The sequence below is a fragment of the Gallinula chloropus genome (assembly GCF_964237585.1).
Source record: "Gallinula chloropus genome assembly, chromosome: 9".
NCBI lineage: Eukaryota > Metazoa > Chordata > Aves > Gruiformes > Rallidae > Gallinula > Gallinula chloropus.
The window spans coordinates 18066752-18122196 of NC_140094.1; the positions used below are offsets into that span (position 1 = coordinate 18066752).

Here is a 55445-nt window from a genome sequence, read left to right on the forward strand (position 1 = left end):
TGGTTCCTGACAGCAATGAAGGAACAAGTTTGGCTAAACCCAAAAGGTGATGGAGCCACTTTTCAGAGCACATAATAAATGTGAGACCTCTCACTCTGCACTTACCAGAGAGCATCCTGTATCTTCTATGCGACGCAGGAACTGCAGCACTGCTTTGGGAAGCTGGGACAGGAAGACAACACCAGCTCCAACCAGCCCCACCATGTCCAGCACCTGGTGTCAGAGGGGCTGCGGGCAGAGGAGGTGGTGTGCGGGTCCTGGACAACCTACATCTGTGTGATGGAGCCCCAAGGCCACCACAGACCCACACACACAACAGCTGCACCCACAGAGGAAGACGGAGAAAACCCCTCCCCTGCCCCTGTCACCTTGTCCGGCTCAGCCCGTGGAGCCAGGGCCAGTCACACCCCCAGGCAGGATGGGGCCAGGCTGAGGCTGTGCTGGTGTCCAGCCCCACAGGCTAGAGGCACCTGGGGATGGTCTGACCATGGTTATTATTAGATATATTTTTCCATAACAGTGGTGCTTCATTTTGGGTATGGAGAAGGGGCCCAGCTTCCCCACCTCCCCCGCAGGCCCTGCCTGCCCCCCCCCACCACAACCCCAGACAGACACACAGCAGGGACTATGTACAACATATATTGTTCTCATAAACAACTTATGTACAGATACAGAGATACGGATATAGAGAGAACAGACCTGCAGAATAAATAGCAGCAGCAGGGGTAGTGTTACCAACGTGCAATCCTGTCAGGCTCAGGGCCAGGCCCCAGCCAGATTCATTAAACAAGGTGCAAAGGGGGAGCCTGCCCAGGGCCTGAACAAGGGGCAGCAGGGGGAAGTGCTGGAGGCCATGGAGCAGGGCCAGGGGGTAGGACGAGCTGCCTGGCCCACCACAGCTAGGAGCCAGATCAGCAAGATGTGCTCAGGGAGCAGTGGCTGCTGGCTCTGCCCCTCCCAGGCTCAGAGCTGGGCAGGGGGAGCAGTGGGGTTCCAGGCATAGGGGACGAGCTGGGCAGGGGTGCAGAGCCACCCCACTGCCCCTGAGGAGAGGTGACACCCCCAGCACTGCACCCAGCCTACACCCCAGGGTGAGTCCATGGATCTGCAGCTGAAGCTGCTGGACAACAGCTACAAAGATGGGGGGGCGGGGGGAAAAGGGGGAGCCCTTGACAAAGGCCCCATCCCTACACTCTGCCCCGGTGGTGTCTCCCCAGACCACCCCCCAAACCTGAGCCCCAGGAGCAGGGCAGCAGAAGGCAGCCCCAGGGCTGTGCTCCCATCCCTAACACAACCCAAACCCCTTTATTCACAAAAAAGTGTTTAAAATCAACTGATCAAACCCTGCAGCGACGGCGGCCTTGGGAGCGACGGGACCTGCCCAACAACAATGGGCTGTGGCTACAGGGACAGGCTGGGCAGGCAGCACCTCAGCAGAGGGTCGGGGCCGTGGTGGTGGAGTTCAGGATGCGGGAGCTGCTCTCAGACCTGGAAGCCTTTGAAAGTTCGCGCTGTGGAAGGAAGCAGCAGGAGATGAGATGAGGGAGCTCCAGGCCAGGTGGTTCCTGCACCACTGGTTGGGCTCCCACCCCAGGAGAGGACAGGAAAGTGATGGCAGGAGTAGCTGAGAGAACTCAGAGCCCTCAGAGGCAGGGAAACCTGTTGCCCAAAGAGTCCCGGACTGGGGGCTGCATCCCTCCCTCCTGCAGCAGAGCCTGGGATGCCCCGTGGGATCCATGGGCTGCCACAGAGCTGCCCTGGGTGAGGGCAAGTGGGAGGACAGAGAGCCATGTCCATGCTGGGAGAAGGGAGCCCATCCCGTCCCAAACCTCACCCCCCTGCCCTGAGGCTGTGGGACAGGTATTTGCACCCCACAAGGGATGCTTTTGGGTGCCAGATTGGAAGGGCAGAGGGTGGAGGATGGACCTCCAGCAGCCTGAGTGAGCCGGTCCCATCCCACAGCACAACTCCCCATCCACCACTCACCCCAGGGAAAATAGAAGGGGGCTGGGGTGCCTTCAAAGGCTGAGGAGGGACAGCAAGCAGCATGTGTGTCTGCATGGGCAGGGGGACAAGGCTTCCCCTCGGGGGGCCCCACAACACACCACAACAAGCAACTGGGAGTGGGGGGGCAGGGCTGAGGGGCAGGGCACAGACCCACCTTGGGAGCCGGGCTGCACAGGGGTGGCCAGGCCATGTAGGGCTTTGGCCCTGCACAGGGTTGGGGGCTGCATGTCAGGGCCCAGGGGGACATGGCTGTGTGGGGCCTGAGCCCACCCATCCGGTGCTGTGGGCGCTGGCAGGAGCAGCCCCTCTGTGGGGGGATGTGGGGAATGCAGAGCTGCACCCCGGGGGTCCATGGGAGGGGGACACAGCCCCTGCACTGCCCAGCAAGGGGGGTGGGTTTATAAGAGGTGAATTACCGCAAACTCTGAATAGGTGCTGGCAACAGAATTAATGCTGTGGTTACGCTGGGCAGGGGCTGTGGGGGTGCACCCACCGCTCAGGGGGGTTCCTTTCAGCTGGGGCACGTTCTCCTTGTTCCGCTCCCTGGGTGTGGGACGGGAGGGCTTCAGCGCCGCGCGGCTGGGGGTGCGAGCCTGGCCAAACTGCGGGGGGAAGCAGGGGTTAGAGGGGCACAGGAACACCCTAGAGCCAGGAGAGCTGCGCTGCCCCCGCTCTATGGGGCCAAACCCTGCTGCTTGGGGCTCAGCGAAGACCCCAGCCTCACACCACAGCCCATCTGAGCTGCAGGTGCAGCAGAGGAACAGAGTACACTACAAATCTGGGCTGGAGAAAGATCTGAACAATGCTGTGACCCTACTGCTCCTCCTCCTCCCCAGCCAGACCCTCAGTTCCCTGCTCCAGTGCCCCAAATCCCCACTCAAGCCCCCCAGTTCCCCCCAGGCTCGTGTCAGTGCCACAAGGCAGGCTGCAGCCACACCAGAGCGTGGCCCAGAGCTCGCCCACCTCCACCCCAGCCCAGCAAAGCTCCTCACTCACCTTCCCTCCAGAAGGCGGCAGGCGAGACGTCGGGGACTGGTAGATGGTTCTCCCGAACACCGAGCGAACGGTGCTGTTTGGGGTGGCGCTGGAGAGGGAGGTGCAGTTGAGCTGGGGGGAAACCAGAGCAGGTGTCACAGGGGGATGAGCTGGCAGCTGCAGCCTCTACTGCCTCTGTGACCAGGAACAGGCTCAGGGAGCGCAGAGGTGCCTGCAGCCTGGGCACTGTCCCGGCTTCCAGGACGCTGCTGCAGCCCCCAATCCTCCCCACACCTCCCCATGGGGCTGAGAGTGGCACAAGGCAGGGCAGGCCAGGGCTCCTGCCCCACGGCAGCCCCACAGGGCCCCAGCACACCCACGTGTGGACATTTTACCTTCCTTACTTTACTGGGCCTGTGTGAGCCAACCACCCGCCGCTTGCTGGGCGTGCGGGGAGAACTGCCATACAGCATCTCCGTCTCGATCTGCTGAATCTTCTTCAGGTGCTGCAAGAGATCAGCGCTGAAACCAGGGCTGAGGAGCAGCACCCAGCCCCAGCAGAGCCAGGGGACAAAGCCCCAGGAGCAGCTCAGCTTCACACTCACCCGCTCCTGTTTCTCCTTCTCCTTCTCCAGGTGGTACAGCTGCCACTGCTCCCCCACGTACTCCATGAACCGCTGCCCCTTGACCAGGAAAGCTCCTTCGTGCTCCTGCTCCCAGGCCTGGATGCTGCTCTCCAGCTCCTCCTGCAGCTGGGAAGAACACGAGGAGTCAGCGGGCTGCCCTGGGTGACATGGGGGCTGTGCTGCTCCCTCTCAGCCCCACACACACACCCCGAGGGACAAGTGCTGCTCCCCTACCTTGGAAAGTGTCTTCTGCAGCTTCACTCGCTGCTTCTCCTCCTTCAGCAGGTTCCCACCGCGGTTGGCAAAGCGACTGGGGTCAGATGATTTCCTCTAACACAGAAGGGAAATCAGGAGAGACCCCAGAGATCCCCAGGACTGAGACCCTGGAGGAAGCCATCCCTCCTGCACAGCTCCATTGAAACCACACCAGTTGTCCAGATGCGGCACCCCAGCCCCTCACTATCCCCCCAGTGATTCCCCCCCATCCTTCCCAACAGGAGGCTGCGACAGGGAGCAAAGGCAGCTCCCTGACCCTGGTGGAGCCAGGCAGAGCACATTCCTGCCCAGACAGTACCTCCAGCTCCAGGAACAGCTGCCAGTTCTCCTCCCACTTATGGACAGCCCTGAACAGTTCTTCGTGCATTTTGTAGTGGCTCTTCATCCTCCCCACCTCAGCCTCGTGAAGCTCAAGCAGGGTCTCTGTGTAATCCTCTGGAGGGAACACAGCATCACATTCAGGAGCCAACCGGGACCCTTCCTCAACATCTCTGCAAGCCACAGGCAGCCCCTGAGCCAGCACCCACCATCATTATAGGGACTGAAGCCTTCCCTCTGCTCCTGAGTATAGAAGCACTTGTCCCAGTACTGGGCCAGCTCTGCCCGGATCGCCTGAATCACAGACTTGATGTTCTGAAGCTTCTGCTCCTCCAGACGATCCACTTCCAGCTGCAGCTGCAGGCCAGAACACACAGAAGGCAGCGTGAGGAGGAGAGAATGGGTGAGGACTTATCTTCTGCTTCCCATGACATGGCAGCTGCCAGCACCAGCTCCCAGCCCCTTCGCTCTGGCTGAGCAAAGAGGGCTGCAGATCCCAGAGCTGCTGCCCCCCATCCCTCCCTCTCCAGGGGCACAGGAGGGGCCTTACAGCTTTCCTGGTTTTGGCTCTGCACCCAGCCACGTGCACTGCAGAACAGGCTCTGTCTTCCTCAGGAACCTGCAGCCTTTCCCAGAGCGCAGTGATCCTGCAGCGCAGCTCTGCGCACACGGCCTCGTTCAGGGACCGACGCGCTTCCAGCTGCCAGGGGGGAGCACAGCGTCAGCGCGGCCGGGACACGCAGGGCACGAGCAGGCTGCCTGCTCCACCAAACTCGCATACACATCCCCCCAGACCGCCTTGCACAGCTCCTGGAAGGGCCTTTGGACACTCAGGCGTGCTGGAACCAGGCAGTCACCCATCACATCGTGATGCCTGCGGCTGCCGGGCTGCACCGACAGTCTCCACAGACAGTAATTGATGGCACTGCCCTGGCGTGCTGGCTCACCTGCTGCAGCAGGCTGTGGAGGGCAGCGATGTTCTCTTTGGACAAGCAGAAGGCTTCTTCTTCCTCACACACCACCTCCTGCTCAAAGCTGGTATCTGGAGTGTGGTCCAGCTCCTCCATGAGGAGGATGATCTGCCGCTTGGTGTTGACAAACTCCTTCTGCCTTTGCTCCTGGAGGGAACAAGCAGGATTAGACACCAGTGAGACCCTTGCCCACCACCCTCCCTGAGCTCCTCACCCCTCCGCTCACCTTCTCAGCTGTCAGGGAGGCCAAGTGGCACCTGTAGCAATCCAAGTCCTCCAGGCTGGGCACGGCATCACTGTCGATGCAGAAAGGGGTCGTGCAGAGGATGTCGCACAACTCCCGGTCCTGCTCTTGCAGGGTTTTCAGCTCCTGCCTCCTGTCCTTCTTCTGTTTCAGCAGCACTTCCACGTGAGTCCGCAAGTTCTTCTCCATTTGCAGAATAGTTGTTTCTTCCACTGTCTGGAAGAGCCCAGAAATCAGCTCTCCTCTCCCCAGGTCTCACTGACCCAACTTCACAACTACAGACCTGGGACAGGAGCCCTGGTGCTGTGAGAGGTGCTGCCCAGCACGGTGCAAACGCAGTGGAAAGGCACCCAGCCTCCTCAGTCAACTCCCAGTGCCCAACCCAGAGCAACCACAGAGATACTGGCTCTACCAGGTGTCCCAAAAGGGGTTCTGAGCAGGCTCTGGCCTCACCACAGCCAAGGCACCTGCCCAGAGGCTGTTATCACTGGGATCCTGGGGATGAGAAGCGATCCGTTACCTCGAAGGGCTCCAGCTGGAGCTCCTTGCAGAGGGTGTCCAGCTCCTTCCTGCACAAGGCAATGCTCTTCAGGAGACGCTGCTTCAGGTTCTCCTCCTCTGCCACCATCATGTCCAGGAGGGTCTGCGGTGGGAGGAGGGGGATGGAGGGTGAGAGGGGAACACAGGGATCACCCATTGCACCGCGGCCAGAGGAGCAGCCAGGCCGGCGCCCAGGAAAGGCTGGGGAAGGGGCAGGCACCCAGCGGCGCCCCTGGGTGCTCCCGACCCGGGCCCGGACCTCCGGGGCTCCTGCTAGCCCTGCCCCGGCTCTCCGTGCAGCCGCCTCCGGGGCCGCGCCGGGCCCTCACCTCGATGTGCTTCTTGACAGTGCAGGTGCGCTCCAGGCGCTGCTCCTCGGGGATCCCGATCTCCTCCCAGATGTCGCGCAGTGTCGCCATGGCGCGGTTCAGGCACGACACGGCCTCGGTCGCCACCACCTCGCTGAGGGCACCGGGGGCAGACGGACGTCAGCAGCCGCCAACCTGGGGCCGCCCAGGCGCCACAGCCCGTGTCCCGACACGGGCACCCCGCAGCCCGGCCCCCACCGCTGCCGGCGTCCCGACAGGGTCACCCCGCAGCCCCTGTCCCCGGCTCCCACCGGTCCCGCCCAACAGCCCGTAGCCTGGTCCCGTCACCCCCGTACCGGGCCGGTCACCCCGCCGCCCGCGTCACGGCCCCGCCCCACAGCCGGTGTCCCGGGCCGGTCACTCCGCAGCCCCATATCGGCCCCGCCGCACCGGCCCCGGCCCTGGCCCCGCAGCCCTAGCCCTGGCCCTGGCCCTGGCCCCGCAGCCCTGGCCCCGGCCCCGGCCCCGCAGCCCCGGCCCCGCAGCCCTGGCCCCGGCCCCGCAGCCCTGGCCCCGCAGCCCTGGCCCCGGCCCCGCAGCCCTGGCCCCGGCCCCGCAGCCCTGGCCCCGGCCCCGGCCCTGGCCCCGGCCCCGCAGCCCTGGCCCCGGCCCCGCAACCCTGGCCCCGGCCCCGCAGCCCTGGCCCCGGCCCCGCAGCCCTGGCCCCGGCCCCGCAGCCCCGGTCCGCCGCCTTACCTCTTCCTCATGGCAGCCATCAGCTCCGCTCTCTCCGCCGCTCTCAAACGATTCAAACTCGCGCCCGCCCACAACGGCCGCTTTTGCCGCCGGCCCCGCCCCAAGCTCGCCGCCAGCCAATGGCAGCAAAGCCCCTCGGATGGTTCTGACCAATCGTGAGCGAGACCGGCAGAGCGGGGCCGTTGGGCGTTACCGGCACCGCCTCGCGAGACGCCGGGCGCGCGCCCCGCCGCGGGCGCTCGGGCGTCTGTGTGATGGAGCCCTGAGGCCCCCACAGACCCCCCAACACCACAGCTGCACCCACAGAGGAAGGTGGAGACAACCCCTCCCCTGCCCCTGTCACCGCGTCCGGCCCTGGCCCCGCTCCGCCCCCTGAGCCGGCAGCCCCCCAGGCAGGATGGGGCTGGGCTGAGGCTGTGCTGGTGTCCACAGGCTAGAGGCACCTGGGGATGGTCTGACCATGGTTATTATAAGATATATTTTTCCATAACGGGGGCTGTGGTGCTTCATTTTGGGTATGGAGAAGGGGCCCAGCTTCCCCACCTCCCCCTCAGTCCCTACCAGCCCCCCCCATCCCCAGACAGACACACAGCAGGGGCCATGTACAACATCCATTTATTATTCTCATAAACGAGATATGTACAGACACAGAGCTACAGGTAGAGAGGGAACAGACCCACAGAATAAACAGCAGCAGCAGGGGTAGTGTTAGCAAGGTGCAATCGGGTCAGGCTCAGCCAGACGTGCTCAGGGAGCAGCGGCTGCTGGCTCTGCCCCTCCCAGGCTCAGGGCTGGGCAGGGGGAGCAGTGGGGTTCCAGGCATAGGGGATGGGCTGGGCAGGGGTGCAGAGCCCCCCCCCTTGCCCCCCAGCGCTGCACCGTCCGCCCGCCCCCCGCACCGCCCCGTTCAGACACACGCACACAGACACCCCGCCCTTTCCGCCATGGCGGCCCCGGGCCGCGCATGGATCGTGTTCGGCTTCAGCACCGAGGAAGCGGCGGGGGAGCCGGGGCCGGGTCCGGGCCCGCGGCGGCTGGAGTCGGGTCCCGGGGGGATCCGGCGTGTGTGGCCCTCCTGGAGCTACGCGGTCGTGGAGACCGGTGAGCGCCCGGGTGCCCGGCCCGGTGCCCAGCTCCCCGCTCCGCTCCCAGGGCGCCGGGTCCCCTTCTGCCTCGCGCGCCCCGTCCCCTGATCCCGGATCCCCGGGATGGATCCCACCCCCCTCCCCGGCCGGGTCCCTTCTCCCGTGGGATGTCCCCGTCCTCCGGGATGCTCCGTCACGCCCCTCCCCAGCCCGGTTCTCCTGGGATCCCCCCGCGGGGATGCCGGTTTCCCCCGGGACGTGTGCGCGTTTCCCACCCACCCTGTACCGGTTCCCTCGGGATGTCCCGTCCTCCCCGTGCGCGTCACCCCCGGGATGTTCGTGTCCCGTCGGCGGCTCCGGTCCCCCGGGAAGTCCCCGTGTCCCGTCCCGTCCCCCGTCCCGGTCCCCCCGGGATGCCCCGTGTCCCCCGCCCCGGTGCCCCCAGCCCACGCTGTCCCGGCGGCGAAGCTGACGGTGCCGGGGCGCAGGTGCGGGGCTGGAGGTGCGGAGCGCGGGGCTGCGGCGGCGGCTGCCGGGCTGGGACGAGGCGCTGCCCTCCGAGACCCACCTGGTGCTGCGGGGAGCGGCGGCGGCCCAGGCCTGGCCGCGGGCGGAGGCAGTGCGGGGAGAGCTGCGGGGCGCGCCCGCCTGGAGCCGGGACCTGCCGCCGGGGCCCCGCCGCCCCCCGGCGCTGCCGCTGCTGCCCGGAGGCTTCGTCGCGCCGCGGCCGCCGTTCTTCGCCGTGCTGCCCGGGGGGGTGCGGGCCCGCGGGCTGGCCCTGGGCTACGAGCACGTCCTGGCGCTGGGCGCCGCCGGGGAGACCTACGCCTGGGGCGGCGGGAGGTGAGCGGGGTGCGGGGGGTACGGGGCGGGGGACGGGCAGGAGGGCTTGTGGGGGCAGAGAGACGCTGCGGGGGGTGCAGAAGGGATGCTGGGGAGGGAGGAGCTGCTGGGGATGCAGGTGAGAGGATGTCGGGGTGGGGGGGTCACCTCAGGGTCCGAGTCCCCGTTAGGTTGCAGGCTCAGGGCAGGCTGGTTCCAGCCTTGGGAATGGTCACTGATCAGTCAGTGCAGCAAAATTATCTGATAAAGTGATGACACGATCAGTTTAATTAAGTAGGAAACACACCACTCATTATCTCACAGTCCTGTTGTTCTTCCTGCTGTTGCACATAATTATTGGGCTACAATTAATAACTCTCAAGTAACCTTGATTGCTCACAATGCTGTGAGTTACAGCCCTGTCTCCTTTCCCTCCGATGCTGGAGATGGGGGTGCAGGGGGGCTGTGGGGGCACAGGGTCTCGGAGGAGGGGGTGCAGCTGGGACAGAGGCATTGGGGTGCAAGCTCATCCCTTCTTACTCTCCAGCATCACTTCATGTTAGGGTGCCAGTCCGTCCCTCTCACCTCAGGCCACTGGGGGGAGCTGGGGTGATGGGGTGGAGGACCGTCCCGTTTTGCTGTTCGTACCCGGTTCTGGCACTCCTCGCACTCACACTGAGCAATCGCAGCCTCGTACCTGGCTGCCAACGTACATGGAAGGCACTGCCAGCCCCCTCCCTGGTGCCTCCCTCCCCACTGCCCCATGCTCACCCCACACTGATGGGTCTGGCTGCGGTTTTCAGGGTACCCTGGCATGTCACCCTCCTGGCCAGCCCTGTGGTGCTGCTCCTGTGGCACCCGCTGCCACATGCAGGACAACAGAGTTGGTTGTTGCAGCTCTGTCGATACAGCCACAGGACATGATATGGGGGGTAAAACAGCTGCAGGGACCGTCCCGTGTGCCCAGCACCCAGTGATGTGCCGCTGGCAGTTCCCTTGGTCCCCAGTGAGAAGATCTTTACCCTGTGACGCCCTGGGTCAGCCCGGTGACTTGTCAGGCGCTTGGCTTCTCTCCAGGTGCTGTGGCGATGCCTGGCTGTGTCAGGCCCAGTTGCCCAGGCCCCCCAGCCTGAGGTTCTTGGCTGGTCAGTGTAGCACAAACTCCAACCTGCAGGCACGGGGTGGCCGGGCACTGGGTCTGTGTCCTGCCTCATCCCTCACCCAGCTGCTTCATGTCAGTGCCAGGCACAGCTCCCACTGTTCCTGTGATGCACCACGGAAGCACCAACCCCATCAGAGATCTGTTTGTGTCGGAGCTGGAGGCCAGGGCCACCCGTCTGTTAACACGCCAGATCCGTCTGATGCAGCTTTGTCAGAGGGGAGGAAACCCCTTGGGAAAAGCCTCTCACCCCTGACTCCCTGTTTTGCATCCCAGCAGCTGTACGTGGGTGCAGGAAGGACCAGGAGCATCGTTCAGTTTAATTTCTTAAAAGGGTTCCTGTTAGTTTGGGGATGGCTCTAGGGTGTCCCATGTCCCTCCTGCGCCGGCAGCCCTGAAGCTGTCTGTCTGTCCATGTCTCCATCTCCCCACAGGCACGGGCAGCTCGGCCACGGGACGCTGGAGTCAGAGCTGCAGCCGCGGCTGGTGGAGGCGCTGGCCGGCGTGCCGATGCGGGCGCTGGCGGCGGGCGGGTGGCATTCGGCCAGCGTGAGCGGTGAGGGGCTGCGCTGGGCGCAGGTGGCAGCACCCAGCCCGGCAGGACTCACACCCCCACTGCCATTGTCCCATGTCCTGTCTCCCAGAGGGGAGCCTGGTTATGTGCCAAACGTGGCCGGTGCTGCCGGGGGTCTGGGGCTGAGCACTGCCCTGGGGCCACCCCTGATGTGTGTCCCCCCTGGCAGAGGCTGGAGACCTCTACATGTGGGGCTGGAATGAGTCAGGACAGCTGGCTCTGCCCTCCAAAGCGCTGGCGGAAGAGCGGGCAGAGGGCACGGACGTTGGTGAGGATGCCACTGGTGAGGATGCTGCTGTCAGGGTTGGGGCTGGCAGGTGGTGCCAGGTCCCAGCAGAGTCACGGGCAGCTCAGTGTGGGGCTGGTGCTGCAGATGATGCTGATGGAGCTGGCATGGCCCAGTCACTCCCTGTCACTGAGGGTCAGCTCTTCCCCAGGTGACATGGGGCTGACGCCGCACCAGGACCAGCCGGCTGCCGAGGACACTGAGTTCATCTCCATCCAGGCGTTCCCGGCGCTGCTGGATCTGCCGCAGGACCTGGAGGTCAGCAGTGTCAGCTGCGGGTCTCGGCACACCGCCGTGATCACACGTGAGTGCCTGGCTCTCTCCTGTGGCACCCTGGTTTTTGGCTGGGCAGGCCTGGCTGCAGGGGGCTGTGGCTCCCCAGGACCCCAGGGGGCAGAGGCCTGCCCCGGGGGGTCCCAGGGAGCCACAGCCCCCCCCCCCCATGCAGCATGTGGGTGCTGGCTGATGGGTGCTGTCCCTTTTGCAGGAGATGGCGAGCTCTACACCTGGGGCTGGGGTGAGTGATGGCTCTGCTGTGGGGCGGTGCGACACTCCAGACCCAGTTTTGGCTCTGGTTCCTCACCCTCAGCTGGTACCACTTGCACCAGTTGGTTACCCCAGGGGGGGTCTCACAGTCCATTTGAGGGGGGTGCCCTAACACCCCCAGCCCTGGGGAGCTGCTGTGGTCACCCCAACCCAGGCCCCACCCTGATGAGTGTGGTGTCTGTAGGTAAATACGGGCAGCTGGGACACGAGGACAACGCCAGCTCTGACCAGCCCCACCGTGTCCAGCACCTGGTGTCAGAGGGGCTGCAGGCAGAGGAGGTGGTGTGCGGGCCCTGGACAACCTACGTCTGTGTGATGGAACCCCAAGGCCACCACAGACCCACACACACAACAGCTGCACCCACAGAGGAAGATGGAAAAAAATCCTGCCCTGCCCCTGTCCCTGTGTCCATCCCTGGTGCCGCTCAGCCCCTGGAGGCAGGCAGGATGGGGCTGGGCTGAGCTTGTGCTGGTGTCCACAGGCTAGAGGCACCTGGGGATGGTCTGACCATGGTTATTATTAGATATATTTTTCCATAACAGTGGCTGTGGTGCTTCATTTTGGGTATGGAGAAGGGTCCCAGCTTCCCCACCTCCCCCACAGGCCCTGCCTGCCCCCCCCAACCCCAGACAGACACACAGCAGGGACTATGTACAACATATATTGTTCTCATAAACAACATATGTACAGATACAGAGATACAGGTAGAAAGAAAACAGACCCACAGAATAAGTAACAGCCACAGGGGTAGTGTTAGCAAGGTGCAATCAGGTGAGGCTCAGGGCCAGACCCCCCCAGCTTTGTTAACCAAGGTGCAAGGGGGGAGCCTGCCCAGGGCCCTAGTGAGGGGCAGCAGGGGGAAGTGCTGGCGGCCATGGAGCAGGGCCAGGGGGTAGGACGAGCTGCCTAGGCCCACCACAGCTAGGAGCCAGCTCAGCAAGACGTGCTCAGGGAGCAGTGGCTGCTGGCTCTGCCCCTCCCAGGCTCAGGGCTGGGCAGGGTGAGCAGTGGGGTTCCAGGCATAGGGGATGAGCTGGGCAGGGGTGCAGAGCCACCCCTCCTGCCCCCCAGCGCTGCACCTAGCCTGTGCCCAAGGGTGAGTCCATGGATCTGCAGCTGAAACTGCTGAACAACAGCTACAAAGATGGGGGGAAAATAGGGGACACCCCCCAGCCTAAGCCCTCCAGCCAGCCCCAGCTTAAGCCCCAGGAGCAGGGCAGCAGAAGGCAGCCCCAGGCCTGTGCTCCCATCCCTAACACAACTCATAAACCCTTTATTCACAAAAATTCCCCAGACTAAAAGCAAGTGTTTAAAATCATCTGAGCAAACCCTGCAGCAGGGGCGGCCTTGAGAGCGACGGGACCTGCCCAACAACGATGGGCTCTGGCTACAGGGCCAGGCAGGCAGCACCTCAGCAGAGGGTTGGGGCCATGGTGGTGGAGTTCAGGATGCAGGAGCTGCTCTCAGAGCTGGAAGCCTTTGAAAGTTCACGCTGTGGAAGGAAGCAGCAGGAGATGAGATGAGGGAGCTCCAGGCCAGGTGGTTCCTGCGCCACTGGTTGGGCTCCCACCCCAGGAGAGGACAGGCAAGTGATGGCAGGAGTAGCTGAGGGAACCAGGAGCCCTCAGAGGCAGGGGAACAGGTTGCCCAAAGAGTCCCGGGCTGGGGGTGCATCCCTCCCTCCTGCAGCAGAGCCTGGGATGCCCCATGGGCTGCCACAGAGCTGCCCTGGATGAGGGCAAGTGGGAGGACAGAGAGCCATGCCCATGCTGGGAGAAGGGAGCCCATCCCGTCCCAAACCTCACCCCCCTGCCCCAGGGAGCCCATCCCGTCCCAAACCTCACCCCCCTGCCCCAAGGCTGTGGGGCAGGGCATTGCACCCCACAAGGGATGCTTTTGGGTGCCAGATTGGAAGAGCAGAGGGATGAGGATGGACCTCCAGCAGCCTGAGTGAGCCGGTCCCATCCCCAGCAGAGCTCCCCATCCACCACTCACCCCAGGGAAGAGAGAAGGGGACTGGGGGGTGCATGTCAGGGCCCAGGGGGACATCACCATGTGGGGCCTGAGCCCACCCATCCAGTGCTGTGGGCGCTGGCAGGAGCAGCCCCTCTGTGGGGGGATGTGGGGAGTGCAGAGCTGCACCCCGGGGGTCCATGGGAGGGGGACACAGCCCCTGCACTGCCCAGCAAGGGGGGTGGGTTTATAAGAGGTGAATTACCGCAAACTCTGAATAGGTGCTGGCAACAGAATTAATGCTGTGGTTACGCTGGGCAGGGGCTGTGGGGGTGCACCCACCGCTCAGGGGGGTTCCTTTCAGCTGGGGCACATTCTCCTTGTTCCGCTCCCTGGGTGTGGGACGGGAGGGCTTCAGCGCCGCGCGGCTGGGGGTGCGAGCCTGGCCAAACTGCGGGGGGAAGCAGGGGTTAGAGGGGCACAGGAACAGCCTAGAGCCAGGAGAGCTGCGCTGACCCCACTGCCCTTGCTCTGTGGGGCCAAACTCTGCTGCCCAGGGCTCAGCAAAGACCCCAGCCTCACACCACAGCCCATCTGAGCTGCAGGTGCAGCAGAGGAACAGAGTACATCTAGGTGGAAGAAAGATCTGAACAATGCTGTGACCCTACTGCTCCTCCTCCTCCCCAGCCAGACCCCCCAGTTCCCCACTCCAGTCCCCCAATTCCCCACTCAAGCCCTCCAGTTCCCCCCAGGCTCGTGTCTGTGCCACAAGGCAGGCTGCAGCCACACCAGATCATGGCCTGGAGCTCGCCCAACTCCACCCCAGCCCAGCAAAGCTCCTCACTCACCTTCCCTCCGGAAGGCGGCAGGCGAGACGTCGGGGACTGGTAGATGGTTCTCCCGAACACCGAGCGAACGGTGCTGTTTGGGGTGGCACTGGAGAGGGAGGTGCCGTTGAGCTGGGGGGAAAGCAGAGCAGGTGTCACATGGAGACGAGCAGGTGGCTGCAGCCCACGGCCTGGGCACTGTCCCGGCTTCCAGGACGCTGCTGCAGCCCCAAATCCTCCCCACACCTCCCCGTGGGGCTGAGAGCAGCACAAGGCAGGGCAGGGCAGGGCTCCTGCCCCACGGCAGCCCCACAGGGCCCCAGCACACCCACGTGTGGGCATTTTACCTTCCTTACTTTACTGGGCCTGTGTGGGCCCAGCACCCGCCGCTTGCTGGGCGTGCGGGGTGACCTCCCATACAGCATCTCCGTCTCGATCTGCTGGACCTTCTTCAGGTGCTGCAAGAGATCAGCGCTGAAACCAGGGCTGAGGAGCAGCACCGAGCCCCAGCAGCCCCAGCAAAGGTTTGGGGGTACTCAGAGCCGGGCTGCAGCCAGGAAAGGGGCTCAACGTGCAGAGATGCTGACGCCCGACTGGCTGTCGGGGAAGCGGGCAGAGCTCCAGAGCTGCTGCGCAGCAGAGCCAGGGGACAGAGCCCCAGGAGCAGCTCAGCTTCACACTCACCCGCTCCTGTTTCTCCTTCTCCTTCTCCAGGTGGTACAGCTGCCACTGCTCCCCCACGTACTCCATGAACCGCTGCCCCTTCACTAGGAAAGCCCCTTTGTGCTCCTGCTCCCAGGCCTGGATGCTGCTCTCCAGCTCCTCCTGCAGCTGGGGAGGACATGAGGAGTCAGGGGGCTGCCCTGGGTGACATGGGGGCTGTGCTGCTCCCCCTCAGCTGCACACACACCCCCCAAGGGACAAGTGCTGCTCCCCTACCTTGGAAAGGGTCTTCTGCAGCTTCGCTCGCTGCTTCTCCTCCTTCAGCAGGTTCCCACCGCGGTTGGCGAAGCGACTGGGGTCAGATGATTTCCTCTAACACAGAAGGGAAATCAGGAGAGATGCCAGAGATCCCCAGGACTGAGACCCTGGAGGAAGCCATCCCTCCTGCACAGCTCCATTGAAACCACAGCAGTTGTCCGGATGCAGCACCCCAGCCCCTCACTATCCCCCCAGTGATTCCCCCCCATCCTTCCCAACAGGAGGCTGCGACAGGGAGCAAAGGCGGCTCCCTGACCCTGGTGGAGCCAGGCAGAGCACATTCCTGCCCAGACAGTACCTCCAGCTCCAGGAACAGCTGCCAGTTCTCCTCCCACTTATGGACAGCCCTGAACAGGTCTTCGTGCGCTTCGTAGTAGCTCTTCATTCTCCCCACCTCAGCCTCGTGAAGCTCAAGCAGGGTCTCTGTGTAATCCTCTGGAGGGAACACAGCATCACATTCAGGAGCCAACCGGGACCCTTCCTCAACATCTCTGCAAGCCACAGGCAGCCCCTGAGCCAGCACCTACCATCATAATAGGGACTGAAGCCTTCCCTCTGCTCCTGAGTATAGAAGCACTTGTCCCAGTACTGGGCCAGCTCTGCCCGGATCGCCTGAATCACAGACTTGATGTTCTGCAGCTTCTGCTCCTCCAGATGATCCACTTCCAGCTGCAGCTGCAGGCCAGAGCACACAGAAGGCAGCGTGAGGAGGAGAGAATGGGTGAGGACTTATCTTCTGCTTCCCATGACATGGCAGCTGCCAGCACCAGCTCCCAGCCCCTCCACTCTGGCTGAGCAAAGAGGGCTGCAGATCCCAGAGCCGCTGCCCCCCATCCCTCCCTCTCCAGGGGCAAAGGAGGGGCCTTACAGCTTTCCTGGTTTTGGCTCTGCACCCAGCCACGTGCACTGCAGAAGAGGCTCTGTCTTCCTCAGGAACCTGCAGCCTTTCCCAGAGCGCAGTGATCCTGCAGCGCAGCTCTGCGCACACGGCCTCGTTCAGCGACCGACGCGCTTCCAGCTGCCAGGGGGGAGCACAGCGTCAGCGCGGCCGGGACACGCAGGGCACGAGCAGGCTGCCTGCTCCACCAAACCCACACACCCATCCCCCCAGACTGCCTTGCACAGCTCCTAGAAGGGCCTTTGGACACTCAGGCGTGCTGGAACCAGGCAGTCACCCATCACATCGTGATGCCTGCGGCTGCCGGGCTGCACCGACAGTCTCCACAGCCAGTAATTCATGGCACTGCCCTGGCGTGCTGGCTCACCTGCTGCAGCAGGCTGTGGAGGGCAGCGATGTTCTCCTTAGACAAGCAGAAGGCTTCCTCATCCTCACACACCACCTCCTGCTCAAAGCTGGTGTCTGGAGTGTGGTCCAGCTCCTCCATGAGGAGGATGATCTGCTGCTTGGTATCAACAAACTCTTTTCGCCTTTGCTCCTGGAGGGGATGAGCAGGGTTAGACACCAGTGAGACCCTTGCCCACCACCCTCCCCGAGCCCCCTCCCTGTAGCAAAGCATTTTGAGAAGAATGTGTCTTATGGCCCATCCACATTTATTGCTGACCCCCATATAATCAGGCTGGGGGAAGCCAGCAGAGACGTGTTGGTATGCACTAACAGGACAGCAGATGTCTGTGAGAACAGGAGCTTGCAAGAAAAGCCATGAGATAACAAACTGCAAGACTGTTAACAACTGCCTTAAGAAGGAACAATGTGACTGTGTAGCCTTAACATTATTAGCAATAGTGAGACGTGTGTAAGGCGGGTGAATGGAGCATCTATCCAACAGCAATTGAATATAACTTGTGTACTGATATAGAAACCTATATAAGCTCTCTGTGTGTTTCAATAAAGGAGCTGGGCATTTGATCACATTGATGCAAGTTGAGCCCACAAAACTTCAGCTCCTGCACCTCCACGAGCTCCTCACCCCTCCGCTCACCTTCTCAGCTGTCAGGGAGGCCAAGTGGCGCCTGTAGCAATCCAGGTCCTCCAGGCTGGGCACAGCATCACTGTCGATGCAGAAAGGGGTCATGCAGAGGATGTCACACAACTCCCGGTCCTGCTCTTGCAGGGTTTTCAGCTCCTGCCTCCTGTCCTTCTTCTGTTTCAGCAGCACTTCCACATGAGTCCGCAAGTTCTTCTCCATCTGCAGCAGAGTAGTTTCTTCCTCTGCCTGGAAGAGCCCAGAAATCAGCTCTCCTCTCCCCAGGTCTCACTGACCCGACTTCACAACTACAGACCTGGGACAGGAGCCCTGGTGCTGTGAGAGGTGCTGCCCAGCACGGTGCAAACGCAGTGGAAAGGCTCCCAGCCTCCTCAGCCACCTCCCAGTGCCCAACCCAGAGCAACCACAGAGATACTGGCTCTACCGGGTGTCCCAAAAGGGGTTCTGAGCAGGCTCTGGCCTCACCACAGCCAAGGCACCTGGCCAGAGGCTGTTACCACTGGGATCCTGGGGATGAGAAGCGACCCGTTACCTCGAAGGGCTCCAGCTGGAGCTCCTTGCAGAGGGTGTCCAGCTCCTTCCTGCACAAGGCGATGCTCTTCAGGAGACGCTGCTTCAGGTTCTCCTCCTCTGCCACCATCATGTCCAGGAGGGTCTGCGGTGGGAGGAGGGGGATGGAGAGTGAGAGGGGAACACAGGGATCACCCATGACACCGCGGCCAGAGAAGCCCTGGGTGCTCCCGACCCGGGCCCGGACCTCCGGGGCTCCCGCTAGCCCTGCCCCGGCCCCGCCCCCTGCCCTAGCCCCCCATGCAGCCGCGGGCCGCCTCCCGGGCCGCGCCGGGCCCTCACCTCGATGTGCTTCTTGACGGTCTCGGTGCGCTCCAGGCGCAGCTCCTCGGGGATCCCGATCTCCTCCCAGATGTCGCTCAGCGTCGCCATGGCGCGGTTCAGGCACGACACGGCCTCATCCGCCATCACCTCGCTGAGGGCACCGGGGCCAGATGGACATCAGCAGCCGCCGGGGCGGGGCCGCTCGGGCCCCACAGCCCGTGTCCCGACACGGTGACCCCGCAGCCTCTGTCCCGGCCCCCACCCCGCATTCCCCGTACCGGGCCGGTCATCCCGCCGCCCACGTCCCGGCCCCGCCCCACAGCCGGTGTCCCGGGCCGGTCACTCCGCAGCCCGGTCCCTCCTCCATCCCGCTCCCGCAGCCACCGCGGCGCCGGCCCCGGCCCCGGTACCGGCCCCGGTCCGCCACCGCCCCCGCACCTCTTCCTCATGGCAGCCACCAGCTCGGCTCCGCTCCCTCCGCCGCTCTCGGACGATTCAAACCCGCGCCCATCCACAACGGCCGCTTTTGTGGCCGGCCCCGCCCCAAGCTCGCCGCCAGCCAATGGCAGCAAAGCCCCTCGGACGGTTCTGACCAATCGTGAGCGAGACCGGCGGAGCGGGGCCGTTGCGCGCTACCGGCACCCCAGCGCGAGACGCCGGGCGCGCGCCCCGCCGCGGACGCTCGGGCGGGGCTCGAGCGGCACTGCGCATGCGCGCGGCGTCCCCCGTCCCTTTGCTCCGCTCCCCCGCCCCGGTGCTCCGCCCGCCGCCCCGCCAGGAGAGAGAATCACAGGATCACAGGGGCTGGAAGGGACCTCCAGAGCCCATGGGGTCCAACCCCCTGCCAAAGCAGGGTCCCTAGGACAGGTCGCACAGGTCGGTGTCCAGACAGGGCTGGAATATCTCCAGAGAAGGAGACTCTACACCCCCTGGGCAGCCTGTCCCAGGGCTCCCTCACCCTCACTGGGAAGAAGTTCTTCCACTTGTTGGTGCAGAACTTCCCATGCACCAACTTGCAGCCATTGCCCCTTGTCCTGTCCCCACAGACACTGAAAAGGGGCTGGCCCTTTCCTCCTGCATCCCATACTTAAGATACTGATAAACATTCATAAGGTCCCCCCTTAGTCTTCTTTTCTGCAGGCTGAACAGCCCCAGCTCACTCAGCCTTTCCTCACAGGGGAGATGCTCCAGGCCCTTCATCATCTCTATAGCCCTCCTCTGGACTCTCTCCAGGAGATCCCTGGCTTTTTTATACCAGAGAGCCCAGAACTGGACACAACACTCCAGGTGGGGCCTGACCAGGGCAGAGCAGAGGGGGAGGATCCCCTCCTTTGACCTGCTGGCCACACTCCTCCTGATGCCCCCCAGGATCCCATTGGCTCTCTTAGCCCCCAGGGCACACTGCTGGCTCATGGTCAACCTGCCATCTACCAGGACCCCCAGGTCCTTGTCCACAGAGCTCCTCTCCAGCAGGTCATCCCCCAGCCTGTACTTATAGAAGCAGTTATTCCTTCCTGGGTGCAGGACTCTCCACTTGCTTTTGTTGAACCCCATCTGGTTTCTCCCTGCCCAGCTCTCCAGCCCGTCCAGGTCTCTCTGGATGGCAGCGCAGTGTTCCTGCGTGTCAGCCACTCGTCCCAGCTTTGTATCATCAGGTACTTGCTGAGGGTGGATGCTGTTCCCTCATCAAGGTCATCAATGAAGATATTAAACAGGACTGGACCCAACACCGAGCCCTGGGGACACCACTGGTCACAGGTCTCCAGTCAGACTCTGCTCCACTCATCACCACCCTCTGGGCTCAGTCCAACAGCCAGTTCTCAACCCACCTCACTGCCCACTCATCTATCCCCTGCTCTCTCAGCTGTGCTATCAGGATGTCATGGGAGACAGTATCCAAAGCCTTGCTGAAGTCAAGGTAGATGACACCCACTGCTCTCCCTAAAGAGACATTTATTGGCAGCCGCACCCCGCCCCGCCTCAGGCCCGGGCCTCGATGGCGGCCTCCATGACGCGGGCACTGCTGGTGACGGCCGTGGTGAGGAAGATGAACCTGAGACCTGCAGGAGAGGCTGTGCCAGTGCCTGGGCAGCCGGACACCCCACCTCCGCTCCCCGCAGGGCTCCAGCCCCCCCAGCCCCGCTCCTACCTCGCTCTTTGCCCAGGAACCGGAGCGCAGCCATCTCGGAGAAGGTGCAGCCCCCCAGGAAGACAGCGAGGACGACACGCTGGCAGTCCCAGCCGGGGTTCTCCTCCACGGTGCTGTCTGGAGCAGGCAGAGTGCTGTCGGACCAGCTGACCCCCGGCCCTCCACTGGCCCCCTGCCAATCCCCCGCCCAGTGCTGCCGCTACCTGAGACTGAGAACTCATTGCCGTTGAGCAGCCGCACGACCTCCTCCAGGCCCAGCCAGCCCCGGCGCTCCAGCACCTGTGGGACAGGATGGGGTGGGCATCAGGCAGAGCTCCCCAGGGAGGCACCCAAAAGGGACCAATGCTGCCTGCCCCAGCCCCACTGGGACCCCCCCAAATGCAGCCAGGGCATGGGGTACACCCGGGGTGATCCCCAGTGGCAGCCAGCCTCACCTGCTCAATGATCTTGCAGCTCAGGGGGGTGTAGGCGCCGCTGAAAACGTAAGCCATGTCCCGAGGCATCTTCAGGTCGTACTCTCCATCCACCCGGGGGATCTGCAGAGACAGGCAATGCTCAGGGTAGAGGACCAGCCCGTTTGGGGCTTCACCCACCCCGGCAGAGGAGGGACAGATGCTAGGAGCAAGCCTCTGCCCCATCACTTTAGGGCCAGGGCTGGCAAACACACAGCCCAGGGGGCCACAGCTCGAAGGGGTGAAGTGTCACCTCTCCCCTGCCCCAGAACAGCAGCCACAGAGCTGCTCCCCAGCGCCAGGCACAGCAAACGGAGCCCCAGGACCCTACGTTGTGCTGGCAGGGCAGACTGAGAACCCCACAGTGACACCACCACCCCACCCTGGCCTGGGGAGAAGCACCCCCTTTGACTGGGGCAGCAGCAGCAGCTCTGGCCCCATGTCTGGCAGTGCTGAGCCCGGAGAGCTGGACACGGGCACAGACTGAGCAGAGCTCCTCTGGCAGCAGCGAGCCCTGTGCCAAGTGGCAGGCCAGCAGCCCCACGAGTACCTACCAACCCCAGCTTCTTGCTTAGCGCTCGGAAATTGCTCTTCCTGGCCAGAGAATTAAATGCATCTGTGATCTTGCCTGGAAAAGAAGATGAGGAGAAACATCTGAATTGCTGGCAGCTGCAGGCTGGGATGCGTGGAGCTGCTGGCTCTGCAAAGGATCTGGAGCAGTGCCTGCAGCCCTGCTGCCCACGCCAGCAGAGCCCACCACCCTGCCACCAGCTCCAGGGATGTGCCCTGTGCCTGCAGTGTCCCTGTGTGCCCTGTGCTTCCAGGCAGCCCTGAAGCTGCAGCTCCTGGCAGCAAGGTTCTGCCCTGGGCTCCCCACAGCCCAGGCTCCCCAGGCATGGTGGGGCAGCGCGCTGGCTCTCACCTGCGGCTCGGTCCGTCACCAGCTTGCTGACCTTGCTCTCCACGGCAGTCAGGGTCTCCCCAGCCGACTGCTCGGTCAGCAGCCCCATGCGCTTCAGGTTGTGGAAGGTGAGCAAGTGCTCGGGGCCGTAGCTCTGAGAAGGGGGCAGCCAGATCAGCACGGAGCCCCAGCTGTGGGGTGCCACCTCGGTGGGGGGGAGGCTGCTTAGAGCAGCGGGGCAGGCGAAGGGCAGGGGCAGGCAGAGCTCAGGGCCTGTGCGGAGGCCACGGGGGCAGGAGTCCTCCTGCAGACAGCCCGAGCACCCCATCTGGCGCAAGAATCGCTCCCCACAGCCCCCAGAGCCTCACCTGCAGGTACTGGGTTTTCAGGGAGCGGTAGTCCTTGGGGACCAGACCTGCGGGGAGCACCACAGTGAGCTGTGTGCCAAGGCAGGGGGACCCCATGCCGCCCTTCCCTGCCCTGCCGAGTCGGGTGCCTCACCGTTCTCCGTGATGGACAGGAGGCACATCAGGCGCAGGCTCTCGATGGGGGATACCTGGATGGGAGTGGGCTGTGGGTCACCTGCACCCCCCATGTCCCCGCAGTGGGATGGGGTGGCCGGAGCTGCCAGCTCGCCGTGGGTCTCACCTGCCGGTCAATGTGCTCTTCGATGAAGCTGGTGCTCTCCCGGATGTCAAAGCCCTCCAACAGCGCTGCAGTGGGGGAAAAGAGCTGGTTTCACCCAGCCTGGCCTCCTCCCCAGGCCGTGGGGCAGGGGAATGGGGTAGGGGAATTGGGCAGGCTTGCGAGGCTGGGCTTCCTGCCCCACCCCACCACGCACCAGCCCTCCAAGGATGTGGCTTCACCCTACTAAGGGCCTCAAACCCCATTACGGGTCTGGGAGGTCATGCAAGGGGCACCCGGGCATGGGCTGCCTGGGAGAAGGGGTGGGGGTGAGGACTGGGACAGAGGGAGCAATGTTTGGGCCAGGGAGCTGCACTCACAGTGTTCAGCCTTGATCATCTCCTGGAAGTCCTGCTTGGTTTTCTTTTTCATGATGGACTCGCAGGCACCGATATCTGCGGAGCCAAGAGGCAGCTGCTGTGGAGGAGCAGCGGGCTTGGTGCAGCCCCTGGCCCTGCTATAGCTGCTCACACCACTCGGGTGGGCTGCCCTGCCTCAGGGCAGGCCCCGCAGCTCCCCACTTCCCCCAGAGCCCCAGCAGCTGCTGCAGCAGCCAGGGGGTTCCCCCTCCCGCTGCCCCAAGCCCCTACGCAGGCTCAGTAGGCGATGCTCCTGCTTCAGTCCCTTCAGTTCCTGGGACACAAAGTCCTTCATTTGCTTGATGTCCATGTCACGGCGCCGCTGCGGAGGAAAGAGAGGCAGGGAGGTGACCGGGCTGTGGGGAGGTGACCGGGCTGTGGGGAGGTGACCGGGCTGTGGGGAGGTGACCGGGCTGTGGGGGGTCATCACCGCAGGCATCCCGTGCACAGGGCAGTGCTCACATCATACTGTGCCTGCAGGTTACGTGACTTCTGGCTGAGGAAGCCGAACACGCTGGAGAAGTGCTCGTTCCGGATCTGGTTGAAGACCTGCAGAGAGCCCCGCGTCAGCCAGCGCTGGGCACGCACCCTGTGCTCCCATGCCAGTGCGGGGCCCACCCAGCCACAGCCCCCAACCCTGCAGCCCCCAGTGCTGCTTCTTGCCAGTGGCCTTAGCAGCGAGATGAGGGTGTGTGTGGACCAGGACAGTGAGCACCCCAAAATACCGACTGCCTGGCCTGACACACCCCTGTGCACAGGGGCAGAAGCTGAGCCGCACCTGCAGACTGTGTTCCCTGTGCCCCGGCTCATCCCAGCCTGCACTGAGGCACAGCAGCCCCTGGCCACCCCCTGCCCAGGCTTACAGAGAAAACGTCCCCCTTAGCCTCCCCCTGGTGCAGGGGGGCACCTGCCTCCCCTGGGGCACCTGAGCAGCGCTCACTTTGTCCTGGGCGTTGAGCAGCACCTTAATGCTCTTGTCAGAGGAGGTGACATCTGGCCCGAAATCCACGCTCCCTGCACAGAAGGATGCAGAGCTGCGTTGCCCCAGCAGCCACGGGGCTCCTGTGTGCCAGCACTGCCAAAGGCAATGGAGACAGACTACATTCCCCCAGGCACCCGGGCAGACCCTTCAGCCTCGGCACACAGGGTGCAAACCCCTGTGGCTCCTGCTGTGCCTCCACCTACCACACTTGATGCGGAAGGTGTCGTCCACCAGCCCCTCGTACACCACCTGGGAGCACAGCGCCGTCACGTAGTCTGTGTCTGCAAGGAGAGACGGTGCCCAGGCTGCCTTACACTCCCTGTGCCTCCCCTGCCCACCCTGCCTGCCCACCATGGTCCTGCCTGCCCACCGCCGCAGCCAGCCGCCCCACACCTCCTGCTGTTCCCTGCACCGGCACAGGGGCTCCCTGCCCCACTGATCCTCCTCTGGGTGAGCTGCCGGCCCAAACCGCTCCTCCTCTGCTGCCCCTGGGCCCAGCCTACCTCTGTCCATGAAGAAGACGTTGCCGATCTCAGGCTTCCTGCCCTGGCTGTCTCCCTCGCTCTCCTCCTCCAGGTCCCTCCACAGCTCGTAGCTCATCTGTGGCAGGCAGAGTGTGCCAGGGCCCAGGAGCTGCCCCAGGCTCCCCCCAAGACCCACAGCCTGCCCCAGCACCAGCCAGGACATGGGACGAGGTGCCCACAGGATGACCCGATGCCCCACGGGGCGATTCCCTGTGAGCTGTCCCCATTTCGGGGACCAGAGGCCTCCCTGCCACCAGCCGTGCCTGGCCCGTACCTTGGCACACCGGCCGATGCCGTAGGCTCTGCCAAAAGGTCCGTACAGGGAGTTCAGCAGCTGCAGCGCCCGAGCCACGGTGTTGATCCAGCGGTGATCTCCTTCCTGCAGAGACCAGGAGGCGTTGGGGAGCGAGTCAGGGTAGGCTGGGAAATCACTGCCATGCCAGGACTTGGCTGGAGATGGACCAGGGCTGGGATGGGCCCTGGGCTCAGCGCTTCCCAGGGAATGATGCCCCAGAGCTGCTCCATAGGGAGCAGAGGCGAGGTCAGCGCAGGCGCTGCCTGCGAGGTGGCCACCCCAAGACAGCAGACCAGGACCCTTGCCGAGGGCTGAGGGACCGAGCAGGACGTCACCCATCAGCTCTGGGGTGAGGGAGGGAAAGACCCCACCCTGCCAGGCAGCATCCCAGCAGCATCATCCCACTGACCAAGAAGTAGTCGCGGAAGAACTCGGGCAGCTCCATGCTGATGATGTCCTCGTCCAGGGGCAGCAGGTAGAAGGACCACTCATCACAGGTGACATCTGAGCATGGGGAAAGCCCAGAGTTACCCAGCACTCCGCAGGGACAGCCCCAGAGATCCCGCACGCAGGGCCGTGGGGAGCTGGGGGGGGACCCTCCACAGGGCTTCATGGTGGGACCCTCTCTCCTCCCAGATACTACCACACTCCCATCCCTGCCAGCACAGGGATCCCAGTACTGGGATGCAATGGGGATCCTGTGGCATCAGAGCTATCGCGAGCCAACCCTTGGGGAGGGCAAGGGGCACAGCCCCACTCACCACCAAAGACTCCCTCTTCCTCCAGTACCATCTCACAAGCATAGAACTGGAAGAGAAGGAAGGAGCTGGCAATGGAGGGGATCAGCTGGCTCCCAGGCACTGCAGCGTTTGGTTTGAGTTAAAGGAGAAGAACCACTGCCATGTGCAGAAGGGGAGGAATCACAGAGGCTGGACGGACACAGAGCGACAGGGCTGGACGGACACGGAGTGACGGGGTCGCTGGCAGCAGCACGGTCAGACTCACCTTTTGGGGGCTGAAGATGATCTTGTACTTCCTGCTCCTCCCAGACATCTTGTCAGCATTGATAATATCTGTGGGCAAAGACTGCACCAGCTCTGCCAAGCTGCCCACCCCCAACCCAGCACATCTCCTCATGCAGGGTGAGGCCTGGGGTCCCACAGGACCCCAAACACCTCAGGCAGTAGGCAGAACCTGGGTGCAACCCCATCTGCCAGGGCCACGGCCCTGCTGAAAGCCCTTCTCAAGCCCACAGGCAGCCCAGAGCACTGACCCCAGCCTCACAGCGTGGGACCCTCCCCACGAGGCAGCTGCACCCCGAAGCTCAGTGTGGGGCCGAGGGGCACCCTGCCGACCCCAACCCAGACAGCCAACCACCCCTCGGACGCTTGCGCTCACCAGCGATGTACCTCATCGACTTGACCCGCGGGCGGACGAGGAAGCAGAACCTGCCCACACAGAGCGACAGAGGGGAGGTAAGGACCCTGCCCGGGACCCTCCGCTCCAGCGCAGACAAGCCCTGCACAGGCAGCTGTAAGAGGGGCCGGCCTGCCCTGCCATCACCTCTGGCCAGCCCAGGCATTGGGCAGCCGCGGGGCTGGGGACTCACTGGTCACTGGCGCTGGGGGATGGGCGGCTGTCCATCTTGTACAGCTTGTCCACCTCGTGCTCCTGCGGGGAGACGCCGGGGCGTGAGCTGGCAGGGTGGGCAGTGCGGGGCAGGGAGGGCAGTGCAGAGAGGGCAGTGAGGCTCAGGCAGGGTGCATGGGGCCGGACAGTGTGGTGCCAGGCAGTGCGGGGCTGTGCGGGGCAGGGTGGGCAGTGAGGCACAGGCAGGGTGCATGGGGCCAGGCAGTGCAGTGCCAGGCAGTGCAGGGCTGTGCGGGACAGGGTGGGCAGCACGGGGCAGGGCAGTGCGGCACAGGCAGGGTGCATGGGGCCGGACAGTGCGGTGCCAGGCAGTGCGGGGCTGTGCGGGGCACAGTGGGCAGTGAGGCACAGGCAGGGTGCGTGGGGCAGGACAGCGCAGTGCCAGGCAGTGCGGGGCAGGGTGGGCAGTGAGGCACAGGCAGGGTGTATGGAGCCAGGCAGCGCGGTGCCAGGCAGTGCGGGGCAGGGTGGGCAGTGAGGCACAGGCAGGGTGTATGGAGCCAGGCAGTGCAGTGCCAGGCAGTGCGGCGCTGTGCGGGGCAGGGTGGGCAGCACGGGGCAGGGCAGTGCGGCACAGGCAGGGTGCGTGGGGCCGGACAGCACAGACGGGGGCGTGCGGGGCAGCACAGAGCAGTGCGGGGCCGGGCAGTGCAGGTGGAGCTGTGCGGGGCCGGGCAGCCGCCCACCCCGGCGGTACCTTCAGGATGGAGACGTTGGCGATGCGGTCCAAGGGGCTCATCAGATCCACCTCGATGAACAGGTCCTTCTTCCCGGGGAGCTGAGGACAGCGGGACGTGGGACCATCCTCCTCCGCTGCCGGCCCCGCGCCCTCCCCACCCCCTGCCCGCCGTGCGGGACGCCTCCGGGGCCGGGCCCGGCCTCGCCCCCATCCCCTCCCCGGCCCCGTTCCGCACCTGCTCCAGCAGGTAGATGAGCTGGTCCCGCGCCAGCCGCTTCAGGATGCCGAAGTCGGGCGCCTCGGGCACGTCGCGGCGGGCGGCCGAGGCCATGGCGGGAGCCCCGGGACACCCGGGAACGGCGCCGCCGGAACCCCGGGAGGACCCGGGGGCGGAGCGCGCGGCGCAAGGAAGGGGGCGGAGCCTGAGCTCAGCTTCAGCGCGTTTATTGGCTGCCCGTTCCCCAGCCCCCGCCCACCCCCCCACCCCCGCCGTCACGGGGCCAGGCCGCGCTCCCGGAAGAGCCGCTCCAGCTCGGCCTCCAGCGCCGCGCTGGTCCCGCGCAGACCGGCCACCACCTCCGCCGCCCACCGGAAGTACTCCTGCACGCGCTCCGGCGACCACCCTGCGGGGACACGCGCGTCACGCCCGGAGGCTCCACCAGGCCCGAAGCGTCCCTCGGGCATCACCACCCCCTCTCCCCCCTTCTCCATCCCCTCCCCCGCACCTAGGGCCGCTCCGGTCCCCGAGTCCCGCACCGGGGCGGCCGCGGTCTGTCCCGAGGGCTTGTGGCTCCCCCCCGCCCCCCCGGCCTCGGGCGGGACGCGGGGACCGGACATCGCCCCCCGGCCGTGCTGGGGGCGGGCGAGGCCGGTACCTTGTGGGACGCAGCGGTTGAGGTCCCGCAGGTTGTACAGCTTGTCGGCCAGCTTGACCAGCTTGGCGCGGGGGCTGCTGCCGGGCGCCCGCTCCACCTGCAGCCGCTTCCGCTCCGCCTTGGGCAGCGCCTTGTCGTCCGTCACCTCCTCCACCACGCGCCTCACCTCCGCCCCGAACCGCTCCTCGATCTCCGGGAGGGTGGTGTCCGTGTCCTCCACCGTGTCGTGCAGGAGGGCGGCCTGGGGCGAGGAGGGACAGTGGCGGTGCGGGGCCGGCCGGGGGCGCGGGGCGCAGCGGGCAGGGCAGGGCAGGACGGTACCTGCAGCACCACGATGTCCGTCACGCCGGCCTCGTGGGCCAAGATCCAGGCGACGCCTGAGGCACAGAGCGGAGAGGTTGGGGGGGGAAGGTCCTGCGGGGAGCGGCTAGGTCTGGGCAAGGGCAGCGAGGAGTCCCGGGGGCAGGGCGGACCCTGCGGAGTGAGGGGCCGGGGATGGGTGGAAGGGCCAGGGGACCGGCGCTGTTCCCAGTCCGGGAGATGTCCGGGGAGCCCCGGGACGGGCAGGGCAACGCGGAGGAAGGGGACGGGGGAAGGCGGCGGTGCCCAGGGGCTCCCCCCCCCCCACACACACACACTCGGGCAGCAGGGACGGTGCAGGAGGGGAGCCCTGGCTGTCCCCGGGGGCCGGGCTATGGCAGGGTCTCGGGCGTCCCGGGGCTCGGGTGCCGGTACCGATGGGGTGGTTGATGAAGGGGGTGCCCTCGGGGTCCTTCCGCCGCTGCTCCTTGTGCTTCCTGGCCGCGAAGTCGGCCGCCTCCAGGAGCCGGGCTGCCTCCGAGCCCATGGTCGGCGCGGCGGAAGCGGCGCGGGCGGAGGCGGGTCCCCTCGGGCCGTTTATTGCGCGCCGGCCCCCGGCCCGCCCCGGCCCCGCGGCGGCCGTCCCAGCAGCGTGCGGGCCGGGACGCGTTCCCCGCGGCCGGCGGGCCGAGCCGGTTCCGGCGCGGCGCTCAGCGCCTTCTCGTCCTGCCGCAGGCGGCGGTGCGGCGAGGGGCAGCTCCGGCTCCGCAACACCCGCCGCACCACGTCGGTGTCGACGCCGAAGCCCCGGGCCAGGCGCTCCAGCGGCCACTCCTCGGGCAGCTCTTGCCGTAGGAACCTGCGGGCACCGGCAGCGCGGTCACGGCGGCCCGGCGCTACCCCCCATCCCCCAGCCCCGCTCGCCCCCGGCCCGGCCCCGCCGCTCACCGCATCTGCTCTATCGCCTGCCAGGTCAGGGTGCGCTCGGGGGCGCCGCGGCCCCCGCCCAGCTCCCGCCGCAGCCGCTGCTCCCGCGCCGCCCGCCGCCGCCACCGGGCCCTGTGGAGCAAACACGTGAGCGGCCCGGCCCGGCCCCGACTCTCGCCCCCGGACCGGCCGTCCCGCACCTCTCGGCCTCCTCCAGCGCCGGGTCCGGCGGCTCCGGGTCTCCGGGCCACGCTGCCGCCGCCCGCCGCGGGATCCCGGCGAGGAGCGCGGCCGCCCGCAGCCCCCGCCGCAGCAGCGCCGCCATGGCCAAGAAGCGGGAGCCGGGCGGGGCCGGCAGCGGGGCGGTCCCGGCGCCACCGAGCTCGGGAGTAAAGCTCCCGGACGCTGGATGTGGTAACGGGTGGGCGTTGCTTTATTCGGCGCCGGGGGCACGGGGAACCCTTCTGCCTCCCGGGGCCTCTCGCACCGTTACGTGTGTGAGCCCCAGCTCGTCCTCGCGTTCAGTCAGGCGGCCGCAGCCTGGGCCATAGGGCTGCGCTAGGCTCCGCGCTGGGCTCCCCCGGGTGACCTGCCCGGGACCCCGCACCTGCCGCCCTTACACCGTGAGGACTCGGTCCTGCCGGTTACCGACGAAGCATCGGGTGCTCAGCGGGACACAAGTTGCCACTGATCCCGAGCCGTCCGTGTCCCCCCTCCTCGGCCAGCAGCCGAGACTTCTGGGCGAGCGGGCGTGGGGAGCGCCCGTCCCCTCGGCTCCTCCCGCTGCGGGGCCCCGAGCACCGGCCCTGCCCTGGAATGAGCGGGACGACTCGGGGAGGCGCCTGGGGACCCCTCCGCGGCCCGGGTGGCCCCCAGGCGCTGCGCGCAGCGGGAAGGCGATCCTGGGGGCCGGCGCAGCACGGGCAGAGTACCCGGGGGCCGGGGGGGTAAACGCGACTGCTCGGACGCCTCCGCCCGGGGTTGCCGGGACCGACCCGCCGCCTGCCCGCGCCACCCGCGATCCCGGGGCCACAGGCAGCCCGCACCGCCAGCCAGGTCAGGCTCAGTCTCGGTCCCGTCGGACCCATCGCCGGCTCGGTCAGGCGCAGCCCCGGCCCGGCCCCGGTCAGCTCTCCAGCAGCCGCACCAGGTCCCCGGCTAGGCGCAGCAGCTGCGGCTCGGGCAGCAGGTCCTCGCGGATGGTGCTCAGCGCCTCGGCCTCGGTGATGTCCCGGTAGAGCGCGGCCGCCGGCAGCGGCAGGTACCCGGCCAGCTCGCACAGCGCCACGTTGAAGGCCTCGCCCGCCTTGGCGCCGAAGCGGGGCCGGCGTGCCCACAGTAGCACCCGCAGCCCGCGGCCGCCGCCGGCCACCGGCCCCTCCGGCGGGTCGCCCCGCGTAGCGAAGAGGTTGCAGGCCAGGCCGGCGCCAGCCAGGTGCTCGGCCGCCCGGCACGCGTCCCGAGCCAGCGCGCCCAGCGCGGCGGGGCCGGGGGCGTAGAAGAGGAAGGCGGGCGCCGGGACGTCCCGCAGGAGGCTGAGGCGCGGGCTGAGCGGCCGGGCGGGCGCCGCCTCCACCGGCAGCGGCCGGGGCACGTAGAGGCCGTGGAGGTGCAGGTGGTTGACGGAGGCGCAGCCTCCCAGCCCGTTGAAGCCCACGCAGAAGCCGGGGTGGGCGCTGAGCAGCGCAGCCTCCAGCCCGGCGAGCAGCAGCGGGGCCGTCAGCGCCTGCGGCAGCCCCCGCGCCGGCTCCGGCAGCAGCAGGACGTGGCCCCGCTCCAGCGGGCTGACATTGATGGCCACCAGCAGCGGCTCCAGGGGCTCGGAGCCGCCGCCCGCCCTGCGCAGGCGGAGCAGCACCTCGCCGGGGCGGATGCGGGTGAAGTTGAAGGCGCGGGGGTCGAAGGGCTGCCGCAGGCTGTGCACGGCCTGCGGCGGGCGGCGCTCGGAGCCCCGCTGCACGTTGAGCTGAGCCACCAGCCCCATGGGGCCGGGCAGGACGCGGGTGGGCAGCGGCCCCAGCCGGTACCGGAACAAGCCGCGCTCCATCCTGTCGTCCCAGCCCTCCAGCAGCGCCCGGTCGAAGCGGGACGGCACGGAGTCCGGCTCGCCCCCCCACTCGGCCCCCCGCAGCACGAAGTCCTCCTCCCGGTACTCGAAATCCTGAGGGCGCGGCTCGTCCAGCTCCTCATCCTCCGCCGCTGCCATGCCGGGCCGGGGCCGCTGCTCCCCGTTACTGCAGGGCGGGCCCGTGCGCGTGCGGACCGGCGCCGGCGGGGCGGGGCCTGCGCGGGAGCGGCGGAGAGGCGGAAGGGACCGGCGCCGCCATGGGAGGCTCGGTCAGCCTGCTGCCCGCCGAGGTGCTGGGCGAGCTCCAGGTGCGGGGGAGCCCGGGGGGCGGGAGCGGCACCGGAGGGAATGTCCGGGGGTGAGGGGAGAGCGGCACCGGGGGGGGATTCCGAGGGGCGGCATCAGCACCGAGAGGGAACCCGAGGGGGCGGCACCGGGGGAAGCCCAGGGGGCGGGAGCGGCACCGGGTCGGGGAGTCCGGGGGGCGGCACCGGGGGAAGCCCAGGGGGCGGGAACGGCACCGGGGAGGGGGGAGTCCGGGGGGCGGGAGCGGTATTGGGGGGAATGTCCGGGGGTGAGGGGGAGAGCGGCACCGGGGGCAGTCCTGGGGGGAAGAGCGGTGCGGGGGTGGAAGTGGTACCAGAGAGGAGTCCCGGGGGTGAGGGGAGAGCGGCACCGGCGGGGATGTCCGGGGAGAGTGGGAGTGGCTCGGGAGGGGAGTTCTTGGGGTGGGGGGACAGCGGGACCGGCGGGGGAGGGAGTCCGGAGGTGGCATCAGGACCGCGGTGGCTGCGTCTCGCGGGGTGGCAGAGGAATGGGGGAACGGCACCGGGACTGGAGGGGGGGTTAGGGTGAGTTCCTGGGGTGCCCCGGGGCCCCGTCCGCGGGGCCGGTGCTGAGCCGTGCTCTCCCGCAGGAGCTGACCTTCCTGAGCAAGCAGGAGATCCTGCTGTAAGTGCCCCGCGTACCGTGTCCGCCCCACATCTCCACCCCCCCCCCCCGCGCCCCGGGGCCGCCGCGGGACGGGAGGTGCCGCTCCCCGACGGCAGCTGCGGGGCGAAGGTCTGCGGGCGCTGCCGGGCCGGTGTCACCGCGAGCGGGGCGCTGGCAGCCGGGCGGCCCCGAGCCCTCCGCACCGGCGCTGCCGGGCCGGGGCTGCTCCCGCACCACAGAGCAGCTCTTGTTCTTTGCCTCTTCAAGTGCCTACAAGAGGTTCAGCGAGCTGCTGCCAAGGCAGGAGAGAGACAACGTCTGCTCCGCGCGGGTGCCCAAGAGCCAGATCCTGACGCTGCCAGAGCTGCGGGTACGGACAGCGGGACGCACCGTACCCCCGGTGCTGCGTGTTCGGGCCGGGCCCCGTTCACCCGACACGGTGCCAAGGCTCTGCCCTCGAGGGGCTGCTCCCACAGGCACCGGGGAAGCTCTTTGGGATCCTTGTCCTCGCCATGGATCCCAGCTATCCCGGGGAGGTGTGGGGATGGTCACACTGTGCCTGGGGTACCCACTTCTGCGCACGGGGCTGGCACTGGCCTGGAGCCCGTGTCTGCCTTGAGGGAGCCATCCCGGCGCTGCCCTGAGCCGTTCTGTGTCGCCAGGCCAACCCCTTCCAGCACCGGATCTGCCACGTGTTCTCCACCTCCAACAATGGGGACGACAGCATGTCCTTTGAGGACTTCCTGGATATGCTGAGCGTCTTCAGCGATGCCGCCACCGCGGAAATCAAGTCCCATTACGCCTTCCGCATCTTTGGTAAGGCCTGGGGGCGGGTGCCGTGCCCCAGAGCAGGGACAAACCCCTGTTTGTGAGGGCTGACAGCGTCCTCAGGGAGCAAGCACAGGGACAGTGGCTTTAGGATCTCCTCGTGGGACTGTGGGTTTGGTGCCATGACACACACCCAGCAGCCTGGCACCCCAACCCTCTCCTGTCCTGGCACAGGTGCTTGGGGCTCTCTGCTGTGCTGAAACATAACTTTTCTCTCCCCAAAGACTTTGATGATGATGGGACTCTGGACAGAAATGACCTGGAGAAGCTGGTGAACTGCCTGACAGGGCAGGGTGAGGAGTCCCGGCTGAGCGACGCTGAGATGGATCAGCTCATTGAAAATGTGAGTCCTGCCTCATGGGCTGGGCAGGGGCCGCTGCCTAGTCCTGGCCATGGAGCTCACCCCTCACCCTTCCCACCCCCCAGATCCTGGAGGAGTCCGACATCGACAAGGATGGCACCATCAACCTCTCTGAGTTCCAGCACGTTGTGTCCCGTTCCCCGGACTTTGCCAGGTACTGTGGCTCCGGTGGCACACCTTGTCCGGGGGGGGGGTCTGCCCAGGCCATGCTAGGGTTGGGGGTCTGCCTGGGCTGTGCTGGGGCTGGGGCAGAGCTGGGTGGCAGTGCTGCCCTGTACGAGCTCTCCCATGACAGCAGCAGGAGCAGCATTCCATGCTGACTGCAGCCAGTGTCTCCCACCTGGGGTGATGCCACTGGGTGCTCACAGACCCATCGTGTGCGACCCAGTGAGGAGGGTGAAAACCTGTCCTTTGTCTTGCAGCTCCTTCAAGATTGTCCTGTGAGCCTGGCAGCTCTCAGCAGATCTGCTCCTCGAACTGCTGCAATGCTTGATGGTCCCAGACATTTCCTCCTCAGGGCCCCTCTCCCCACACCCCACAGTGCCTTAGGCAGGAGCCTTCCTGCTCCCCTTTCACACCCACGATGTGACACAGCCATCTCTGAGCCCACAGAGGTTTCTGGGATGCAGCTTTGCCTGCGGCCACTCTCCTCTCCTAGAACAGGGAGCTTCCTTCTGGAAGCTGCAGGCAGCTGTGGGGCAGGGGGATGCACACAGACCTGCTCCTGGCTGGGGCCTGCACAGCCCCACGTGCAGCCCCAAGCACAGCCCCTCACTCTCTGTACCAATTTGTGCCTTCTGCTCACAGGCAGGGAGCTGCCTGTTTTGTCCAAGCCCCTGTCTGGCTCTGTCATCTTCCCAGGGGCCTCTGGGCTGGAATGAGGGTCCCTGTCCCTCAGCAATAACTCGACGAGGGTTCCTCTCTCCCAGCAATAACCCAACGAGGGTCCATGTCCCTCAGCAATAATCCAAGGAGGGTCCATGTCCCTCAGCAATAATCCAAGGAGGGTCCATGTCCCTCAGCAATAATCCAATGAAGGCCCCTCTCTCCCAGCAATAACCTAGGTGCCACTGAAGAAGTACCACCCCAGCTACGGTGCTGTCCCCCTGCAGCAGCCCAAGACCCAGAACACTTCCATCCCCCCCACCCTGCCCTGGCCCTGCCCGTGCTGCTCTCCTCTCCTTCTGCTTGTCCCCTTGGCGCAGGCTCAGCAGCGGCTCCGCTGCCCTGGCCTCTTCCTCCCCTGCTCCTGCGAGGACACAAATAAAGGGCTCTGGTTTCACCCTCTGCTCTGTGCCGCCTTTGTCTGCCTGTGGGGACGGAGGAGGGGGCTGCTCCGGCAGCGCCGCGGGACCGCTGCCATGCAGGGTGCTGGGGCCCCGGGCTCCTGCCAGCCCCTCTGCTCCCGTGCCAGCCGCAGCTCCGGGGGTCGGCTCCCACGTCCTGCTCGGTGACAGCCCTTTCCGTGGGACACCTCCCTCCTCGGGACCGTTCTCAGCAGGCAGCACACAAAGAGCCGGGCTCTCCAGCGAGAGGCACAAAGGGGAATCCAGGGCAGCAGCTACCTTTGCTGCGGGCAGCGCCGAGCCCTTTGTGTCTGTTCATCCATCAGGATTGGGCCTGGACCGCGGCCAGACGTGGCAACGGCTCTGCCCGTGCTTCCCAGTGAGCCCCGGCCGGGCTCAGCTCCGCTCCCACCGCGCTGGCAAGCTGAAGTCCCATGAGGCCACGTCCCAGCTGTGGGTCCCCCATCCTGGGGCTGGTGTGGGGCCTGGGCTCTGCCAAGCCCACCGGAGCACACACACCGGGGTGGCGGCTGTCCTGGGGCGCCAGCACGGCTGTTTCTCACGTATCTCCTGGCTGCGGGGTGCCGGCCCTTCCAGCTCGGTGCCCTGGGTGCCGATGCTATCTGCCCGCGGCCGGGGGCTGTGTCTGCTGGCACAGCACCAGCCAACGCCTCCGGTGGCTTTTTTGATGTCCCAGAACAGGCTGGGCAGGAAGTTGGGAGCCCTGGTCCAGCCGGGAGCGAGGCAGCGCTGGTGCCCGGGGTGGGGGAGGCTGCCCTGACACGCCAGCTCAGTGTGGAACTCACTGCTTCCCAAATCCCGTGCTCACGCTGCCGGCGCTTCCCAGGCACCAGGACTCCACAGTGGCACCGCAGGCCCGGGTCCTGGCCAACACAGAAACAGGTCACACCAAAGAAGGGCTGGGGGTCTGCCTGCAGCTGTGGAGGATGGGGACCTGGCTGCCCCCCCAGCGTCCTGGGGGAGGGGGCTGCTGCAGCCCCTCTCCCGCCAGAAGCTGCCCTGCACCCAGGCACACGCCTGCCTTCCTCCGCCTGCCTTCCTCCGCTCATCACATCACCTCCTCCCCCCGACAGCCCTGTCCCCACACACATCCCCCCACAACACCCCAGCCACGTGCCCACAGGGACCCCGTGGCACCATCCAGGCAGCACCACTGTGAGAGCACATGGGTCCCCCCTGGCCCAGTGCTCGGCCAAACACCTCCAGCCCTCGTGGATCCCGGCCATGGGCAGGTTCCCCAGGCGCAGCAGCCCACACAGGGTCCCTGCTCACACCATCCAAAGGAGACACTTGGACTTTATGTAAAAAACACGGGAGGTTCTGCACACGCAGGGGGGGGGCCGTGGGGAGCACATCTCTGCCCAGCCCGGCCCGGGGACAGGCCTGCGCCGTGCTCCCTACCAGGGACACAATTCACATTTCAACGTATGAAAAACAAACCAAGCACAGACACACAGCACATGCCGCAGGGTCGCTGCGCCGGCACCACCCGGCCGCACACGTGGCTCCAGGTCCCACAGTGGGACATCACAGTGAGTCGGGGCACGAGGGGCCTGCGGCACCCCCTTCCTGCCCTCTGCATAGAGGGGGCCGGGGCCGTGCTGGCAGCCCGAGCCGGGCACCACATCCATCCCTGCGGTGGCGGAGAAGCCCCTCGCGTCTCTGGAAGGCACGCAGCACCCCTCGTAGCTCTCACCACCAACACGGTCCCGAGCAGCACAGACAGAGCTGCCGAGGCGATGCCCAGGGAGCTCCCAGGGAAACCGAGCCCTGACGGGGCGATGTGGGTCCATCCCCGCTGGCCGGGTGGGTGTTGCAGCAGGGCGCAGGGCCGGGCATGCACACACAGACAACACGGACCCCGGCCGTGGCGCCGTGGTCTGGCGAGGCTCAGCAGAGCAGAGGGGGGTGCGGGTGAGGGCTCGGCTCTCGTCCCCGTCACACCACCGAGTCCTGGATCTCGGAGCCCAGGCGCACCCGGGGTCTTTGGCAGGCAGGAGACACCTCCACAAAGCTGTCCCGGACGTGGAGGGGCCTCTTCTCTGATTCGGAGAAGGTGCGCGGGGGGCCCGGGGGCTCATGTACAGGGGTGCTGACGATGTAGTTGTCCTGCAGAGCCTGGTAGCCCTTGTGCTCGGGCGCTGCACTGGGCAGGCTGCTGCCGTTCAGGGGCAGGCTCTCCACCGGCTTGCGGGGCGGCTTCTGGTGTCGGCCGGGCTCGCCGGGCTCTAGCAAGGCTTTCATGCCATCGCGGTGCCGGTGCAGGAGGAAGATGAACAGCGCAAGGACAGCGGCGGCAAAGAGAACACACATCACCAGGAACTCTGTCCAGTAGGTCTTGCCGTCCAGCTGGGCCGCAGCGCTGCCCACGGCCGAGGTGCTCCGGGACGTGCTGACGGTCTGAAGGGCATCCCGGCCGGCCACCACCTTCCTGCCGGGCTCCAGTGGCCCGTGGGCCGGCTCCGACATCCCCACACAGTAGCTGGCCATCAGCTTGCGGAAGCCTTCCTCCAGCGACCAGCACTCGTAGGTGCCAGCGCGCTCGGGGCTGCCCACCAGGATGAGGGCTCCATCAGGCAGCACCAGGTAGGAGGCGTTGACAGGCACCCCGTCGTGCAGCCAGCGCCGCGTGGCCAGGTTGGAGAGCAGTTGGCACGGCAGTGGCTGCACCGCGTTGGGCGGCAGCTGGATCCGCTGGCACGGGGCAACCGAGGCTGCGGGGAGACAACCCATGGGGGCATCAGCAAGGCTGTGGGGACCCCAGTGAAGCCATGGGGACCCTGGCGGTGGGTATGAGGGTGCTGGGGGGTGCTGGGGAGGAGCCTGGGGTACGTGGGAGCCCTTGAGATGCTCAGGGGTGTCAGTGGCCCCATCCCCGGGCGGCAGAACCCACAGGAACTCACCTGGGGGCATAAAGATGCGGGGACGCGGCTGGGAGACGTTGGGCAGCCGGCAGAGCCGCTCTGTGTCTGCACCCTTGACGTCCTGTGCCCAGAGCCTGGGGACAGAGAGGGGTCAGGGCGGTTGGGTCCCACGGGGAGCCGGGCGGGGAGAGGGCGCAGAACTTACTGGGGGTGCACCGGGGGGTGCAGGGGGGTCCTGCGGCAGGTTCCCCGGCTCCAGGCGCAGAAGGGGTCCCGCGCCAGCACGCACTCCCCGCAGCTGCGGTACAGGCTGCAGTTGGCGAAGGGCACCTGAGCCACTGCCGCATAGGTGGCTGCATAGACAAGGCCCTGCAGGAGAGGAAACAGCGGTGTCAGCGCCACAGCCCTGGCACTGGAGCCCCACAGCCTCCTGGCCCCAGAGCAGGACCTGCCCACACGGGCTAAGCCCCCCCAGCCCCAGCGCCCGTGGCCCTGCCTGGTGCTGGTCAAGCAGCAGCTGAAGGACAGGCTGGCCGGGGGGGAAGAGGCGGATCTCCTCGATGATGTGCACCCCAAGGTCCAGGCACACAGCCTTGTGCAACCGCCCATCATCTGCAAAGACAAAGGGCCACACTGAGTGGGGCTGGGGGCACACAGGGTGCCCATACCCCCTCCCCCCCTCGACTGCACCCACCTGTGCCCAGGAAGAGGACGTCGTGGGTGCCGTGGAGGCCCTGTGCGCGGTGGACGCCGATCTGCTGGTAGCGGAGGTGGCTCTGCAGCAGCAGCGGCTGGCTGCGCACCGGGCTGTCCATCAGGAAATGGTCCTTGATGAAGTTCAGCACCCGGTCGGGCATCTGCAGGGATGAGTTGATCTTCAGGTGCCGCGTGCGGCTGGTGATGCACTAGGGAGGGGAGAGAGGAAGGGGCTCAGCCGGGGCATGGAGCAGCCAGCGGGGTGAGCAGCTGTGCTGCAAGGGCTGCCAGGGCCACCAGGACCTGGGGAGGGCGAGGGGCTGTCCCACGTCCAGGCAGGGGCTGAGGCAGCGCATACCGTGCCCGGCCGGGGCTCCGGCACGGGGCCAGTGTCCGTGTACCACTGCTGCGTCTCGCGGTTCACCTCCTTGTAGAGCCCACCGAAGGCTTGCTGCACACTGCGCATGGGGAAGGCGCACACGGCCGAGCTGCCCAGGCCACCCTTGTTCCTGGCAGGGGAGAGGCAAAGCCGGCAGCAGGGTCAGGAACCCGGGCTCTGCCGTGCCCCCACGCCACAAGCCACAGCCCCCCAACTGCTCCAGGTGATGCTCCCCCGGGCCCCTGGCAGCCCCCAGCCACCGCTCACCACTGCGAGGTAAAGACCCCGTAGAAGAGGGTCTCGCTCCAGCGTGGCTCCCCTGGGATGAGCACGAAGACGTCCTGCAGCACGTTGAAGGGGAAGCCGTCCTCGGGGTGCGAGCAGAGCAGCTGCGCCTTCAGGAAGGTCGTCCAACGCCGCTGCAGCACACGCTCCCCGCCCTGGTCCCCCTGCGTGGCACAGTGTGTCAGGGAGTGATGCCACGGCCACCCCTGCGGGGCTGGGTGAGTGGAGACGGCATCCGTCTGTCCGTCTGTGCCGCAGCACCAAGGCCCCCCGCACAGCAGCCCTGGTGTTGGGGAGACACAAGCGCGGCAGCACCGGAGGTGCCCAGGGGATGGGAAACACAGCCCAAGAGGAGGAGGGGGCTCACAGCCCCACTGGCAAGGAAGGGGAGGAGATGGGGATGGGTCACTGCTCTCATGGGCTCCCCTCTTGAGCCACAGCCCTGAGGTGGGCACTATGGAGCCATAGCTGCCCTGGGGCAATCTCCCGTGGGTGCTGGTCCCCTCCTGGAGTATCCAGGAACAGGGGAGCCAGAGTGGTCCCACACACCCTCCCCTGCCCACCTTGCACACGCGTGCAATGCGTGAGACAATGGTGTTCTCGAAGTAGTCGAACTCCTTGCCGGTCTCGCTGAAGAAGAAGTAGACCTTGTCGTCGTCGCCCTCGGGGTTGCCAGCAGGCAGGCTCTCCCGCAGGTAGGCTGAGCCCACGAAGATGGGGTCTGGGGACAGCAGCACCCTCAGCATCACCCCCCTGCCCCTGCCAACCCCTGCCCCTCCCCTCCCCCGTCACTGGGGACGGGGACCCCCCCTGCGCCCTCCCGGCCCCGGCTCTCACCCTGCAGCCAGCTGAGGGAGTTCTCGGTCTTGAGGGCGATGCGGCTCTCCTGGCTGCGGGAGATGGTGGGCTCGTTGCCCTGGAAGTTGCTGACAGTCCCAGCATAGAGCTCGCCGTCTGCCAAAGAGATGCTCCTGCTGGGATCTGGCGGTGCCAGGTGCACAGCCCCCTCCCCCAGCGCCGCAGTGAGGGTCCCGGGGCCCTTACCGACCATGACGGCCGTGGAGCGGTACTCAGGGTCGAAGGGGCAGCGCCCCTTCCCATCCTCCAGCAGCACCCTCCCCGTCGTGTCCCGCTCCAGGCTGAAGCGCTGCACATTCTGCAAGAGAACTGGGCTGTGAGCTGGATGCACCAAAAGAGCCCACCCCAGCGCCCGGGACCCCCACCACAGGATCCCAACAGCAGAGGGAAAGGGCTTCTGCACCGTGAGCGGGACCCCCAGCCCCCAGCCCGCTCCCCATGCTCACGATGTAGGCACAGGCGGGGCTGAAGGCGCAGGTCCCGCAAGTGTACAGGTGGGTGCTGTTCAGCTGCAGCAGCATCTTGACGTAGTTGTGGCAGTCTCTCTGCAGGGGGAGAGGACCCGGCTCAGCCTGGCACAGGGCCCTGCCCACCCTGCCGCAGCCCCCGGATGCCCGTCAGCACGGGGGCTCACCTGGGGGTCCTTGCCCTTGAACACGCACTGCCTCTTCTTCTCCTCATCTGCGCCCCACGGCAGCTACAGGAAGGGGATGGTCAGTGGGAGCCTCCCCCCACCCCCATCACCAGCTGGTCCCCAAACCCTCCCCCTCCCTCAGGGAGCTGGGCCCCAGCATCCCCGGGGCCCCCCAGCCCTGTGCCAGAGCTGTGCCCCCTTCCCCGCCACTGGGGCCTGGTCCCACGGGTGGCTCAGCCCCCGTGGGTGGACTCACCCTGCGAGCTGGTGCCCCGGGCCCAAAGTGGCTGGTGTTGACGGCGACGAGCAGCTCACGTGCCCCCAGGTACAGGGTGCCACCATCAGGGCTCAGCAGCAGCGCCGTGTAGTTGGACACGCCGGGCGCCTCGAACCGACGCACCACACGCTCGGAGGAGTCTGGGGGGGGGGACAGGGATGGGTGTCAGCCCCGCGGGGGCACCCCAACCCCCCGACCCCATGGGACAGCTCGTTCCCAGCCCATACACCCTGGCCTTGCAGAGCCATGGTGGCTGGAGCTGGCTCTCCCACGAGGTTGGACGCACATGGCTGCGTGCTGCAGAGAACCGCTCATGGCCACCATAGCGCCGAGGGCAGCGTCCGCCCTGCCGCCAGCACGAGCCACTGCCCTGAGGCAGCCCCAGGGATGGCCCCCGGCACCGGCCTGTGCTTGCCCAGCCACAACACAGCCCCCGGGGCTCAGCCCCGTGGCGCAGGCGGCTCGGTGGCCCCGCGGGGACCCCTGGCCAGACCCGGGGCAGAGGCTGAGTCACGGAGCCCCGGTGTGCCCGTCCTGCGTAGGTGGCCTGGCCCCGGAAGCCCTTCCTCTCCTGCGCCGCGCTGAATCAGACGGGCCTGGCTGCGTCTACGGGACACGCCGGACTGACTCACGCTGCCAACACCCTCACCGCTGACCCCTCGTGCCCCGAGGACGCCCTGACCTACCCCGACCCCCTGCCTGCCTGCTCCCAGACCCTGCCGGGGCAGTGCTGGGGGTCTCACCAGCCCACACTCAGCCCCAGTGACCATCGGGGTGCTGCAGTGCCAGCAGTACCGTGCGGCTGAACCCTGCTCCCCAACAGCTCCCCAAGCCCCCAGCTGCTGCCGGACAGTGCGGCATCTCCCTGAACTCAGCGGCTCAGCTGGTCCCTGGCCCAGCACCCAGCCTGGCTCTCCAGCAGCAGCACCGAGTGAGGGATGCTGAACCCCCCCCAGAGTGTTCTCCAGTGAGGGGTCCTGCATCCCAGCACTGGGGCGATGCAGCCCATGAGGAGTAGGGCTCGGCACAGGCGGCAGAGGGGCAGTGTGGGCCCCTGTGCCCCACGGAGCCATCCTGGCCAGGGAAGCTGCAGGAGCTGGTGCTGGCTGCCAGGGGACCTGTTAGGACAAGACCTGCTTCTTCCAGACAAACCTGCTGGAGGTACATCCAGTGCTCCCAGGGGAGCAGCTCCCAGCTCCTCCCTCCTGCCAACCGCAAGCACCCTGCAGCCATGCTCCCCAGCCCCACAGGAGCCACTGCTGGGCACACGCTGTGCCCCCCAGCCAGCTCCCCCCAACCGTGCTGGGGGTCCAAGCTGGGGACCCCAGGTACCGCCTGTGAGCCACAGCCCCGGCAGCCGGAGCAGCGTCTGCGGGTGGGCAGAGCTCGGCCAGAACCGGTCTGTGCAGGCAGGGCTGGGCAGCGCGGCTCGACGCGGTGTGGCACGGCGTGGCACGACGCCGAGCTAGGCCGTCCCGCCAGCTCCCAGGGCTACCGGCCAGCTCAGCGGGTCCCAGATGTGCTGGTGCCACCACAGCCGTGGCTGGTGGTCACGGGAGCACGTGGCGGGGCCACGTCCACGCGGAAGAACCGCAGCACGCTGAGCCAGGGAGCACTCCCAGCTGCCTGCACCCCGTTGCCAGAACCGGCCCGGCCCAAACCACTGCACCCTCCCAGGCTGCCCAGCTGGCAGCCGGCACGGGACAGGCTCCACTGGCCGGCAGCAGCTGGATTTAGCCACCTTCTCCCAGCAGCACAGCCAGTGCAAACACATGGGGGCAGCTCCCGCCGTGCCACGGCACCAGCACCGGACAAGCCAGCTGGGCCCAGCAGCACCGAGTCCCAGCTCCCATGAGCGTGCCCTGCTGCTCACCCACCCCACACCAGAAGCTGAGGGGGGAAGTCTGAAGGGTCTGCAGGCCAGGCCCCCCACCTGCAAAGAGCTCTGCCAGGCCAAACAGCCTCCAGGCTGCCCTGCCCTAGCCCCTGCCCCAGTGCAGCCCGAGCCCTGATGGAGGGGAGGGCTTTAGTGGGTCCGGGCACAGCCCCAGGCCGGGCACGGCAGAGGAAGGGGCTGTGCAGAGCCGCAGGGACACAGCTGGGACGGGAGGGGGCCCCGGAGGAGGATGTAACCGCGGGGCAGAGCCCCCACGGCCGGCTCACCCCGTGCCACGGCCACATGGGATGTGCTGCCCCGGGTGCAAGGACACCCCCAACCCCCCTGGGTACCCCGGACCGCTCACCCCATCCTGACGCGGGGGGTCGTCACCCCTCTTCGCCCCACCACTGCCGTGCGTGCGGCCCCGGGGCTCAGCCCGTCCGAGCAGCGCGGCCCCGGCCCCCGCGTCCCCCTCGGCGGGACACGAGCCCCGGCTCGCCGGGTGGGGTGCGGGGTGCCCTCGGCTGGCACAAGGCGTTTTCCCCGCGGGGCCACCCTGTCCCGCGGCGTGGGGAGCCGGGCGGGACGCTCCCGCGGGGGAGGGAGGAGAGGGGGGGGGGCGGACACGGGCACACACGACGCGACCCCCGGAGCCCCCGGACACTCACCGTAGGGCAGGCTGACCCGCGGGACCGGCTCCTGCGCCGCCGCCAGCAGCACCGCCGCCAGCACCGAGTGCGCCAGGACGGGCAGCGCCGGCCGCGCCGCCATCCCGGGCCGGGCCGGGCCTCCGCCGCCTCCCGCGAAGCCGCCCGGGCGCTGCAGACCTGCGGGGAGAGAGGGGCTCAGCGGCCGCTCCGCTCCGCTCGGCTCGGCCCCGCACCGCCCCCGCCCGCCCCGGGGCTTCCCGCCCGCCCGGGCACCGGGACGGGACGGTCGGAGGCGGGACGGGGCGGAGGGACGAGCGGGGCGCGGAGCCTAACCCAGCCCAGCCCAGCCCAGCTGGGTTCCGAGCCGCACCGAGCCGAGTCGGCCGCCCGGTGCCGGTCCGAGCTGTACCAAGCCGTGCCGGCGGCCCCGGGCGGGGCGGGCGGCTCGGAAGAGGGGGCGGCCGGTTCCCCGGCGGGACCGCCCCCGCCACGCCCCGCGAGACCCTCAGCCGGAGCTCCCGCTGCTGCGGGATCCTCCGCAGTGCCGCGGTCGGGGGTACCGGCTGTGCCGCCTTCCCGGCCCCGGCCCCGCCGCAGCCAACGGTCCCGGCGTGGAGCGGCCGGTGCTTTGTCCCCGCCCTGGCAGCGGGGTCTCCCCCGCACCCGCACGGCTTTCCGAGGACCGTCTGGCCCGGGAGCCTGGGGATGGCTGGCTGGGGGATGTCCATCCCAGGGGTGTCCATCTGTCCCAGGGGTGTCTGTCCAGCGGACAGCTCGGCCCCACGGAGCCGCTGCTCCCACACCCCTCAGCTCCATCCCAGCTCCATCACCGCACAGCCTTTCCCAGCTGCCCCACATGCTGTGGTCTCTGCAGGGGGTCAAAGACCCCTCCCCAGCACAGCTCCCTCGGGGACACGGGGCTCGCACAGGACACAGCACTGCCTGGCAGTGGGAAGCCTGTCCCAGCCCACCCCATGGGGCAGCAGCACCCAGGGGCGTGGGACACGGTCCTCGTCACCCCCAAAGGCCCAGGGACCTGGGATAAGCGGGATCCCAGCAGGGCCCTGTCATGGGCAGGGGGCTGTGGGCACACGGCCGAGCAGGCAGCGCTGGGCAGGACCCTCTGTCTGGGGCTGTGGGGGGCTCCACACCCTGGCCAGGGTTTGGGGGGGGGGGGGGGGGCTTGCAGCCCCCTGCAGACGCCGATGCAGACCCCAGAGAATGGCTGCTCGTCCAGCAGTCTCCATGGCAATGTGTTATTAATGACAGCTGCTCGTTTTGCCATGGCAACGGGGGGAGAGGGTCTCTCCTCGCAGCAGGCAGCTCTCCTGAGCCTACCCCCCACCTCCAGCTGCCCTCCACATGTGGGGCACAGCCCCACGCTGCCCTGCCCCACCGGCCCCCCAGGCCATTGCCAACCCACTGTCAGGGCCCCCCAGCAGCCCCTGCCCCACGCTCCTGGGATGGCTGCACCCACGGCCCCATGCTCTGCCAGCCGGGCACTGCCAGGTGCTGCCCACTCCTGGGCCATATGTGGTACCCAGGGTCTGGGGGTGTCCCTACTTCCCCTGCAGCTCAGCTCCCTTCCTGCTCCCACTGTTCCTGCCAGCAGCCGACTGCCCCTCCTGGGCTGGGGAGAGCCCCGACAGCTCCACCTCGCCGTTATCGGCACCCTTGGCCTGGTTAAGCCCAGACGAGACAGGGCTTCCTCCTTCATGCAGCCTGGCATGTCGCCCTGTGTGGACTGGGTGCAGCCCGGGGGTCCCTGCAGAGCTCGGGGGGGGGGAGGTGGGGGGGGAGGTTCTGGGGACTTGGCCATTGCATGCTTGTGGCTGTGGGAGTGCCATGGTGTGACGGCATGTGGCAGTGGGGCATGTGGCAGTGGGAACCCCCACGGGGACACCAGCTGTGCTTGGGGTGGGAGGGCAGGGATGGGAAGGAGGGCAGAGAGGGAGGGGAGGGAAGTAGGGCAGGGAGGGGAGGGAAGGAGGGCAGGGAGGGGAGGGAAGGAGGGCAGGCTGGCAGGGCAGGGCAGGGCAGGGTGGGCAGGCTGCCCTGGGCCAGGCTGGGCAGCGAGCAGGCAGCGGCGTGAGGCCAGAGCCTGCGCCTTTAAGCACGGGCTGCAGGCACTCCCCACGGCTGCTGGCAGCCGGGCCTGTTTACCACAAACTCCCATTTATCTCCTCGGCCTGCCCACGCAGCCTGCCAGCGCGGGGCAGCGCCGGGGGCACCCAGCAGCACCCTGCCCTGCTCACACACCCGCACAGGCCCAGCGCCCACCATGTGTGTGCCCTGTGCAGCTCCACAGGCAGCCACAGGCATGAGCTGTGCCGCCGTCCCAGCGGTCCGCGATGGGGGGTGCCCAGGCGGCACCAAACCCCGTGGCCTGGGGTCACCGGGCAGGTGGGGTGCTGGTTCCTGCACCGAATTCCCACGCCGGCATCCCGCACCCCATCCCTGTGGGTGCCTGTGAAAGCGGCTGTTGGAGCTGGATGGTGCTGCCTGTGAGGAGCTGGGAGGGGACTGTGCTGTGCCCCGCTGCCGCCTGCGTGCTCGCAGCCTGCTCCTGCAGCCAGCCCAGCGCAGCACGTCCCCCCCCGCTCAGAGACCTGCAGCCGCCTCGCACAGCGCCCACGCGTCCAGGCTCTTCCTTCCGACCCACACCTCCCGGGGCTCACACACACGCCCACCGGCTCGGCTCTCTCCTGCAGACTGCCAGACAACACCCGGCGGGCCCCCTGAGCCCCCCGCCCACCCGCAGCCGCCCCTGGACGCGCACAGGCGCATTGGGTGAGCGCTCACACGCACACCTGCAGCGGCGCAGGCTGGGGCCCTGCTGATTCACGCACAGATGCTCCCAGACCCAGCTGCTCGGCACCAGCAGCTCGCACGTCCTGCCGGAGCCCGGCAGCGCGGGAGGGGAGGAGCGGGGCGCAGGCACCACCGCTCTGCTTCGCTGCACCCCAGCAGCTGGTAGTCCCCGGGGAGAGGCCCCGGCTTAGGGACAGGGCTGGGGCACCCTGCAGCCCATGGGCAGGGTACTGCAGGGCTCCCCACGGGGCCCCAGGGCATCCTCCCCAGAACTGGCAGTGCCACCCTGCCTGAGCTGTGGCCCCTCAGGGCTGCAGCCCAGCTGCTCTCTGCCCCCAAAGTCTGGCTGCCACATGCCCCCCAGCCAGCTCTGGGCCCACCACCAGACCTCCCTGTTGGGGTGCTGGTGCTGTTGGATGGGGCCCTGGTCCAGCTTGCCCAGGCACCACTCCGCAGACACCCACCCCATCACTTCCCGCCCCACACTCCTGCATGACACTGGACTTTGCTCGGAGGATTACAAGGTATCCCCACGGCCCAGCTCCCTCCCTCAGTGCCGGCACCCGCACGCATCCTGCCCGCACCCACACACTGCCTGCACAGGGAGGACCACACAGGGTGCTGGCCTGGGCCCCCGGTGCTGGTTCAGGCAGCCCTGGCACCGGGTGAAGCAGAGATGGTGAGCATCCCTGGGAGGGCAAGGACCTGGTGGGCTCTGAGCTCAGGCACTTCTGCACCCCGGGGTGCAGAAGCTGGGGGGTCCTGGCTCCAGGATGTGTGACCCCCTTCCAGCCGTCACTGGCCCCACAGAGCCCAAACCAGCACCAGTCTCCTCGATCTCACTCACCCCCAGCACCCTCACTGCAGTGCTGCCCCGGTGGAGGAGGGGGTGCCAGAGGCCAAAAGCAGCCATGGCAGCAGCTGCAGCAGACGGGGGGGACCAGTGGGGAGACCCCACAACTGTCCCCGTGCCCCTGGCCCAAGGGCCGCTTTGGCACCTGCCACCATCATCGGGCACAGTGCCCACATGCTCGGGACATGTGACATGTGTGCCCAGGGCACGTCCACACATGTGGGACACACTGTGCACATGTGCACCCCATGGCTGGCAGCGGGTGTGCACACACCCCTCTCCCCACCAGCAGCCCGGACACGTGTCCCACTCCCCATGCTGGAGCCTGTGCGCCCCGGCGAGCGCAGCGCACACCCGTCACGCGTGAGCACACACGGGGGGCCCCACGTACACACCCGGGACAGCGAACACGCCCCGGGAAACACCCCCGGGGGCAGCCCCGGGGGCTGCGGCCACCGACACGCCCGCACACGCGTGTACACACATGCACACAGGCGTGCACTCACACGCACACGCACTCACACACGTGTGCACTCACACTCACCCCCCCCCCCGCCCCCCCACCGGCCCCTCCGCCCCCTCCTCCTCCCCCCCCACCCCATCCCTCACCCCTCGCGCAGTCCCCGCGCACGCTCACGCGCTTCCCGCGCGGGCCCCCCGCCCGCACACGCGACCCCCCCCCTCCTCCCCCCCGCAGCCCCCAGCCCAGCCCCGGTACCCGGTGCGACCCTCCCCCCCCCCCCCCCCAGCTCCGCCCGGCCCGGCGCTGCCGCCCGCCCGCTGCTCACCGGCTCGGCGGCGGGACCCGCCGGCAGCGGGGGCGGTCCGGGGTCCCCGCCCGCGGCGGGGCGCGGGGCGGCTCCGGGCGGCTCCGGCTGCTCCGCCCGCCTCTCGCAACAAAGGGCCGCCCCGCCCGGCCGCCGCCGCCCCGGCTCCGCCACCGCCAGCGGCACTGCTCCGCCCGCCGGGGCTCTGGGGGCCGGAGCCCGGGCGGGGAAGGCCGGGGGCGGGGGCTGCTGTGCCGGTTGTGGGGTGCGGGAGTTGGGGGGTGGAGGGGGGTCTGTGTGGGGGGAGGGGAGTCGGGGATGCTGGCCGGGTCTCCCCTCTCGGCGCTGCCCGGGGTGCGCGGGAGCTGGGGAGGGGGGGGGGGGCTGTGGGTCGGTGTGTCCCCCGCGGGGATGGGGGTGCCACCACCCCGCAGCCGGGGTGCCCCAAGCCCCGGGGACACGGGGTGTGGGTGCACGTGCTTTGGGCGTCAGGGTGTGGATGGGGACACCCCAGCTTGGGGTGAGGCACAGCGCCAGGCACCCTGCCGTCACACATGGCTCCCTGGGTTTGGGGTGACCGGTGGCTGTAGGTGGCCCCATGGCCACGCGCTCAGAGCTGGATGCTACTGGCTGGGTCTGTTGAGAGCTGGGGCAGCTGCACCGGAGGAGCCAGGGGGCAACAGCTGGGGCAGGGGCTGGCGCATGCTGGGCAGGGTAGGGGGCACCGGGCACTGGGTGGGTGAGTGGGGTGGGGGTTGTGCCCTGGGGCGTGGGCAGGGCAAGGCAGAGAGTCACGTGGGGATTCAGCCCAAAAAGCACCCTGCCAGCTGGGCACAGATCTGCCGGCATGGCTGTGCCAGCCTGGCCACCAATCTGGTGTCATGGGCACTGACCTGCTGGTGCTGGGCCAGGCAGGCGTCCCGGGAAGGGTCCCTGTGCCAGCCAACTGTGGCCTCACACCCCCCTTCCTGGGTGCCCTCCGCCCGGCCAGGCAGCGTGCAGCTCCCATCCCTCCTGTCCCCAAGCGCTGCCATCTTTGTGCCCGATGGACCACCGAGCCCATGGCTGCTCTGTGTGGCATTGCACTGTGTCCCTGGAGTGGCTGTGTCACCATGCCCTGTGTCGCACAGGCAGCGCTGGGCCATGCCCCAGGCATGCACAGAGGCTCTGCCGCAGGAGCTGCCCACTCCGCACCCCTGGGCCCAGGGGGGGTACGGTGTGAGTGTGGGGGTGCTGTGTGAAGGGGGGGTGATGTGGTGTTGCTGGTTGGGGCTGTGCCCCTGCCCCACTGCCCACATCTCCCCTGCCTCACTGCACTGCCCCGCAGCCCTGTGGGGAGCAGACTGATGATGAGGGGGGTGCAGCCCCCCCCAGCCCGCAGGCACAGCTCCGAGCGGTGCCAGCCAGGGAGGCCCATGTGTGGGGGCAGCGCCGCTCCACAAGGGAATGCTGTGCATTGCCCCACAGGGCACACAGCTCCCCCCAGACCCCCCATGGCAGACACGAGGCTGCCCTGCAGTGCCTGTGGGCAGACACCCCCTCCCAGGTCCTTCTCCCTCTGCCTAGGCTCTGGGTGACCCCAACCCTCTAGAGGCACAGCCCACCCAGGACACGTTGCTCCCAGAGCTGAGGCCAGGCCGCGGGCAGCCAGCCCCGCCAGCTGCTGGGGACTCTGCCCTGGGGAAGCCACACTCGCTGCGGGGGGAAGCGGTTTTGGCAGCAGCCTGGGGTGTGTGGACTGGGCTCTGGCCAGGGATGCGCTCCTTTGTCTGGAGGCAGCCCTGCCCTGGGCTGGTGCCACATGGCCGCTCCCGGCAGCACCAGCACAGCCCGTGCTGCATGGGGGAGATAGCTGCCGCGCTGGCGTGACCTCGGCCCTGCAAGAGCCGCGGTCACTGGGTGGCTCTGTCCGCAGGGCCAGGGCAGCTGGGGGTGGGAGGGGGGGCTGTGGGCAGTGCTGGGCAGCACCCCCAGACCCCTGGGACGGGCAACGTCATTCCCTGTCCTGCCACAAGGCAGCCCCTGGCTCAGGGTGGGGTGCCATGGGAGGGCAGCGGGAGTGGGGACACCCAAAATCCCAGCACTGCCCCGAGCAGGGGGTGCCACACCCCCGCCATGGCCGGCAGTCCCACAGGCTTCTGCTCTGGTTAATGTTAAAGTCGGGTAGACGTCAGAGCCCGGCCCCTCTGCCCACAGCTCCCCCGGGAATGTTTTCCCTCCCGGAGCGGGATCTGCCCGTCCCCTGTGGCTAAAAAAAGCCCTTGGCTTGGCCGGGGCAGAGGCCCGGCCAACTTCCTGGGCCGAGTGGCCTCCCAGCCACCCCCAGCACAGCCCTTGACACCCCCACACGCCCTCAGGGTGCCCCTGAGGTGTGGGGTGCCCCAGGGACAGGCGAGGTGACGATGTCCCGGAGGAATAGCAGCCCCCCCAGCCTGCCAGGTCCCATCAGCCTCGTGTCACGTGCGGGCGGCGCGCCGGGTTGCTCGTGTCTATGTAGGGAAAGCCGGAGCCGCTGTCCCGAGCTCAGCATGTGCTGTGTCCCGGCCCAGCAGCAAGGGGGGTACCCTCTGCTTGGGACAGGGACCACTGCCAGCCCCCCCAGCTTGTCGTGCCCCACACTGTGCAGAGCTGTGTGTGCGACGCACATGGGGGCACAGTGCCCCTCACCCGCCCTTGCCGCTGGTTCCAAGGACCCCGCTGAAAGCTGATCCCGGGTCACCTTGTGCCTTGGCACCGGCTGTGCCCAGCAAGTGGCATCCCCCCCCCCCCGCCGGGAGCGGTGAGGGACACCCCGCACCCCCCTAGGACACCCCGGGGAGGGCATCACCAGCCCCACGCCCCCCGCCGTGGGTGTTCTGCACGTGGGGTGCGCTGTGTGATGAGGAGGGGTGAAACGATGGGCCGGACCCCCCCCCCTCCCTTTCCGCGGTGGGACCACACGAGAGCCCCTCCGGGGCCCCACGGTGAGGGGTGGGGGGGGGGGTGCCCGGCCACGCACCGCCCCGGGGCGGAGCCATCGCGTCCCCGCCGCCGCCGCCGTCGTGTCCTCCCCGTCGCGCCCCGCCATGGCCGCCCGCTGCCTCCGCGCCGCCCCGGCGCTCAGCCGCCTGGCCCACGGCCCCCTCCCCGCCGCCTCCGTGGGGCAGCGCCGGCACTGTGAGTGGGGCGTGGGAGGGGGGGGACCTTGGGGATTGTTTGGGGGGGCGGGAGGGGGGGGAAGACCCCGTGCCCTTGGGGCTGCTGTGCCCTGACCGGGGTGTGCACTAGCCCCGGCCCCGGGGGGGGTTTCACACTGGGTGGGCTCTTTGCGGGGGGGAGGCTGTAACGGGGTATACCGCCTCCCCTCCCACCCCCCCCCCCCGCGGTTACAGCCGGTCCCCGGGCTCCGCGCCCGGTCCCACGCGGGATTTCCACGCGCGTCCGGTCCCACGGCGTCTGCGCCTGGTGCCGGCCCCGCGCGGGGGGTTCGGCCAGGTTGGGCCCCCCCGGGGGGGGTCTGCGCCCTGTGCCGGCGCTGCGCCCCTCGGCCCTGCCCGCTCTGACCCCGGCGCTGCCGGTTCCTGGTCCGGCCCCACGCGAGTTCCGCTGCCGCCCGGGGTCCCGCCCCGGGGGGGGGTTCCAGCCGCCCCTGGCCCCGCGGGGAGTCGGCAGCTCCCCCCGTCCCATCCCGGTTGGCCTCGGTCCCGGCCTCACGTGGGGTTTGGCGCCCAACCTGCCGCCAGCCGGGCCCCACGCAGGATTCGGGGGGGGGGGGTTGCTCCCATCCCAGCCCTCAGGGGGCTTTGCAGCCCGGGCCTGGCCCCATGGGGTCTGCGCTCTCCAGATTGGGGCTGGGGGGGCTTTGCCGCCCAGCTCCTGCCCGCCCAGGCATGGGGTGTAGCCGGTCCCTGTCCCGCTCCCACGTGGAGTTTTGCACCCTGACCCGGGCCCAGCCCCAGGCAGGATTGGTGCCACGAACCTGAGCCCCAGAGCCCTGTGGGGCTGGTGCCCCGACCTGTGCTGGAGCAGAGCTTGAACCCGCACCTGGACCTGCCGGATGGGGCCTCCCGGTCCCGTGCTGGGGCACTGAGCTGTGGAGGTGCCGGTGAGGCTGGGTGTGCCCCCCCCGACACCCCGGCACTCTGCCCAGATGCCAACAAGCGGATCAAGGTGGCCAACCCGGTGGTGGAGATGGACGGAGACGAGATGACGCGGATCATCTGGGCCTTCATCAAGGAGAAGGTAACGGGGTCCTGCCTGGGAGGGGTGGGAGGGGAAATGGGGGAACAGGTGGTGGTTGTCCGGGGGGCAGGCAGTCCCTGCGTGTTGTCCTCCTCGCCCTGTCCTGTCCGTCCGTCCGTCCTCAGGAAGCAGGTGGTGAGATCAGCACGGCTTCCGGCAGAACCTGGAAGCGATGAGGTCCCGGGCAGGGGGGGACTGTCCCAGGCAGGGGAGGACCATCCCAGGCGGGATCCCAGCTGCGGCTGGGCCGCGGGGCTGAGGCTGGCCGTGCCGCAGTGCACATCGCTGCTCCTTCGGCACCCCGCGCTGTGTGTGTGTCCCCCCCGCCCTTGACGCTCTCCCCGCCTCCCCCAGCTCATCCTGCCCAACGTGGACGTCCAGCTCAAGTATTTTGACCTGGGCCTGCCGCACCGGGACAAGACGGATGATCAGGTCACCATCGACTCGGCGCTGGCCACCCAGAAGTACAGCGTGGCTGTGAAATGTGCCACCATCACGCCAGACGAAGCCCGGGTGGAAGGTGGGCAGGGAGTGAGGGCAGGGACATGGATCTGAGCCCCGCCATATGCCAAGCCCCTCGGGGTCAGCCAGTGTCTCCCCTGGTGGCTCTGCTTTCTCTGGACTGGGGGTCCTGATGGGCAGTGCTGTGCCCCCCCTCCCTCCCGTCCTGGGGTGCTTGGAGGTGCTGTGGGGACACCGAGGGTGCGGGGCTGGGGATAGACCGGCTGCTGACCAGTGCCGGTCACGAGCCCATGCCGGCTGTCCCTCCTTGGCTGGCTGGCAGCTGGGCTCTGGCAGCAGCCCACGGCATGGAGCGAGGGGGGTGGGGGGGGGAGGCTGGCAGGGGCCAGGCACTGGGCTGGGGTGACCGCCGGGGCTGAGGCTGTTCGGGGGGTGCCTCGGGGGCCTCACCTCCGCACCCCAGAGTTTAAACTGAAGAAGATGTGGAAAAGCCCCAACGGCACCATCCGAAACATCCTGGGGGGCACGGTGTTCCGGGAGCCCATCATCTGCCAGAACATCCCGCGCCTGGTGCCCGGCTGGACCAAGCCCATCACCATTGGCAGGCATGCCCATGGTGACCAGGTGAGCCCCTCGTGCAGCACAGGGGGGTGGCTGGCAGCTCCTGCCGGGCCCTGCCCCACACTCTGCCCTTCCCCTGGCAGTACAAAGCCACTGACTTCGTGGTGGGCAAGTCTGGGACCTTCAAGATGGTCTTCACGCCGAAGGATGGCAGCGGGGCCCAGGAGTGGGAGGTGTATAACTTCCCTGGTGGCGGCGTGGGCATGGGCATGTACAACACGGATGAGGTAACGGGGGGGGGCTGGGGGTCCCCGTGGTGGGTCTGGCCGTGCCGGTGGGATGGGGGTCCCACGGGTGTCCATGCACTTCCCTTGCAGTCCATCTCGGGCTTCGCTCACAGCTGCTTCCAGTACGCCATCCAGAAGAAGTGGCCCCTCTACATGAGCACCAAGAACACCATCCTCAAGGCCTACGATGGGCGCTTCAAGGACATCTTCCAGGAGATCTTCGACAAGTACGGGCTGGGAGGAGCCCCGGTTGCTCCTGGGGAGGTGGTGAGGGAGGGGGGCGGCTGCTGGGGGGGGCACAGCTAACGCTCCCCTGGGCTCCCAGGCACTACAAGACCGAGTTTGACAAGCTGAAGATCTGGTACGAACACCGGCTCATCGACGACATGGTGGCCCAGGTGCTGAAGTCCTCCGGCGGCTTCGTCTGGGCCTGCAAGAACTACGACGGGGATGTCCAGTCGGACATCCTGGCTCAAGGTGGGGTGGCGGGGGGCAGGGGGGTGGGGGCTGTGTGGGGCACAGTGGGGTGGGCTCATGCAGTCGCCCTCCCAGGGCTGCCCTGACCCTCACCCCACCACAGGCTTTGGTTCCCTGGGGCTGATGACCTCCGTCCTGGTGTGCCCGGACGGGAAGACCATTGAGGCCGAGGCAGCTCACGGCACCGTCACCCGCCACTACCGGGAGCACCAGAAGGTGGGTGTGCTCTGCCCGTGGTGCGCTGCCTGTGGTGAGGAGCGGCCTGCGGCGCGGGGCTGAGCGCTGGCTCCTCTCTCTCGCCTCGCAGGGCCGACCCACCAGCACCAACCCCATCGCCAGCATCTTCGCCTGGACACGTGGCCTGGAGCACCGGGGCAAGCTGGACAGTAACCCCGACCTGATCAAGTGAGGGGTGGGGACACCCCGGGGGTGGGGGCACCCCGGGGGTGGGGGACACGCCGGGCCCAGCTGCGGTGCAGGCTGTGGCACTGGCCAGGTGCCGGCCTTACCGGAGCCGTGGGTGCCACTGCCGTCCCCAGGTTTGCCCAGACGCTGGAGAAGGTCTGTGTCCAGACGGTGGAGAGCGGGACGATGACCAAGGACCTCGCTGGCTGCATCCACGGCCTCGCCAAGTATGTGTGGCTGATGGGGCGGTGTGGGGAAGCCCAATGCAGGGTGGCTGTGCTGGGGGGGAGCAGGGGTGGCCACCAGATGGTCCACGGGGACTCAGGGTGTCTCTTGACGGCTGGTGGGGTCAGATGGTGCCTGCGGCTGGGCAGGGGCCATGTCCTGTGCCCAGGGTTGTGCTGCCAGCCCTGAGCCGGTCTGGCCACTGCCTGTGGCAGGGGGCTGGCAGGGAAGACCCCCCCCTCCCGGGGTGCGGGACCCCTCCAGCTCCTCTCTGCACCCCACAGTGTGAAGCTGAACGAGCACTTTGTGAACACGACCGACTTCCTGGATGCCATCAAGAACAACCTGGACAAGGCTCTGGGCAAGCAGTAGGGACACAGGGGGGGCCCGGATGTCTCCCCACAGACAGGCCCCTGCGCCGCCTCCAGCCCACCCACACGGCTCAGGAACAGTTCAACAATTTTTATAAGCAGTTTTCTTACGAGTGTTTTTTAAAGCCTTTCTAGCAGGGGGGGTGTAGGACGGGGGGGGCCCCGTCCTGCACCCCTTCATGTCCCCTCCCACCCCAGCAGCCATTAAACCCCTGAAGTGGCCCACAGTGCATGGTGGTGGTGGTGGCACGTCTCTTGCGGGGCACACGGAGGGCTGTAGGGGGCTGCCAGTGCCAACGACCCAATGGGGGTGAGAAGTAACCTGGGCACAGCAAGGCTTGGTATGGGGGGGCAGGAAGGGCTGAGCCCCCTGCTCGTGCGAGGAGCGATGTCAGGGACCTGTGTGGCCTTGGTAGTTGCTGTGCCACCGGCACCAGACCCTCCCTGTCCCAGCCAGTGCCACGATGCAGACCCAGTGCTGTGGCCACTCAGGGCTGATCCCCTCAACAGCGAAGAGCCCCCCAGCTTGGCCTCACTGGGCTCTGCTGGAGACACAACACACACACGACAGTGCAGCTTTTTGGCACTACAGACTGAGGTACCAGGGGGATGGACTGCGCTGGCTGAAGCACGGGGGGCTGTGGGGAGGGGTGGGCCCGTCTGTGTCCATCTCCATCCTGCCCCAAACTGGAGGTGCCTGAGGGGAGGTGATGGCAGGGCTGGGGACCCCTCAGCCTTGCTGGAGGCCAGCAGCCCGGAGTGGAGCTTGGTGCCCCCTGTCCCCATCCCTCTGCCCCGAGCCAGACTGGGGCTTCTGAGGGTGGGGTGGATGGGATGGACGGGACAGGCACCCATGGGAGATCAGCTTGGGGGACCCAGCCCCTGTGCCAGCACCATGGATGCCTGGCAGGGACCCTGCCCAGCCCCCGCCAGAGCAGCAGGTGCTGCAGTGTTGGAGTGGCTGTGGATCCTTACTGGATCCACTGGTGAGCAGCTGCCCCCCATCCATAGGACCCCCCAATCCATGGAATCCCCCATCCGTGGGATCCCCCATCCGTGGGACTCCCCATCTGCAGGACCCCTTGTCCCCGGCCCCACGGCGCACAGACCACACACGTCACACGGGTTTACAAAGCTCATTGGTTGAAGGAAACTGAACTCAGCGCAAAGATAA

At 67.4% G+C, this 55445-nt stretch overlaps 9 protein-coding genes across 10 annotated transcripts; 3 read left to right on the top strand and 6 right to left on the bottom strand.

The window, feature by feature from the left end:
* Nucleotides 1-1430: 1430 nt before the first annotated feature.
* LOC311194985 (protein regulator of cytokinesis 1-like) lies at nucleotides 1431-6699 on the bottom strand (the record flags this gene model as incomplete). The annotated part of the gene is made up of 14 exons (XM_084268250.1): nucleotides 1431-1511; nucleotides 2424-2609; nucleotides 3004-3114; nucleotides 3378-3488; nucleotides 3588-3734; nucleotides 3843-3938; nucleotides 4183-4319; nucleotides 4412-4559; nucleotides 4753-4902; nucleotides 5150-5320; nucleotides 5400-5633; nucleotides 5938-6060; nucleotides 6287-6419; nucleotides 6614-6699. The coding sequence occupies 14 exons, from the start codon at nucleotides 6697-6699 to the stop codon at nucleotides 1431-1433; spliced, it is 1914 nt and encodes a 637-aa protein (XP_084124376.1).
* Nucleotides 6700-7965: 1266 nt separating this feature from the next.
* RCCD1 (RCC1 domain containing 1) lies at nucleotides 7966-12033 on the top strand (the record flags this gene model as incomplete). The annotated part of the gene is made up of 7 exons (XM_084267966.1): nucleotides 7966-8122; nucleotides 8595-8949; nucleotides 10522-10643; nucleotides 10831-10944; nucleotides 11099-11251; nucleotides 11435-11464; nucleotides 11678-12033. 7 exons carry the CDS (start codon nucleotides 7966-7968, stop codon nucleotides 11953-11955), a joined length of 1209 nt encoding a protein of 402 aa, XP_084124092.1. The 3' UTR covers nucleotides 11956-12033.
* A 660-nt stretch (nucleotides 12034-12693) lies between these two features.
* LOC311194986 (protein regulator of cytokinesis 1-like) lies at nucleotides 12694-18746 on the bottom strand (the record flags this gene model as incomplete). Its single annotated transcript, XM_084268251.1, has 15 exons — nucleotides 12694-12986; nucleotides 13713-13898; nucleotides 14296-14406; nucleotides 14622-14732; nucleotides 14959-15105; nucleotides 15214-15309; nucleotides 15554-15690; nucleotides 15783-15930; nucleotides 16124-16273; nucleotides 16521-16691; nucleotides 17196-17429; nucleotides 17734-17856; nucleotides 18054-18182; nucleotides 18314-18558; nucleotides 18629-18746. The coding sequence occupies 15 exons, from the start codon at nucleotides 18744-18746 to the stop codon at nucleotides 12906-12908; spliced, it is 2187 nt and encodes a 728-aa protein (XP_084124377.1). The 3' UTR covers nucleotides 12694-12905.
* A 1226-nt stretch (nucleotides 18747-19972) lies between these two features.
* Nucleotides 19973-27062, bottom strand: VPS33B (VPS33B late endosome and lysosome associated). Of its 2 annotated transcripts, XM_084267864.1 has the most exons (23): nucleotides 26946-27062; nucleotides 26729-26809; nucleotides 25991-26052; nucleotides 25780-25829; nucleotides 25387-25454; nucleotides 25143-25188; nucleotides 24791-24885; nucleotides 24361-24465; nucleotides 24066-24162; nucleotides 23766-23843; nucleotides 23521-23594; nucleotides 23043-23129; nucleotides 22812-22902; nucleotides 22542-22616; nucleotides 22186-22250; nucleotides 22039-22093; nucleotides 21906-21952; nucleotides 21559-21691; nucleotides 21191-21264; nucleotides 20619-20720; nucleotides 20388-20463; nucleotides 20185-20301; nucleotides 19973-20095 (listed from the first exon to the last, which is right to left on the bottom strand). In XM_084267864.1, exons 1-23 carry the CDS (start codon nucleotides 27039-27041, stop codon nucleotides 20016-20018), a joined length of 1854 nt encoding a protein of 617 aa, XP_084123990.1. In that variant the 5' UTR covers nucleotides 27042-27062; the 3' UTR covers nucleotides 19973-20015. The 2 variants fall into 2 exon arrangements, with proteins under 2 accessions (XP_084123990.1, XP_084123991.1); XM_084267865.1 differs by lacking the exons at nucleotides 26729-26809; nucleotides 26946-27062 and having other exon boundaries at nucleotides 25791-25829; nucleotides 25991-26039.
* Nucleotides 27063-27195: 133 nt separating this feature from the next.
* HDDC3 (HD domain containing 3) lies at nucleotides 27196-29138 on the bottom strand. The gene is made up of 6 exons (XM_084267843.1): nucleotides 29013-29138; nucleotides 28834-28944; nucleotides 28321-28744; nucleotides 27907-27962; nucleotides 27586-27826; nucleotides 27196-27333 (listed from the first exon to the last, which is right to left on the bottom strand). The coding sequence occupies exons 3-6, from the start codon at nucleotides 28430-28432 to the stop codon at nucleotides 27203-27205; spliced, it is 540 nt and encodes a 179-aa protein (XP_084123969.1). The 5' UTR covers nucleotides 28433-28744; nucleotides 28834-28944; nucleotides 29013-29138; the 3' UTR covers nucleotides 27196-27202.
* A 795-nt stretch (nucleotides 29139-29933) lies between these two features.
* GDPGP1 (GDP-D-glucose phosphorylase 1) lies at nucleotides 29934-31018 on the bottom strand (the record flags this gene model as incomplete). Its single annotated transcript, XM_084268252.1, has 1 exon — nucleotides 29934-31018. The coding sequence occupies one exon, from the start codon at nucleotides 31016-31018 to the stop codon at nucleotides 29939-29941; it is 1080 nt and encodes a 359-aa protein (XP_084124378.1). The 3' UTR covers nucleotides 29934-29938.
* A 103-nt stretch (nucleotides 31019-31121) lies between these two features.
* CIB1 (calcium and integrin binding 1) lies at nucleotides 31122-34283 on the top strand. The gene is made up of 7 exons (XM_084268232.1): nucleotides 31122-31188; nucleotides 31797-31831; nucleotides 32081-32183; nucleotides 32476-32629; nucleotides 32866-32984; nucleotides 33068-33156; nucleotides 33425-34283. The coding sequence occupies exons 1-7, from the start codon at nucleotides 31138-31140 to the stop codon at nucleotides 33444-33446; spliced, it is 573 nt and encodes a 190-aa protein (XP_084124358.1). The 5' UTR covers nucleotides 31122-31137; the 3' UTR covers nucleotides 33447-34283.
* A 1310-nt stretch (nucleotides 34284-35593) lies between these two features.
* Nucleotides 35594-42952, bottom strand: SEMA4B (semaphorin 4B; the record flags this gene model as incomplete). The annotated part of the gene is made up of 14 exons (XM_084268368.1): nucleotides 35594-37023; nucleotides 37213-37307; nucleotides 37379-37542; nucleotides 37670-37785; nucleotides 37868-38078; nucleotides 38228-38378; nucleotides 38516-38697; nucleotides 39097-39254; nucleotides 39371-39487; nucleotides 39578-39689; nucleotides 39838-39936; nucleotides 40026-40088; nucleotides 40282-40442; nucleotides 42850-42952. 14 exons carry the CDS (start codon nucleotides 42950-42952, stop codon nucleotides 36248-36250), a joined length of 2508 nt encoding a protein of 835 aa, XP_084124494.1. The 3' UTR covers nucleotides 35594-36247.
* A 7349-nt stretch (nucleotides 42953-50301) lies between these two features.
* Nucleotides 50302-54501, top strand: IDH2 (isocitrate dehydrogenase (NADP(+)) 2). Its single transcript, XM_084268369.1, has 11 exons — nucleotides 50302-50418; nucleotides 51392-51483; nucleotides 51838-52003; nucleotides 52409-52569; nucleotides 52650-52793; nucleotides 52884-53020; nucleotides 53119-53270; nucleotides 53374-53486; nucleotides 53578-53675; nucleotides 53810-53902; nucleotides 54185-54501. The coding sequence occupies exons 1-11, from the start codon at nucleotides 50328-50330 to the stop codon at nucleotides 54270-54272; spliced, it is 1335 nt and encodes a 444-aa protein (XP_084124495.1). The 5' UTR covers nucleotides 50302-50327; the 3' UTR covers nucleotides 54273-54501.
* Nucleotides 54502-55445: the final 944 nt, after the last annotated feature.

Excerpts from the sequence above, each read along its gene's own strand:
- VPS33B (XM_084267864.1), bottom strand. The coding sequence starts at position 27,041 with ATGGCCTCGGCCGCCCGCCGCGACGTGCCCGAGGCGCCCGACTTCGGC. Across the intron at positions 25,189-25,386 it reads TCATCTTCAGCCCCCAAAAG|TTCTATGCTTGTGAGATGGT; the intron begins GTGAGTCTGACC and ends CTTCTCTTCCAG. Across the intron at positions 21,265-21,558 it reads GGTGACGGACCGAGCCGCAG|GCAAGATCACAGATGCATTT; the intron begins GTGAGAGCCAGC and ends CTTCTTTTCCAG.
- HDDC3 (XM_084267843.1), bottom strand. The coding sequence starts at position 28,432 with ATGGGCTCGGAGGCAGCCCGGCTCCTGGAGGCGGCCGACTTCGCGGCC. Across the intron at positions 27,963-28,320 it reads CTTCATCAACCACCCCATCG|GCGTCGCCTGGATCTTGGCC; the intron begins GTACCGGCACCC and ends TCTGTGCCTCAG. Across the intron at positions 27,334-27,585 it reads CAACCGCTGCGTCCCACAAG|GGTGGTCGCCGGAGCGCGTG; the intron begins GTACCGGCCTCG and ends GTGTCCCCGCAG.
- CIB1 (XM_084268232.1), top strand. The coding sequence starts at position 31,138 with ATGGGAGGCTCGGTCAGCCTGCTGCCCGCCGAGGTGCTGGGCGAGCTC. Across the intron at positions 31,189-31,796 it reads AGGTGCTGGGCGAGCTCCAG|GAGCTGACCTTCCTGAGCAA; the intron begins GTGCGGGGGAGC and ends GCTCTCCCGCAG. Across the intron at positions 32,630-32,865 it reads TTACGCCTTCCGCATCTTTG|ACTTTGATGATGATGGGACT; the intron begins GTAAGGCCTGGG and ends CTCTCCCCAAAG.
- IDH2 (XM_084268369.1), top strand. The coding sequence starts at position 50,328 with ATGGCCGCCCGCTGCCTCCGCGCCGCCCCGGCGCTCAGCCGCCTGGCC. Across the intron at positions 52,570-52,649 it reads GGCATGCCCATGGTGACCAG|TACAAAGCCACTGACTTCGT; the intron begins GTGAGCCCCTCG and ends TTCCCCTGGCAG. Across the intron at positions 53,487-53,577 it reads ACTACCGGGAGCACCAGAAG|GGCCGACCCACCAGCACCAA; the intron begins GTGGGTGTGCTC and ends CTCGCCTCGCAG.